The sequence below is a fragment of the Cajanus cajan genome, chromosome 1 (genome assembly GCF_000230855.2).
Source record: "Cajanus cajan strain Asha chromosome 1, NIPB_CcT2T_4, whole genome shotgun sequence".
Classification (NCBI taxonomy): domain Eukaryota; kingdom Viridiplantae; phylum Streptophyta; class Magnoliopsida; order Fabales; family Fabaceae; genus Cajanus; species Cajanus cajan.
The window spans coordinates 36,440,215-36,512,303 of NC_138517.1; the positions used below are offsets into that span (position 1 = coordinate 36,440,215).

Consider the following 72,089-nt stretch of genomic DNA (forward strand, 5'->3'; position numbering starts at 1 on the left):
AGATCTTTTTCCTCATGACTTTGATGCAGGTTCCTCTGATGAGCTTACAGGGGCTTCCGATCTTCCCATAATTCCGAATGACCTCACCCCTGCCGTTGATCCTGCAGTTCAAGATCCAGCTCTTCCACCTCCTCCTGGTCTTCCCCCTAGGGTAAGAAAACCCCCTTCTTATCTTCATGATTATCATTATTTTTCTACCATAATGTCTCACTATGAACCCCAGACATATCGAGAGGCTTCTGCAGATCCTAAGTGGCGAGAGTCCATGCAAGCTGAACTACAGGCTTTAGAAAATACCAACACATGGGATCTTGTCGATCATCCTCCTGACAAGAATCTCATGAGCTGCAAATGGGTTTTCAAGGTCAAGACTTATTCTGATGGTTCCATTGAGCGCTATAAGGCGCGTTTGGTTGCAAGGGGTTTTACTCAGGAATATGGCATTGATTATGAAGAGACTTTTGCTCCTGTTGCTCGTCTTACTTCTCTTCGTACTCTTCTTGCTATTGCTGCCTCAAAGAAATGGTTTATTGATCAAATGGATGTCAAGAATGCCTTTCTTAATGGTGATTTAGATGCAGAAGTCTACATGCAACCTCCACCAGGTTACTCTTGTCCTCCGCATAAGGTGTGTCGCCTTCGTAAGGCTCTCTATGGTCTTAAACAGGCTCCTCGTTCCTGGTTTGCTAAATTTCATGACACCATTGCTCAACTTGGGTTCACTTCTAGCACTTATGACAATGCACTTTTTATCCGTCGCAACGATCATGGTAATGTTATGCTTCTTTTGTATGTTGATGATATGATTATCACGGGTGATGACTCTAATGGTATCTCTGAGCTTAAGCAATTCTTGAATCTGCACTTTGAGATGAAGGATCTTGGTTCACTCAGCTACTTCTTGGGCATCCAGATTCTCTCTTGTGATGATGGTTTATTCCTCTCCCAGGCCAAATATGCTTCTGATCTTATCTCTCGAGCAGGACTCACAGATTGCAAAACTGAGTCTACTCCTCTCGAAACCCGTGCTCACTTCACTCCCCTTGATGGTACTCCTCTTGAAGACCCGACACTTTATCGACAGTTGGTTGGGAGCTTGATTTATCTCACAGTCACTCGACCAGATATCGCATATGCTGTTCATTTGGTTAGTCAGTTCATGTGTGCCCCTCGATCCACACACTTTGCTGCTGTTCTTCGTATCATCAGATATATCAAGGGCACTATCTTTCACGGTCTCCATTACTCAGTTGATTCCCCATTGATCCTTCGTGCTTACTCCGATGCTGATTGGGGTGGTGATCCCACTGACCGCCGTTCTGTTACTGGTTTTTGCATTTTTCTTGGTGACTCCCTTATTTCTTGGCGTAGCAAGAAACAACAACTTGTTGCACGTTCTAGCACTGAGGCCGAATATCGTGCTATGGCTGATACCACTTCTGAGATTGTCTGGATTCGTTGGCTTTTAGGTGATCTTGGGTTTCTCCAATCTTTTCCTACTGATCTGTTTTGCGACAATCGTAGTGCTATTTAGATTGCTCACAATGATGTTTTTCATGAGCGCACCAAGCACATTGAGATTGATTGTCATATTACTAGACAACAAGTTGTTCGTGGTACTCTTCATCTAGTTTCGATTAGCACTGTTGATCAACCAGCTGACTTGTTTACTAAAGCACATCATCCTGGTCGTTTTCGCACATTAGTTTCCAACCTCAAGTTGGTATCTTCCATACCTACTTGAGTTTGAGGGGGGATGTTACAATATGTAAATAGGGTTATTTTAGTCATTTTACTTAATGTGTATATACCCCTTCTTTGTAACACATTCATTCAATAATACACATACATTTTCATATCCTTTTCTCTCTTCTCTCTTCTTCACATATATATATATATATATATATATATAGATACTAAGTTATTAACCACCTATGAATTTAATTTATTATAGAAGTTAAAAAGTAGTGTCTAATTTGATAACTATCAATAAATTTATTTCTTAAAAAATAGTATATCATCGACTAATTTGGTTCCAAAAAGTATCAAATCAATCAATTTAAGATCTAAATTTGATAGTCAATACTCGGTTTAGTTCATAAAATTAGGAACTAAATTGATTGATATCAAAGATTAAATTACCTTTTATCAGAAAAAAATAGTTATTTAATGCTATAAATCAAATTAATCAATAGTGATAATTTAACAAATTAAATTAATGTTTAATTCTATAGAATGTATAGTCATTGATATCCGTTTGAAGAAAATAACATGACATGAAGAACATGCATATATATTTTTAAAGAAGCAAGACATGACGTGATTAAAATACATATATGTCAAAAAATATATATTCAAGAGTAAAGATTATTTTGTATCCATAAATTAAAACATAACCTAAGAAAACTTTAACATGATTATATAATCTTTAATACATTTTTTTATTTTAAGTGATACATGTTTTTCAAGCAATTAATTAAGCAGCTACGCATGCAAAAACTGATCTATATTGTTTATGTTGTTTTATATATGCGTAAATATGTTGATATATAACTACAATCATAGTTATAGATAGATCTAATATAATTGTTTCATAGGCTTTAAGTGTTAAGTATAACAAAATTCATTATTAAATGTACAATATTGTGTACTTCCTCTTTTCACTATAATAAGTAAAAAATAAATTAATTTTATACATATTAGTTAGATCGAGTCATTCTATATCTCGATATTTATTTAAAGATGTTTAAAAATTATTAGTATTTATTGAATCAATTAATATTATATTTAATCTTTGAATTTTAAGGTCTTAAATTTAATTAATTTTTAATATTATTTTTATTATTTAAAATCTAAGGATAAAATAGTTTAAAAATTATATACATAAAAATGAGATATCCCCTTTATAATAGACTAGCAGGAAAAAGGCACTTTATGCCTGTATTATATTAAAAGAAAAAAATAGTCATTTTTATAAACAAAGGATAAAATATAATTTCAGAATAAAATAGAAAAAAGGAAAAAATAAAAAAGAGAAACTACTCATAAGAAAAGGTAGTTTTAGAGAATTATGAAAAATAAATAAAAGATAAAATGGTCCATGTAAAAATGGAAACCAAAAGTAGTTATTGAAAGTGATAGTGCCTCTAATAATTAGACATAGCGCCACTAATTTATTTGTTTTTTTTTAAATTAATAACTTATTTAGTTTTATAATTTATTTATTTTATATTAGCAGTTAAATATTAATTTGTAATTATAAACTTATTTTTTCTCTAATTTCTTTTGTTTTCTATATAAATTTTTTTCCTTTAAATTATTTTATCACGAATTAAAAAATGTATTTAATTATTTATTTGAGTGGCGTTATGGCCTATAGCGACACTATGTCGCTATGGCCCATAGCGCCACTAATTTATTTGTTTTTTTTATTTAAATTATTAACTTATTTTGTTTTAAAATTTGTTTATTTGATATTAGCAGTTAAATATTAATTTGTAATTATAAAGTTATTTTTTCTCTAATTTCTTTTGTTTTCTATATAAATTTTTTTCCTTTAAATTATTTTATCACGAATTAAAAAATGTATTTAATTATTTAAAAGTGGCGCTATGACCTATAGCGACACTGTGTCGCTATGGCCCATAGCGCCACTAATTTATTTATTTATTTTTTTAAATTATTAACTTATTTTGTTTTAAAATTTGATTATTTTATATTAGCAGTTAAATAATAATGTGTAATTAAAAAGTTATTTTTTCTCTAATTTCTTTTGTTTTCTAGATATATTTTTGTCCTTTAAATTATTTTACCACGAATTAAAAAGTATTTAATTATTTAAAAGTGGCGCTATGGCCTATAGCGACACTGTGTCGCTATGGCCCATAGCGACAATATCAATATATATAGCCCCTCCTAGCTACGGTTTTTTCGCAGTTCAAATCATATATTTATCAGTTACGTTTTGGTCTGATTTAAAATTCTGAGCCAGTTACGTTTCTTTCTGATTCGGTGAGTATAATTTTGTTTTTGTTAAGATATAAATTGTAGCTATTTGCACTAATTAATTTTTTTTGTTGCAGATATTATGGATCAAATGATTGCTTATATTTACACTGGAAAGATGTATGAAGGTGCCGAAGGTGTAACATTTGATGGACCAAGAAAAGGAATGTATATTAAACGAGGTATCACTTTGGATATATTAAAGAGAAGGATTCACAACAAATTTAGTCTTAACTCAAATCAAGTGATATTATCTGTAAGTTACAGATTTTTAGTTTCACAAGGTGATAACAACATATATTCTTCATTGAAATTGAGTGACGATGATGATGTACAATGCATGATAGAAGCATTTCAGAGCCAGAATGTGATACCAATAATGAAATTATATGCTGAAATAGGTGCAAGAATCTTCTACTTTTTCATTAGAAAATTTGTCAATTGAACGATCACCTTTGGTCACAAGAGACGAAGATGAAGATGACGAAGAAGATGAAGACTATCATGTTTCATCATCATATGAAAGCATTGATGAATCCAATGAAGATGAAATTGATAATTGTGAACCATCTGATGATGAGGTGCAGCCGGATGTTCTTGTTAATAGTCCAATGGTTGAACCAATTTCAATGTATCCATCTACTGAAGGTAACATCTGAAAATTAAATTTGTCAATAATTTGTTATTTGTTTAAAATAAATTGTTGAAATTGATTTTATTGAAATTACTAAATTCATTATTATTAAAATAGGTGGAAGTCAATTTTGGGGTAATTTACCCCACTACACTAACATCAATTGGAATCATCCCGATGAAGAAGATATCTCAGGGATGGATGTCGGTAGTACTTGGTCAATTGGGCAAGATTTATATGTGGGGTTGGAGTTTGAGAATAAAGATCCAGTTAAAAATGCAATCAAACAAAATGCAATGAGAATGCATCAAAGTTTTTATGTGGTTGAGTCGAAAAAGACTAAGTGGGTTATTAGATGTCCAAATGCACATGTTGTGAAACATGTATGGATTGCAATGACAACAAATCATCCTCAACGGGTCCACAACTCACACGCATAGATGTAGAAGATGATGCCATCTATAACAAAATTTAACAACATATTATTTATATAAAAATAATTTTTAAATAAATTTACATTACACAGAATTAAATTAAAACAATTTATATTTTAAATATCATTATTTTAAAATAAAGATAAATTACACACAAATAATTTAATTCATTTTAATTTTTAAATATTTTTTTAAAATAAATTTAAATAACACGTTATTAAATTAAATGAATTTATAATTTAAATTAAATTCTTTTGTAAATAAATATAAATTAAATTGAATTACGCGGAAAAAAATACAAATATAACTAAATATATTACACAGATTTAAATTAAAAAAATTTAAATTTTAAATATAAATTTGTTTTAAAATTAATTATTTGAAATGGTATAAGCTATAGCGACTTCACAATGATTAAAGAAAAAAAATATACTTATAACTAAATAATTACAAAAATTAAATTATAAAATTAAAAATTCAAATAAAATCAGTTTTTACATAATTTATTTAAGATGATATAGTCCATAGCGACTTTATAATTAAAAAAAATATACTTATAACTAAAAAATTACAAAAATTAAATTATAAAATTATAAATATAAATAAAATCAGTTTTTACATAATTTATTTAAGATGATATAGTCCACAACGACTTTATAATAATTACAGAAAAAAAAATTATATCAATGTAACTAATTAAAAAATTACAGAAACTAAAAAAATAAATATAACAAATTAAATTACAGAAACCAAAAAAAAAAATTACCTCAACACGAATAACCTCTGCAGATATCCTAAATAAAACTGAAATAACCTGAAATAATAATTTAAATTAATAAACGTTACAAACAAATTAAAATAAATAAATAAATTAAATTTAGATTTAACCCAAAAAATAAAACTTACCTTCGGATGCCTTGTGGAGCCTTAACCACCGTGAGTGAGTGAATGAAAATGGGTGAAGGAGTGTGGGGACCAGAGGTTATATAGAGTAAAATTTGGGTCTTTTTACTGTTTAGGGCCACGTGTCAACCTACGATTGGCTGGATTTGCGGTAAACTGACACGTGGCTAGTGTTAATAAATTTTCTTAACCACCACCAGTGTCGCTATGGCCTATAGCGACACAATGTCGCTATAGGCCATAGCGCCACTTATTTTTTTGTTTTTTTTAATTATTAACTTAATTTGTTTTAAATTTTATTTATTTTTTATTAGCAAATAAATATTATTTTCTATTTATAAGCTTATTTTCTCTGTAATTTATTTTCTTTTCTTTATATATATTTAATTATTACGAATTAAATATCTATTTATTTATTTTTCACAGTGGCGTTATGGCCTATAGCGACAAAGTGTCGCTATAGGCCATAGCGCCACTTATTTTTTTGTTTTTTTTTTAAATTATTAACTTAATTTGTTTTAAATTTTATTTATTTTTTATTAGCAAATAAATATTATTTTCTATTTATAAGCTTATTTTTTTGTAATTTATTTTTTTTTCTTTATATATATTTAATTATTACGAATTAAATTTATTTATTTATTTTTCATAGTGGCGCTATGGCCTATAGCGACACAGTGTCGCTATAGGCCATAGTGCCACTTATTTAACGTTTCATTTTTTTAAATTATTAACTTTATTATTTTTTTAATTATTTTATTTTACATTATCATATACATTTTAATTACTATTTTATAAACTTATTTTTTCATTTATTTCTTTATTTAATATATTTTTTGCTTTTTTTTTAAAATTTAAAATATGGGGCGCTATGGGCTATAGCGTCTTCATTTAAGCTGTTAGTGTCGCTATGGGCTGCAACAATTTCGTTAATATGACTTTTATGGCTTTTCTGGAATCACAAAAATGCCATGTGTTACTGGTGTCGCTATGGCCCATAGCGACACCGTTATAAACTGCCCCAAAGGCGTAAATACTTTCAAAAGAACCCCATTTATATAAAAAAAACTTTCCAAACAACTCCACTTTGGTCAAAAAGCCACTAGTTGGGGGTTCCTTTTACTGCGCACGTGCAATTAATCTCTCTCAAAATTCTCAACTAACACTTTACATTGATCAAATCCTAAACTAGTCAAGAACACTATTTGCATACCAACATATATTATGTATCAACAACAAACGTCACTACTTTGACCATAATTAAAATAATTAAAAATACATTCCAAAATACGTTCCAATAATTAAAATAATAATTTAAATGATAAAATATTAAATTAAATAATTATTTTATAATAAATTTATTAAAAAATATTAATTTTTTAATATTCGAAGGATAATTTAGAGAAAGCGTTAGGAAGTTGTATCTTTACTCTTCTGATTAAGAAAATGATAGAATGTCGGAATGACATTCTGAAATATGTTTTGAATAATTAAAATAATAATTTAAATTATAAAATATTAAATTAAATAATTATTTTATAATAATTTATTAATATATATATATATATTTTATTTGGAGACTGTATTTTTACTCTTTCTGTATATTTTTTACTACACAATGAATTCGTTTATCAAATATCCTTGACTAAGTTTTCTGTTGGATAGGATAGAAATATCCTCCACCAACGGCAAATATGGTGAGTTTTACTTACAGGTTGGGCTTTTTTGTGGAGATGTTGAGTTCGGACTCTGAACTAGATTTTAAAAAAAATAACAAGACTGGTCTGGGGCTTAACTCTGTTCTTCCAGCCCAAATCTATATTTATTTATTTATTTAATCTCGACTGGATTTTGAACAAAAGAAAGTTTATTATTGATTAAAATCCTAATTTGGTTCCTTATAATATTTTTTTGTTTCAATTTAGTCCCACTTTAATTTTTTGTTTCAATTTGATCCCTAATAATTTAAATTAGTGCAATGTCGGACTTCCATCCAAATTATTTAAATAGAGTTAACTGTTGGTCACGTGGATGCCACGTAAATGCATAGGTGGATGCCAAATTTTTTTAATGCACCTGGAACCAGAAAGACCCGTTTTGAAATCAAAACGGCCCGTTCTGAAACCAGAACAACCTGTTATGGTTTCACATGTTGTGTTAATATTGTATCTGGAACGGGCCGTTCTAGATGCAAATAAACACACCACTAGTGCAGCAGAACGTCCCGTTCTGAAACTAGAATGAGCCGTTTTGGTTTTAGAACGGTCCGTTCTAGATTCAGAACGGGCCGTTCCAGAACGCCAACCACATACGTCCGTTCAACAAAATGTCGCAATGTGGTTCAAAAATTGAAAATAAAAATTCATAACATAACATAAATTCAAAGACATAAATATGGTTTAGAGACTGAAAACAAAAATTCATAATATAACATATACTAATAAAGTTCAAAGAAATTACTGTGAAGGGAAATCATCTAAATAACGCTAAAGGTGGCAATAATACATCTTATCCACCATATAACACTGAATGACTGACATGATATCAACATTATCTACCTGCACATGTGGTTGTGTGGTGAAATATTGATCCTGTGTGTCCTCTTCCTCTACTTCAGGTTGTACCTCCTCAATAACAGGTTGTTGTTGTTGGGATACATCGGTCAATGACTTCAAGGGAAAACACCATGTCGTTTCATCCTTGACTGTATAGTATTGATTTGGTAGTAAGTGGTTCACTCTAGTTTGACTAAAAATGAAATAAAACCTGTCACCATTGTCCTTAGTGATACATTGCATTGTCTTTAATGATACATTGTATAGCCCAAATGTTTAGCAATTGAAGTTATCAATCCCCATTGACAATATTACCAAATCCAGTGTTTGAAATGTTTTGTACCTTGGGTCTTTTTCCTTGCACGATTCACAACCGTGGTTTAGAATCACGGGCGTGAACTATAATCATCGATCGTTTGTGTTTGACATTCTGGAACCAGAACGACCCGTTCTTAAACCAGAACGACCCATTCTAGTTCCAGGTGCATTCAACAAATTTGGCATCCACCTATGCATCTACGTGGCATCCACGTGACCAACAATTAACTCTGTTTAAATAATTTGGATGAAATTTCGACATTGCAATAATTTAAATTATTAGGTATCAAATTGAAACCAAAAATTAAAGTGGGACTAAATTGAAACAAAAAAAATATTTTAAGGGACCAAATTAGGGTTTTAACCTTTATTATTTGATCAAAGTTAAAACTGTGTATTTTTGGACACTGTATGTTTTTTAAAAAAAACATTAAAGTATAAGAAATATGGAATGAAAAATATAATTCATAAGAGTATATTTGATAATAAAAATTAAGAAAAAAAGAAGAAGAAGAAGAAAGAGAGTACTTAGTATATAAGGGAGTTTAAAAAGTAAAAAAATCCTATTTTTATCTCTCAAATCCTTTATCTTTATGATTCATATGCATGTCCAAAATACACAATTTTTTTATTGTATCAATGTAATTTTCACAAATCGTCTATCTCGCAATAATAAGGTGTTCTCTATTAGCCCGTAAAAAAATGATTTGAGTTAGGTTGAACTCATTTTTAGAAATCTTAACTCAATTTATCTCGTAATAGGTTACATATATTAACTTGGGTTAACCCAAAAAAAAAATTAAAAAGAGGAAAAAGAAAAATTGTAAAAATGGATAAAAAAACTTAATTCATCAAATAAATAATTATTAATTTTAACATAATATTACAATTATAAGAATATCACGTCACCAAATTGTTTTAACACAAATTCCTTTAAGAAACTACCATTTTTAGTTAAATAAATGTAGAATAAAATAATAAATTAACATGAAAGTCATAATACTATATTAAACATTATGGTCAATAAAAGAGGAGTATTGAGTTATTCTCTATCATCCTTAATTTATTTTAATTTAATGGTCATGTCGAATAGAATCATTAGATTAAAAAAAAATAACAAACTTACTTATTTTTATAATTATTAGGAGAAAATAGACCCTTTGTGTCTCCATTATTTTAAAATATAAAAAATAAAAAGGGTAGTTAACTAAAAGATGTAGGTAGTTTGAAGTATTGCATTTAAAAATAAAAATAAAAACAAGTAGTTTACGAAACAGTTACAAGTCCTTAGTGCAAAATATTTTTTTCTTCATATACTTGCAATTCTTTTTACCTCAAAGATCGAAGAGTTTCAATACATTTTTCTATGTAAACTTATAAAAGATTTAAAAAAAAATAATTTAATTATAAAATGAATAATCTAAATTATACTTATAAAATAAAAAATAAGATAAAATTATAGAGATTAAAATTATAAAATTTTAATAATATTGTAAAATATTAAAAAAAAGAAAAAAATTAATAAATAGTAGAAATAAAAAATTATTAAAATTACAATATAGAAATTCAAAAATTTAAGACAAAAGGACAAAAAATATATTTAAAAAATTATTAAAATTAAAATATAGAAATTCAAAAATTTTAAGTGAAAAGATAAAAATATACTTAAAAAATTATTAAAATTAAATTATTTAAATATATAATAATATTATTACAAATAAATAAAAATATAAAATAAAAATAAAATGACTAAATAATTTAAAATTTGAAAGAATAAAATATCATAAATATTATTTAAATAAATTATTAAAAATATAAAATATAAAAACTGTACCGGTACCCTCTCAAATAAGATGGATACCATAAAATTTCTCTTCTTTTAATCCTTTTATTTCTTGTCCTGGATTTTTTTTACAAAATTATCTCTGTTTTTTTATGTAACAAAGTATTCATTCGATTTTATATATTTAATATCAAATTTATTTTACTGAAATTATTTTAAATTAAGCCTCTAAACATTATGTATTTCTTTTAAATGTTTATTTATGTCACTCATTGTTGAAATACATTTTTTATCCTCACAAAATTGAATACCTCCACTACATTAACATAAAAAAGATAATATTAAAAAATTAATATTATGGATTAAAAAGTTTTAAAAAATTTCAAGTATATAAACTAACATATTTATCTTAATTTATAGAGACTTAAAATGATTGAAAAAAAATAAATATAGAGACTAATTAAAAATATTTATTTAAACGATAAGGTGTAAAACATAAAATAAGTGAAACTATAAAGATTAAAAATATTTTAACATTTAATTATTTTTGTGAATTAATATAATTATGAATATTCTTACACTTTAAGTTAATTTTATTTATAAAATCCATTTATAAATAATAGCTTTTCACAAGTATTTTTTTAATCTTATATTCTTCAAGCTCTTATAATATTATATTTTTTATTAAACTTGAAAAATATGTAATTTAACATATTTTTGATTTTTAATTTAATGTGACCTGTTGCATGGGTAATAATTAATAAACTAGTTTTGTGATTATCCATATGGAGGCCACGTGTGGATTTGAAATACCATTGGCTCTCCTTTCATACTTTGGTTCCAAGCAGAACAGAACATCGCAGCTTATCCATCATCATCTGGATAAAGCGTCAGAAAACACACACACAAACGCCACTCTGAGGCATTTTTATACATTGTTCCACCTTAGACACTCTGCCACGCCTCTCTCTCATATCTGAATCTGATTCATGGCTTTAGCACTTTCCTCCACCTCATTGTCAACTCTTCCAAACAGGTCTTTAATCTTTATTATATTCCCTTCTGGCTCAACCACATGCACCATTTTATAAATTCTGTTGCTTCTTAAACTGCATGTACACTCTTTCCTTTTGGATGCAGAGAAATACGTCACAGGGTTTTCCCCGAAAGAACTCCCACATGCTTGAGTTTGACCAGAAGAACCCTTACAAATGCCACAAAAGGAGTGTCTTCTGTCTGTGAGCCACTTCCTCCGGATAGACCCTTGTGGTTCCCTGGTAGTTCACCTCCTGAGTGGCTTGATGGCAGGTTTCTTATGCAAATCATACTTTTAATCTGCATATCCAACCTTTTAATTTAATTAATTAACTGAGTGTAGAGGATTTTAACAATGATATCTAAATGTTATAGTGTAAGTATGAATTGTCATGTAATTGAAATTTATCCACTTTTGTCATACTTGTTTAAAACTTGTATCTAAAGACCAGACTCATTTCTAGTTTAGATGAGTATTCTTATCAGTGTCATTGAATTTTTTTTTTAATAATTAATTACGTGCTATGTGAAGTATTTACTAATTTAATTTATTGATGATTTTTCTCTGATAAAGAATCTAACTAAATATTTTAGTGAAACATCTTCTCTTAACTAGGTACTTTTTATTCATAAGACTGACATTTGAGATTTTAGTTAAAAAAATTAAGTCTGATTCTATTTGAACTAACGACATTCTAGTATTGTTTTCATTGTAAAAAAAAAAAGAAAAAAAGTGATTTCTAATTTAGATGATTATTTTTATTAGTGTCATTGTATTTTTTTTTTAATAATTATGTACTATGTGAAGTATTTAGTAATTTAGTTTATTGATTTTTTTTTTGCCAATTATGTATTTTTTATTCATAAAATTGAAATTTGAGACTTTACTTGAAAAAAGTAAGTCGACATTTTAGTATTGTTTTCATTGTATGAAGAAAATGGAAAGAAAAAAAAGTGTGATTTCATTGTAAATAATTTAGTGTAAGAGTATGTTTGAATTTACATCAATTTTGATTAGATGAAGTAATAATTCGTTGAAATTTCTGCCTATTGCAGTCTTCCCGGTGATTTCGGTTTTGACCCTCTTGGATTAGGTATACAAGTGTTGGTTTTACACTTTTACTATGTAGTTCAAAACGGTTGAGTGTATGTAGTTGTGTGTGGTTCACCAACAGCCTATGTGGTGTTTTGTTTTGATCAGGGTCTGATCCAGAGTTGCTAAAGTGGTTTGCTCAAGCAGAGCTAATGCATGCAAGATGGGCAATGCTTGCGGTGTTTGGGATTCTCGTTCCGGAATTGCTTGAAAAGATTGGTTATGTTGAGAATTTCAATTGGTACGATGCTGGTGCGCGAGAGTATTTCACAGACCCTACTACCCTGTTCGTTGTGCAGATGGGCCTCATGGGCTGGGTGGAGGGTCGGAGATGGGCCGATATGGTTAACCCAGGGAGTGTTGACATTCAGCCCAAACTGCCACACCTTACCAACCCAAAGCCCGATGTTGGCTACCCCGGTGGGCTTTGGTTTGACCCAATGATGTGGGGGCGTGGGTCGCCCGAGCCAGTGATGGTGTTGAGGACCAAGGAGATCAAGAATGGTCGACTTGCAATGCTGGCTTTTGTTGGCTTCTGGTTCCAAGCTATTTACACTGGGGAAGGACCCATTGAAAATTTGATGGCACACATTGCTGATCCTGGTCACTGCAACATTTTCTCGGTAATTTTTTTCTTGCTTCATTTGTTCTACTTAAATTTATATATTCTCTTTTATTTAATTTAATTTTTCACTTCGAGATAATCAGTATAATAAGTCTAAATTGAAGGTCATCATCCTAGGTTATCAAAATGAAATTTGCTTCCTTTGATTCTGCAGGCTTTTACGTCGCGGTAGAGCATAGCTATATATGGTTTGAAGAAAAGAAGATATATATGCATCCGCAATGAATATTATTGCATTATACTGCACCAGCAATGTCCATTATTTACATTAAATATGTACTTTATTTCCTAATCCGAGCTTTTCAATTGGCACGAGGTTTAATTTTGGTCCTTTTAAACAAAATGAAATTACTATTACTTAGGGAAAATTTTCGTGCATGGCATGGATCATTTTCTTTGGAACAGTGGAGCTCCAATGTAATGAAATTCTAGGTTGCATTAACTAGCCAAGCTCATGATAAGTTGAAATGTAAGAATTGACGATTACATTTATAACGATTAGAACTTGTCAAGTGATTAGTTTAAAGAAACACGTATTGCCCCCAATTAGTTATAAAAACAAAATAGTAATTTTATTTTGTTATTAAAAAGAAAGATTGATTTGTAAATTAATTGTTGGATAATAGAGATGTTTGGAGCATAGTAAGGAGTCCACGGTTGTTAATGAATGGGAAGCCGAAATGCATGCGACATGTGTTGCATGGGGTTGGCAAAAACAGTATCTATGAAGTCCAAAAGAATCGGAAGCAAGGAAAGGAGAAGGACGTGATCTATTCTTAGAATCCGACGGCATTTGTGGCAAATAACACCTTCATTCTGACGCACTAACAAAGTTTGCCTTTCCCCACAGAACAACCTTAACCTCCACGAGCGGCGGTCCATTATTCCTCCAAGCACCCAATGGCCGCTGTTCGCGTCCTCTTCTGCTTCCTCTTGTTGGTTTTGTTCTCCCTCTCTTCCGCCAGCGAAACCCAATCCCTCCTCCGCCTCAAGCAGTCCCTCACCAACGCCGACACCGCCCTCTCCTCCTGGATCCCCAACGTCTCCCCCTGCTCCGGCACATGGACCGGCGTCGTCTGCTTCAACAACGTCGTAACGGGTCTCCACCTCTCCCACCTGGGCCTCTCCGGCCCAATCGACGTCCAAGCCCTCTCCGAGATCCAGGGCCTCCGCACCCTCAGCTTCGTCAACAACTCCTTCACCGGCCCAATCCCCGAGTTCCACAAACTCGGCGCCATCAAGTCCCTCCTCCTAACCCAAAACCAATTCTCCGGCCCCATCCACTCCGACTACTTCAACTCATTAAACTCCCTCAAGAAAATATGGCTCTCCGCAAACAACTTCTCCGGCGAGATCCCCCATTCCCTAACCGAACTCGACCTCCTCAAAGAGCTCCACCTCGAAAACAACGCCTTCACGGGCCCAGTCCCCAACTTCCCGCAGGACCTCAAATCGTTGGACCTCTCCAATAACAACCTCCAAGGCCCAATCCCGGGGAGCCTCGCCAAATTCAACGCCGCCTCGTTCGTGGGAAACGCGGCCCTCTGCGGGAAGCCGTTAGACAAACCCTGCGACGCTTCCTCTTCCTATCCGCTCCCGGGGAGAGCGAACGCCGCCGAGGACGGCTACGGCTACGGCTCCGGCTGGGCGAAGAAGGTCATCATTGTGCTGCTGGTGGCGGTGGTCGCCGCGGTGCTGTTTCTTTTCACCACGTCGCGGCGGCGGAGGGAGGACGGGGATTTCCGCGCGGTGAGAAGGAGCAGCAGCGCGGAGGAGGTGGTGGAGGTGCAGGTGCCGAGCGTGAGAGGGGAGAGGAAGGGGGAGCCTCCGAAGAGGGCGGACATCGTGATGGTGAACGACGAGAGGGGCGTGTTCGGGTTACAGGATCTGATGAAGGCGGCGGCGGAGGTGCTCGGGAACGGTGGCCTGGGGTCGGCGTACAAGGCGGCGATGACGAGTGGGTTGTGCGTGGTGGTGAAGAGGATGAGGGAGATGAATAAGATCGGGAAGGACGTGTTTGACGCTGAGATGAGGCAGTTTGGGAGGATACGACACCGTAACGTGCTCACGCCTCTCGCTTACCATTACCGCAGGGAGGAGAAGCTCATCATCGCCGAGTACATGCCCAAAGGAAGCTTGTTCTACGTCCTGCATGGTACCTATCACACTTTCTTTCAACACATATACATTCTCTTATGATGACAATGACAAGGAACGTGTTATGCATGATTACGTTTTCTCAGGTGATAGAGGAACATCTCATTCCGAACTCAACTGGCCTACCCGTTTGAAGATAGTTAAGGGAATTGCAAGAGGCTTGGGCTTCCTCTACACTGAATTTTCCACCTACGACCTGCCTCATGGGAACCTCAAGTCTAGCAATGTTCTACTAAGCGAGGATTACGAGCCTCTCTTGAGTGACTACGCCTTTCAACCACTAATCAACCCTAGCGTTGCTGTGCAGACATTGTTTGCCTTCAAATCCCCGGATTATGTGCAAAACCAGAAGGTTTCACAGAAGACTGATGTCTATTGCCTTGGAATCATCATTCTCGAAATCGTCACGGGGAAGTTCCCTGCTCAATATCACAGCAACGGCAAGGGTGGCACCGATGTTGTGCAAATGGTCTCCACTGCAATTTCTGAGAATAGAGAAGCTGAGGTGATTGATCCCGAGTTGGAAAACAACACAAGTTCGCGCAAGAACATGCTGCAACTTCTCCATATTGGGGCTGATTGCACCCAAAGCGACCCCGGAGAAAGACTAAAAATGAAGGAAGCTATTACAAGGATAGAGGAGGTACGGGTTTAAAGATTAAGTCAATGAGCTAGCTTAGTTCAAGTTTCTTTCGCAGGCCTTGGAATGGACATATTCTTGATCCAACGCTTGGCCATTTTCATTGATGATCTTTTGAGAACAAAGTAGTGAGCACTAAGCAGTCATTTTGTGCGAGAAAACACAGCAGAGAAGAATGGAGGATATATAGAACGGTAGAAGGGGAGAAAGATTGGATAGCTTCATAAACCAGTTTGGTTTGTGAGAATGGTATTATGTTGTTTTTGGAACTTGATTGCTTGGAGCGTTTCTCATACTTTAATTTTGTCCTTTAGAAAGGGAAAAATGTCGAAAGTACAAGCTTTAGCCTCTTCATGCTGATAGCGGCCCTCGCAAGGATATGCAACTCATGAAAGAAAACCGTTGTAGGACAGCATCCCTTAAATTTGTGAAGAATTAAATTTTAGTGGTGAAAAGATAATACAAGGGCTTTTTTTTTCTTCTAGTTTTCGTCTTACTATGCCTATCATACACAGGAGATTGTTTCTATTTTCTAACTCACTCCATTCCCCGTTCAACATGTAAAACTATTATTGTATATATATTAGTCATCAATATCAGTCTTAAACAGGAGACTGCTTTATGAAATGCCCCATTTCCAAGTCTTTTATTATTATTATTATTATTATTATTATTATTATTATTATTATTGTTTTTGTTTTGGCTTCATTATATATTAATAGCGCAAGGAGGAGCATTGCAACTTTTCTTTGGAACAACAATAAAAAGAAGAGCATATACAAGAATGAGAAAACTGAACAAGATGGCTGAAGGGATCTTGCTAGGGGTGGGCAAAACGAACTGGGCAAAACGAACTGAACTGAACTGAACTTATAAAAACTATACTGAACTTAAAAGTAGTTCATATGAACTGAACTAAACTAAATATTAGTTCAGACAAACTGAACTGAACTATTCTTTTGTGTCATTGAACTGAACTATACTATAAAAACTTGAACTGAACTGCAATTTAAACTGCACTAAACTGTTATGATATTTTGAATTGAACAATTTTGACTCATTTATTTATCAAAATAAGACACATTTGTCAACTTTACTTTATTTTCCATTTTATTTAAATTTTTCAAAGGAAAAAAATATAAAATTAAGTCAAACAAACTCAGTGAATTTTAAGCCTAAAAATAAGTAGTTCAACATAGCTCAATTGATCCGTTAAGTTCAACAAAATTGATACAATTTTTTTTCAAATCACTTTTTTTCTAAAATTTTGGTTATTAAACTATCGAGTTAATCTATTAAGACATAACATGTTAAACACATTTTATTTTTATTTTTTTATAAAAATAGTTCAATTTTTATAATTCAGTTCAGTTTTTATAGTTCAGTACAGTTCAACTTTACAACAGTTCAGTTCAATTCAGTTTTTTTTTAAACAGTTCAGTTCAGTTTTTTTTACAAACAGTTCAGTTTTTTATAGTACAGTTCACCACCAGTTCAGTTCAGTTCAGTTTAGTTTTTTTTGCCCACCCCTAGATCTTGCCTCTCACGTGCCACAATTCTGTAGCATCAACTCACAGAAATTTAAACTAAAGGAAAAGAAAACTAACATAAATTTGAAAATAAATCATTTTTCACAAGGATATCGTAATAAACCTTTTTTTGGTATAATCATATTTCAGTTTAAGAACATCTCTTAACTCTAAAATATTTTTTTGTGTGACAAAATAAGACTATGACATAAAATATCTGTCACTAAAAGTATCATCAGAAAAATTGACTTTAATCACAAAGTGACTAGAACTTTTTTATTTACTTATTTTGCATTTAAATTAAATGAAAATAACTAAGCCAAAATTTTAATTGATATTGTCAAAAAAATTTCATCATTAAAATTTCCAAGTTTGCTTCTCAGACTTTAAAATATTCATTGCATAAATGTTGATAGTGAATAAGAAAATAGTTTTTTTTTTTCTCTTTTAAGATTGTTGGATATAAAAATACACATGTAAATGAAAATTCTATTTATCAATAAAGTCATTATCAACAATGGAATAAATACTTCAAATACAAAACGAGCAATCAATAACAAATAATTAAATACTAAGAGTAAATAAAAATTAGGAAAAATTGTTTGTATGTTGTGAAAGAACTAAGGAATATCGTTCCAAAAATACTTAATAGCCCTAAAATTAATTTTAGAGAGTGATAACTCTCACTGTTGTGGATATTATTTTTCCTCGTGCACAATACTCATAGAGAACCTCCTTATAGCTCACTAAAATCATGAAGAAACCGAATATGCATTGTACCACAACACTTGCGCTAACATGTAGCAACGGAAACACAATGTTAGGAAGCTACTATGAAATTAGGGTTCGAGCTACTAAGACATATAAAACTAAAAAAATAAAAGATTTCATTCATATCAAACTATTCAACTAATACATTTAAATAAATGATAGCTAGTTGGGTCAAAACATATACTAGGCCCTTTAGGGAAAATGGAAAATAACTAGTTTAAAATATTATAGAGATAAAAGAACCTCAACACATCAATATAAGTCTTTTAACCAATATAGGCTAGATTCCATGTGAGTGGATAATTAGTTCAGAGGGTCCCAAAGTAGCATTACTTGGAATAGGAAGGGGTAACATAGTATTGATAAAAGGCCCAATTGGGGGGCCCATTTAAGGGTTTATGGTTTAAGGTTTGGCATGGCAGGTTTAGGGGTGAGGGTGGGGTGAGGGGGTCACGTGGCATGGCAGGTGGGGAAATTGAATGTGAGGCAGTTGAGGGTCGTTGGATAAGATTTGAAGGCAAATCAGATGGTAGAGGAGTGTTTAAGGGGTTTGATGTGGGAATTGACATTTGGGTAATATGAGGGGGTTCAAAAGTAGAGGAGATAGAAAGGAGAACAAAGGGGGGCAATGCTGTAGAAACTAGAGGGTCACGATAGTATTGTCGTAGAGTGGGACCATGATAAGGGTTGAGAAGTGAAACATGTACCACAAAGTGGGTGTGCGAGTGTGGCGGAATCACAAGGTCATACGCTATTGCCCTTATATGACGACGAATAACAAAAGGCCCATAGTAGTGCTTTATGAGCTTAAGCAACAACTAACAAGCCATAGAAGACTAATAATGGTGTTGAAGACAAAGCCACACCCATTTGCCTGTTGAGAAGGTACAATTGCTTCAATGCTGGTTTGCCTGAGCTTGCATGCATTGTCAAGTGCGTTGGAGGTTCATTTTAAGTGTTTGTGAAACCTCGTGGCGTTCTTGTAAGGAGCCTTGGGCAATGGCTAGTTCTGTAGGTCCAAGAATAAAATTAGGGGTTGAAAGTGGGGTGAGACCATATAAGGCGTGGAAAGGAGTCATATCGGTCATCGTGTGAAAGTTGGTATTGTGCCAAAATCCAACAAGATGAAGATAGTAGTACTAGTGGTGGGGGTGGCCTGAAATGAAACAACGTAAGTATGGTTCCAAGGAATGATCTAACCTCTGTCTGACCATCTATTTTTGGATGATACACTATGTTGTACTAAGAGTGGTGCCCCCTAAAGACGAAACAAATCCTTCCAAAAGGTGTGGAGGAATAATGAATCTCGATTAGAGGTGATTCATTTGGGAATTCCATGAAGTCTACAAATTTCAATCGAGAAGTGCATAGCAAGATCCTTTGTAGTATAGTGGGTGGGGAGGGCAAGAAAATGCACAAATTTTGTAAGCCTATTGCAAATTACGTAGGTGATAGTGTGGTCCAAGGAGTTGGGCAAGTGGGTCATGAAATCCATGGTAAGTTATTTCCAAACATGCTTTAGAACTAGGAGGGGTTGTAGTAGCCTTTGTTCTTGTTTTTTTTTTTTTTTTTGATGAATTTATTTATTTTGATGACAACCTTGACAACCTCTAATAAAAGCTTTTGTTTCCTTGACAATAGAAGAAGGCAATCAAGCATACCAAGGTGGGCTTCAAACCAAAGTGGCTCTCCATAGTTGTTGAATGGTATTCTAATAACAAGGAGGGGCATAGATTCAGGATATCAAGGATGTATAACCTTTGATGAAAATACAGAAAGTCATTAGAGACATGGTAAACACCTTGCATGGTCAGGTCAGATTGGGCCCTTTGTAGAAAAGCAATCCCCTCTGGGTGGTCAACATAATATGTGTAGATATGATCAAGTAAGAGGGGAACTGGTGATGAAGTAATTGAATAAAATAGTAGATTGTTAGAGAATTGGTGCAACAAAGAGTCAACCACTATGTTCAACTTGCCCCAAATTTATAAAATATATCAAAGCTATACCCTTGGAGTTTACATGCCCATCTCTATTGTTTTGGTGTGTGCGTTGTTTGATTCATTAAACTATTTACTCTTTTGATTTGTATAAATGTGAAAATGGCTCCCAATGAGGTATTGACGCCATTCTTTTATGGCTTATGTAATAGCGTAAAGCTCCCGAGTTAAAACTGAAGAAGCTTGAAGGCGAGGGCACATTTTCTTACTAAAGAAGGAAAAAAGGTTCCCTTTTTGTGACAAAATAACTCTAATAGAAATAGCTAAAGAATCACTTTCAACCACGAAGGTTTCAACAAATTCTAGCAACAAAAGAATCGGGGCAACAAAAATTTTATGCTTTAAAGATGTAAAGGCTAACTCAGCCTCAATTGTCCACAAAAAGTTAGTGAATCTCAATAAATTGGTGAGGGGAGAGACGAGTGTGGCATATTGATGTATGAATTTGTGGTAAAAACCTGAGACCTAAATAACCACATAAAGTCGTGAGAGAATGTGGCGTAAACCAATCATCGATTTCCTTTAATTTCTTAGGGTCTGGGGTTATATGTTGAGTAGAAAAAACATGACCTAAATAGGTAATTGAGTGCACTGCAAACACACACTTGGAAAGCTTGGAAAAAAATTGATTAGAAACTAATAGGTCAGAAATGATTTACAAATGATGTACATGATCCACATATGAAAGGCTAAACACCAAGATATCGTCAAAGAAAACAAGAACAATCTTGCACAAATAGGGTCATAGCAAGTTATTCATAGCATACTAGAAGGTGGATGGAGGCATTTGTGAGGCCAAATGGCATCACCAATAATTCATAATGCCCATCACATGTACAAAATGTTGTCTTGTGAGTATCTTCTGCCACTACATAGATTTGGTGGTAACTCAAGCGAAGGTCTAATTTAGTAAAAATATCAGTAGAACCCAACTCATCTAGTAGTTCCTCAACAATAGGGATAAGGAAATGATCCTTTATCTTGATAGTGTTAATACCATCTTTCTTTTGGAGTAAGAGAATCGGTGGGGAGAAAGGACTATGACTAGGGGTGATAAGGCCTTGTTGAAGAAGATCTTGGATAATATGGCTCATGGCTTCCTTTTAAGAGTGGGGGTAACGTTAGGGTTTTACATTGATAGATGGGGTATTAGGGTAAGGAGTAATGTGATGGTTATAAGGTTGAGATGGGGGACGATCAGAAAGGGTTTGGAAGATGGAGGAATAATAGGAAATAAGTGTTTGGATTTCAGGATTAAGTGTTTGGATTAAGGAGGAAATTGGATTATTAGACTCAATGGGATGTAGGGATAGGAGGTGATAGGAAGCAATGGAATTATGAGTGACTAGGTGGCATATGTGGTAAAAGGTGAAGAGGAAAGTTGATGGGGTAGAGTCACCCTAAATGGTGATAAGTGTATTATCATGGTTAAAATAGATGCTAGGAGTAGTAAAGTCAATAGTTAAAGGCCTGAGAGTGTGAAACCACTCCATCCCTAAAACAATATCAACCCTTTCAATTGGCATTAAATAAAAGGGAATATAAAAAACATGGCTCTGCACTGAAATAGGAACTTGTTCACAAAGATAGCTGCATTCAAGGTGTTGACCGTTTCCAACCATAACAGAAAATTTAGGGGTATTTGTGATAGGTAATTGGAGGTAGGAAACTATGCGACGTTGGATTATGTTATTAGAGCTCCCTATCTCAATGAGGACACAAATAGTAGATTGTGTAAACGACCTTGGAATTAGAGGTTTTTTGGAGAAGGGTGACTCGTAATGGCTTGGAAGGATAGGTGAAAATGAATGGTTTCAAAAGAACTTTGGCCCAAAAGGGGATCAGTGTCCTCATCCACAAGTAACAACAAGAAATAACTTGTAAAGCATTTTTGAGCTGGAAAGAATTTTTCATCACAATTATAACAAAGATCTTAAGCCCTACGTTCTTACATTCAGGTAGTGGGGAGATGTTTAATGGGCAACTGATTAGGTTTTGTAAGTGTGGGGTTAGAAGGGTTAAGATGGGTAAGATTTGGGGTTGGGTTGTGAGGGTTTGTGGAATAATTGGTATGACTAGTTTTAGGTTAGGAATCTTTGAATTTACATTCAATCAGCTTGGTTAAACCAATGGCTTGTGAGACAAAATAGGGTAGAAAAATAACAATCTCATGACGAATCTTAAGCAAGAAACCATAAATAAAAATCAAACAAAGAGGTTTTCACTAGTTAAGTCGTAGGTGCGCTTGCAAATTTTTTTGAACCTAGCTCAGTACTCCACCACAAAACCATATTGTTTGAGTTTAAACAACTCCCCTTGATGATTCTCATACGAGGAGGGCCTAAAATAGAGTTCCAAGACACATGTAAAGGATTACCAATCTACCAGATATTGATTATGATACATCCATTTGTACTAGTTGAGTGCCTCACCTTTCATGTAAAATGCAACCAATTGGACTCGTTTCCAGAGGAATCTGGTATAGGAGAAAAATTGTTCGACCTAGAAGAGCCAATCTAGAGGTTCAGAATTGTCAAATAGGGAAAGTTATAGTTTTGGTGGTTGTATGGTTTTCATGGTTGGTTAATGATGGGATGGAAATGGGAATCCAAGAGGAGAAAAAAGAAGGTGGTTGAGAAAAGGGTAGGGTCATATTATGAGAGTTTGTGTTGGGTTACGAGGAGGGGAAAACATGTTGGGTTAGGTGGTGGTTTGGTGTGCAAGGGAAAAAGTTGTGCTAAGTTAGGAGGAGATAGCTTGTGGGAAAGGTAAGGTAAAATTAAGGTGTATAGTATTTGGTTGGGAAAAAGGTAAGGAAATGCCTAGGGGGAAGAGATGCATGGAGTGATGTAGAAAATAGGGTGTCCCGTGTGAAATGAAAAATATCAAAAGGGATGTTAGTCGAATGGAATTTGATAAAAAAGGGTGTGAATCCAAGGGGGTATGGTATAAGTGGAGTTATCGAAATAGTAGGGTTGAGATTGGAAGCAATTTGGGGCTTAATAATCATGGTTGTCAATTTCTCCATGACTACATTTAGGGATTGTTGCATGACTTTTTTTTGACAAGATGATAGCTAGTTGACCAGAACATATATTGGGCCCTTTAGAAAAAAAAAACTAATTTAAAATATTGAAGAGATAAAAGAATCTTAACACATCACATCAATAGAAACCTTTTAACCAATATAAGAAGTCTGTTAACTAATATAGGCTAGATGCCATGCGTGTGGGCCTAACACACAATGTGCACTTTGCACAAAAAATGCAACGTCCAACAACCAAAAGTATAACTTACAAAAAATAACATAAAACAATAACAAAAGATGGTTAAATAGATTTAAAAAAATAATTAAATAAAAACAAAGTCAAGACTTGGTCTATGATAATAGAAAGTAGACGGGTGCTTGTAACAAAAGTTAAATAAATAATAACTAAAATATGAATTAAACTTAAATTATAACATTCAACATTTAGAAAAAAAATCAAAATTTTATCTAATTTAAATTAAAAAATATCATTCTTCATTCATTTTATCCCTCACTCAAATCAATATTATGAAGCTGACTAGTCAACTGGATAATAGTGGTCACCTTAAAATATATTCTACTTCATCCCCCCAATTTTCCAACCCTCCAACAAACACTCCACACATACATGCATAGCTACTACTCCTTGCCTTGCTTCCTTATTAGCTAATGAAAAATCTAGGTAGTTGAAAAACCAAAATTTGTCCCTTTTGTAAGCAAAAGAGAATACATTACCAAAGTGCTTAAGATTGCACTTTCTAATGTAATTACTTTATGTGTTCTTTCTCATCACATAAAATCATCTATGTTTCTTATTTTTCTCTATGCCGAGGTTGACCTGACCACTAAAAATATCTATAGAATGGCGGTAGATGGTAATATTGTGCAGATAAACACAGATGAGAACACTTGTATTAGAATCATGATAGCTAATGAATATGATTTAAGAAGAGCAATAATTGAAATATGAAGATGCTAAAAGTATTTTGATTATGAGTTATCTCTCCAGGAAAGTGTTGTTGTTTTAAGAACTTAATAAGTCCATACAATAACTTCAATTACTAGAACTAATGCTAATAACTTGAGACTGTTATAAACAATTAAAGTTCTTATAACATGGAATAACACATATTCTTAGAAGCACTACCCAACTTTATTTGTTGAATATTGAAACAGTTATATTGCAAGGTGCTTATTAGGCTGACCTTAAATCATTTTTAACACTCATAGTAGTGTATGAGTTTCTACACTGTAGATTTGTTACCTTCACTATAACTTCAATTTTAAAATTTGTGACTTTTGGCTCTAGTTTTTGGAAAGTTATCTTTGGTTGTATATCACACACACTTGTGATTCAATTATGTAGCCCAATGATCTATGTACATTCTTACACTATCCGTTTTACCTTCACCCAAGTGATGTTTACTTCAAGTCTTCCAATCATTTCAATGTCTTGATACGTACCAAGGATGAAATATAAAATGAAGCCCAATAGAAGAAAAGGTGGAGCAGAAGATATCAATAATCATTTGTTGTCCGATTATCTAACCATTTTAGAAAATTGCTTTTTGAACACCACTTTACGTACCAAGGATGCAAGCACATTGTGATAATATGCATGTAACTATATAAAAACTAGGATATATTGAACTTTAATGGGAAAAAAAAGCTTCCAAAATTTCGATGACTCAATTTTTGGATAAACCATCAGGCAAAACATGTTTAGATTATCAACCTTGGTCTTAAATTTTCTTCCATGCTCGGAAAATTCATCTTTGTAATGCCAAACTAATGGTGTTGGATTGAAACAAGTGCCCACAGGATCTTTCTTTATTTCTACACCAGAACATGTATGAGCCATAAGGTAACTAGAAAGAAAAACAAAGTTAGAAATGAACTGGGAAAATAAGGTTTTATACAGCTGAAACTTGTATCCACAATAAGGAGAGGAGTAATGGGTACCTTTTTTTGTGCTCATAAGTACTCATACAATTGTGTTACTTTCTAGAAATTGGCTTTCGGGTTAAATTTCCAACTTTTCTAGAAATTAAATTTGAGAATATATTGAAAAAATTTAATTATTTTAGAATTCAATTTCCAATAAAAAGGATGTTTCAAAAAAAACATTATAAAGGAGAGTGTATTAGTAGTAAAAAAAAAGTCTAAATAATTATCTTTTGGTATTCATTAGTCCCTAGTGGCCCAAAATGAATTATTTTAATATAGCGATCCATGACACATTGCTTACATCCATGCAATCACATGGGAACTAAAGAGAGAAAATTCCATATAAATCCCAAAATCCTATATTTTGTTTGAAAATATATTTATTTGAATGCAAATCTATAAATTTTAAAAGGAGTGAAACAAGATTTAAATATTAAATTTTTTTTATTTGTTTAAGAAAAATAATATAAAAAAGTATAAACTTCACATGCAAAATTATTTCTCCTTAATAGGAACTAGGAGGAAAATGATGTAATATATATATATATATATATATGGTAATGATCGGTTTAGGTTAAGACAAGACATAACCTGTGTAAGGTTAGAACCAACCATCTACCTATAACTTCAAGCAAACATTAGGAAAGACTTTAATCAGCCACCATCTCGAAGATTTGTTTTCTGAGGATATTTTTATCAAAGACAAAATTTCAAAGAAAAAAATATCACACATAAATACAAAGTTTCAAACCACTAAGAAGCTTTTCTCTGTTAAATTTATTACACAACGTTACAACCTAGAACTGACATGAGAAACACTTAAACTAAGCAACTAAGGCACTTGATAACTAAATCAAACATACAATAACAGCTTAGACCGAATGGCTTGGTAACTTCTTGTTGCATAAACATAAACTAAAAACAATAATAGTATTCATTAGAAAGCATCGAAAATGATCATTGCCAATGAAATCCTCTTCCCCTATATTTGATTTTCTAAAACCAAAAAGGGCTCACTAACATGCCCTCAAATGCATTAGCACAAAATCCACATGCAAAAAAAGGGCATCATAATTGTTAGTTGCTCTCCAGAGAAGCCAAAAGGTGATTTTCTTTTTTTACCTTTGCTATTCCAACTTGAGCCACAACTACATTAAAATTTATGGATGGGACCAGCTTGGTTATTGAAATGGCAGGAGGTTCTAGTCAAAATCAAGGAACTCCATCCTTTTTCTCATGGTGCCCTTTAGATCAGTAGCATCCTTTTCCGCTTTTTGAGCCTAAACATTGAAACAAGTGAAATCAAATTAACTATATAGAACAATATGAACAAATCACCACCACATGATTTGAAAATAGAAGAGCACAAAGGAACTATTTTTTTTTTTTCTATTAGGGGGATATTTTGGTCACTAAACGGGTGAGGGAAGAATTAAAGGCAAAATCGATAAAAAAGACAACGATAGAAATTATAGTATAAAAAATTAAAATTTAAAAGTAATGCATTGAGGGCTACACCCTATCATTTCCCCCAATTTTTCAAACAAATGAACTAATAAAAAAATCAAAGGAAGAAATCGAACTCATGATTCTAGTATAAATAAATTGTAACTAGGAATTTTGAATCATGAATGGAAACTAATATTTCTATTGTATATATGATATTGTTAGCAAAACATCTAAGTGCTTCCACTTCCTTTTTTTCAGAACAAAAGGCTAATTCATTATGGACATAATATGAAATAGGCGGGGTAGACAATCCTCCCAACTCCCTTTGCATGTTAGACATAGAAATGACCTTAACACTTGCTTGTATAAAACCAAAAGTTAAGGTTCTGATTTGTTTTAGAAAATATTTCTTGTACTCAACAATTACAAAAATATATTATTTCCACTTTTTTCATTTTTTCAGATATTTGTTTAAGAAATTGTGAGAACCAAATGAGTTTCTTTTATCATTTCCGATACAATCTTTTTAGAATAGAAAACAATGTAAAAATATGATAACATTTATGTAATTATTTAGAGAAATGGAAAATGAGAACATGTTTTCTCAAACCAAACAAATCCCTCGAAAACACACTTGCCATATAAAAGTAACTTTAGACCCAAATGATGTTACTTTTTGAAAATATTTACCAAATAATTATTTTTGAACATTTTAACATTGCAGCATTTACCATGTTGGATTTATTTCTTGGTTTGACCACATGGAAATCACCAAATGGATTAGTGAGTTTTGAATGCAAAATGCCGGTATTACTAAGGACTTCCCACCATCCAAATTATCTTCACATACAATGTCTTACAAGGAAGATTTTTTTAATTCTTTTCTCTGCCATTCCTATTTTATTGTGAATGGAAAAATATCTTCAAATAATATAGCATAAAATAAGTTTGGCGCTTCCCACTAATGTTATCCTATTTATTAGTCTTGCAATATTTGGTTCCCGTTTCCTAGAACACAACACATACATAAAGAGAATGACCTTGGTTAACTTATTTGCATAAATCTAGTTTGTTAAGGACATGGACATCCACCAACTGAGCTTGAGCTTAGGTGGTATAGGCATAGTTACTAAGTAATGCAATACTCTATGGTATGTGGTATGGTGTACAGGCACACATTCCATTCAAATTATGTTCTCAAGACCTTTGCACAAGTACCACATAGAAATAGGGTTTTAGTTTTCAGGTTTGTTAAGCAAATCTAGTAACTATACATAGGGTCAGCGTGATGTTGGGGAAGGGAGGTTAGATTGTAGATCAGTACAATGTAAAGCGGCAATAAAAATCTTATTGACCTTCCTTTTTCTAATAATGGTAGGTTGGTCATTTTTTCTTGGTCGCTGGCTCCTTTGTTGTTAGTGTTCCTCGTTTACAAAGATAATGGTAATAATTCATCATTTGAAAATGCCTAAGTACAATATTACATATGGTTTTGGAGGATGTATACAGGGCCTATTCAGAATCATTAATGGTCCATCAATTAATGAGCCATCTTGATGATTTTGGAAAGGCACCAATGGAGAATGAAGATTGCATTTGGTTGGTCCACAACATGTATAAGTAGATTTTTTTTTTGTTATTTTACATTTCCCACCATGATGTGGATATGGTTAGCATCAAATATTTGTCTTAATGCCAAAGGTAGGTGGTGCTATTTAAAATTCTACCGAGATGAATAACTAACAAAGATTAACTAGATGATTGTAACAAACATTCAAGGATGGAGTTGATTCCTAGACATTTTGAATTCTTAGAAACTTCATTTTCTATTGAGAATCATGAGAAACCAAAGAACTTTAGTATGGAAAAAGAAAATCTATTGGTCTTAGCTAATCATGTTAATTGTTCTCCTTTGACTTATGAGGAACCTACAAAAGTGCAGCTGGTGAATTTGAAATATGTGGCAAGTGAAGTTGTACTTTACCAAAGATTAGGAGAAGAAAAAAAGGGGGCGGGGGGGTTGCAAAAATACTACCAACAACTTGAATATTGAAAAGCACCAGTCTAATTGGTATTTTAACACTGGAAAAGAGATGGAATCATAGTGACTAGTAGTTTTTAAAACAAACCAAAATCAAAGAAATTACATTATTTGGGTCACTTAGCCATGTCCTCACACTGTAGCCCAGCAAGGTAAAAGGTTTCTAACACATCATCTATAAGAGTTGTTTGTGTACATGAATTAATTGATCCATGTGTACTCAAAATCATCATGCTAAAATATGACTATTTGAGCGATAATTATCTGAATTTAATTATAATCTAGTTGATGAACTTACCTTTCTTATGTCAGCCTCTGACACAGAAGTCATATGATGTGGAAGCTCCTCCTTTCCCAAGTCCTATACCATCGATACAAGATTGAATAATTATTTAGACTCCTTTGGGATGTAATCAATTATGTCAAATGATATGAGATGATCAAGAACACATCATACCAGCTCTCCAATTAAGACAACATTTTCCCCACGAGTTACATATAAGCCTAAAGGGACATCACAATAAATATCACTAACAATTACTCTTTCACAAGCACCTTCAAGAACAACGTTAGCTGTATGTGGTCATTACATATCATTATTAGTTATTATTAGATGAAAATAACAATACTAAAAATAATGTTATCATTCGCATATGGAATCCGTGGTAGAAAACCAAAAAATCTATACAACATGGAAGATGGCATCATGGGCAACTAGTAGAAGCATGGTGGATGAATTAAAAATAATACATATATAATACAAAAAAATATGTTAAATGAACCAAATAATAAAAAGCTAATAACATATATAAAGATTAGAAAATTAGAAATATATTCTATGAAACAAAATTCATCATAGTCTAATAGCATAAGCATAAAATCTCACACCACTAACAAGAAAGATAAAAGCTCCACAACTAAAAAGTATAGAGAAAAAAAAGATTAAGAAAACAAAAGAAAAGGCAAAGAAAAGATGGTCACAAAAAATGAATAAAAAATATAGATGAAAAAACCAACATAAACAAAATAAAGGGAGGAAAAAAAGAAGGAGAAAAAATTGAACAATAAAGGGAAGAAAAATAGGGAAAAAAATGTAAAGATTGAAGAAAAAAGAGCAGATGAAGAAGAATAGAGAAATGTTTTAAAAACTCTATTTGAAACACTTCAAAAAATGATTGAAAAAAAGTTCCAGATCTGCAATGGTTGCTACGAACCAAAATGGCACCAGGAAATGGTGACACACAAAGCAATGATGGCCACAAAACGTGAATTGGTGAAAAGAACCACAAAGCAAGAATCAGGTGGTAGTGGGTTTCAAAATTGTCACAGTATTCCTTTATGGTGGTACCATAACTTCCATTTAACATCTATGATTAATGATAATAGTGACATCATCAAGTAGAATGCACGAAGGATTGATACTTACCAAATTGATCAAACGAGCGTAATAACCCCAAAAGTTTTCGACCATCTTGCAACATGACAACTACTTTTTCTGTGAAAAAAAAAAAATACTTTAGAAGAAAGTCTTAATTATGAGAAACCATATCCCATCATTCAGTTGAATTATTTGAATCCTCACATTAATTGAAACTAAGTATATAAGAAGTCATAATGTCACAACAAAAAATGCCAGATAAAAAGCATGAAAATATATAGGTGAGGAAAAAAAAGGGTGACCGACTTCCAATGTTTTTCTGTGACATGAGTAGGTTGAAATCCTATTAGTGAAATACTAGATGCGGTGAACTATAGAAAACTAATTAACTACTCATATAGTTTAGTACTTAAATGAATAAAACGCACTAAGATTGGTATGTATCATAGTATCCTCCCTGAACACACACCATCCACCCCCAAATATGAAAACACAAAATACTCGGCATCCAGTCCCTTTAGAATAATTGAAAAAAAAATTGTTGGGAGCTCTATAAATAGCTTCACTTCTGTCATTTTCTAAACCAATTATTGTTTACAGATCAAGGGGTTACAAAAGAATTTTCTACACAAGTGTTCAGATGCAGGAGAATTCACAAAATCAAGCATTGCTCATCCTTTCTACTTTTGGTACATCAAGGAACTCTTACCCCAATAATGCATATCCCCACCCACCCCAACTATCTGTGCAACCCCTATTCAACTTAGCTAATCATCCTTCCTTGATACATATGTCTACCACTAATTTTCATGCATAACAAAAAATTCCCCTCTTTGGTGAAAACAACCCTAATTGAACGCTTCTTACTAGCCAACAATTTATATTCATGTGGGAGCATTAGCACCACAAAAATCAAGAACCACTGCAATTCACTATTCATGCACAAATCCCACAATGAAACAAAACAATAGTCCATAGAATCCAGGAAAAGAAATAAAAGAAAAGATCAAGGGCAAGGGCAAGTTACTTCCATCAGAAAATACTTGCTCTGAACACCAAAAACATAAAAATTAAGGTATAGGGATAGAGAAAGAGAAAGATTTTACTTTCTAGGTATGTAGCCAACGAGGTAGAGAGCAAAAAATCATCAGGGGTAGCCCAAGACATTGAATTGTTTCTTGTGAGGCACCTGAAAAAGAAATCAACTTTGATGCAAAACCTCCTTCAAATTCAAAGGCACTAAAACCCCACAATCTCAAACACAAAATATTGCAAATTTTTGACCTCGACATACATTATCATTTCATTTTAGTTTCTCAAACCCCAAATTTAGACAAGTTAAAAAAATAAAGGCCCCTTTCTAATAAGAAAAAAGACAACCCCTTATTTTATTTTCAATTTTCTTGTAGTGGGAAAAAGGAAAAACAAAAAGAGAAAACACAATAATTAATTCCAAAGCATTTGACATTATAAAAAAGTTAGGTTAGACCTTTTCGATTGGTGACTTTGGTGAAAGAAAGGATGGTTCTTTGTTGTTCTCTTCTCTCTCTTTCTTCTTTGTATGGTATAGCGTAAGAGAGAGTTGAAAGTGACAGAAAAAACAAACGTGGAAAGAATTTGTCTTTATTGCTTCCTTTTTTTTTGCGGAAATTTATGTGAATCTAAATCAGCTAAAAATTTGATAAATATATAGCATAAAATAAGATTCTTTATAATGTCAAGTTTTTTTTTTTTTTTTTTTTTTAGGAAACATCGTGTATTTTTTGAGAAATAAAATTCAAAGTAACACAATAGTGTACTAATTCTGAAATTACCCATTAAATTATAACAATGCCATATTATTTATTCTTATCCATGCGTTCAACATTATGATATATCAATTTTAATATATATTAATTTTAATATTAACATTATATATAATTAGTGGGATCATGACACTTCTTGTCTCTATATATTTTTTAAAAATTAAAAATAAAATAAAAATTGAGATTAAATTATAAAAGTAGTTAAGGAATAAAAATACTAATGTGGATAGTTTATTAAAAGAGAATAGTGGTAACTAAAAATATTATTATTTTTATTTTTATTTTTTTAATAATAAAAAGATATAATGATTTACCAAATGTGGTTACTAAAAGAGATATATCATTTATATATTGGTATAAATTAATAATTAATTAAAATATTTACAAATTATTTATGCTATAAGTGTGATCTTGTCATCGAAGCACTCAAACGCTCTCTCTTTGAATGTTTCGCCCACAAATGTGATCTCCTCAACGGAGTATTCAAATGTTCTCTCTTTCTCCTAAGTTTCTTTCTTTCTTGAATGGAAAAATGTGTTTCCCCTATAGGTGTCCCTTTGTTTTTAACCTAGTCATCCATCTTCTCTCCTGATTTTTTGGCCTATCTCTTTATTGTGATTTAAGTGTCTTTTTGTTATGCTTGTCATCCTTGGGTTCCGCATATCCTAGACATTTTATCTTATCAAGTAGTGGGTATTTGATATCTTTTATCTTGTATTTTTAGTCGAGTCATCGTGATTGGTGAACTAGGTTGGTTAGTTTCCTTATCTTTTTACTTAACACAAAATCGTCTTTTGACTTAACAATTTCCTTTTTTTATAGTGACAAACATTCTTTTAAAAAACTGATTTTCTTTTATGTTTGAAAGATATTTTCTTTTGATAGGACAAAATGGGTTTTCATTTTTCGAAGAAAAGGTTTAGATTTATGAGATATACTTAATTAAAAGATTATCATATATTGATGTGAAATATATATCTAAGATTTTGAAGAGAAATCATATGAGCAAATTTGATTAAAATCTAATATTTTTCTTATGACATATGATTCATCATATTTTCTTAGTCTTATCAATCAAATGATATGGCATTTGACAAACCAAGATATCGTAACATTTATCCAAACTATATATCAGAGCATTTAAAGCATACAATTTGTGAACATATTAAGCATATATGTATATCATAGCATATCTGTTTATGTCCAAGCATTTTCTTAAGAAAAGTGAAAATGTTCAGATAAGAGCTTAAACAGATTTATTCGAACTTGTTTGATCTTTCAAAAAACTTGGTTTTATCTTGATTTTAATCAATATATTCAAATGATTAGAGCATTTATAAGATGTTTTAGACTAAATACAATACAAAGGGGACTCTCCTTGAAAACATGCATGATGAGAATGTTAGAGCATTCACAAAACAAGTATTAAAGCTTAAGAGATTTCATTATCAACCATTCTAAACATAATGTCAAAACTAAAAAATATGTCAACAATAGAATATTGAATCTAAAGAAATATATTTCATTTAAACAACATATCAAATAGAGTTAAGTAGAAGAAATAAATGGAGAAAATAAAACAATTTTTTTAAAAAAAAACATTTCTTCTTCTTCTTCTCCCCTTTTTGTCACTGGCAAAAGCTAGACTAGGCTAGTTACTCCCACTTTCGTGTTCGTCTTCCTCTTTTCACGACGTAAGAGGAGAAGGTGGAGTGGATGGTGTGGTTGATGAAAATGGGTCAGAGATGAATATTTACTCATGAAAATTGTGTTAGTATGAGTCCAAGTACTATAGTACACACCTTGCCCTGTCCTAAACTTGCTATATATTAATATAATTAAATAGATAATATATATATATATATATATATGAAAACTAATTATATTTTTACCTAAATAAACATATTTATGACTTAAGTTTGAACAAAGCAATGTTATATTTGTTCATTTTTAATATTATGTGTGTTTGCTTTTAAGATTATATCTGGATTATTTAAGAATGAATTTTTAATATAATTATAGCATTTATCTTAATTATTTTTTTTATTGGTATTCACCCACCATAAACTTTACTTCCTTTACAAATTGACATCCTAAACTTTAATTTTATCCTAATCAATCATTAAATTTATCCCATTTGTAAATAGATATTGTACCGTTAGGTCGGTAGATTCCCGAGCTAACCTCACATTCGGATAAAGCTCGGTCGGAATCTAACCTGGATCCGAGCTCAGGACAATTAAAGCCCTTACGCCTTATAGGCTTAGGGCTGGAAGGCAAGTGTACTGTCCTAGTCGGATTCTGACCGGGACCCTTATCATCCTACCAGCCGACTACCAACCTGGCTGATTCACTCTCTCAGACTTACTCGGTATATATCCGACTGGGTAGGCGACATCGGTCAGATGCCGACCTCACTCACCTAAAAGAGTTTACTCGGCCATTATCCGATTAAACACTCAATAGGAGGCTAGTCGGTCGATGGCTGATCCCACCTTCGCATGAAGAGGCTTTCCGACAGTAAGGACAAGGTCCCACTGTCTCTCACCAAATATTTTCCAGATTAGAACGGTTAAGGAAATCCCTATATTCTCGGGGCCCATGAGGCCCGTAAACAAGAAACTATAAAACTAAAAACCCTAGAGTTAAGAAGGCAGATTACACTTTTGAATGCTCTAACTTTGAGGCTTGACCTAGGCAGAAACCCTAGTCCACCCTTTGGCCGGAACATTTTGGCGCCCACCGTGGGGCTACGGTGAAACTTCTCCTGCGCCCCAAGTAATATAGAAGAACCTGTACTTTACTATGGCGAGAGGCGGCAACCCAAACCACGACCCACAACACCCTACCATGGAGGAGATGATGGCCATGATCAATGGTCTGAGGGAGGAGAATGCATGATCCAAAGAAAGGGAAGAGGCCATCCAGCGAGAAAATGAGGAGATCAGGAGGCGAGCGGACGAGATGCAGGCCAGAATAGCGGCCAGCACCAGGACGGTGGAGGAAGACATCATGATGGAAGTCCCTAGGGATTTTTGACCTTTCTCGGAAGCCATAGAGGCTGAGATCATCCCCAGGGATCATCGGATACCCCAAGTCGTGCCTTTTGATGGAACGTAGGATCCTAGTCAGCATTTGACGGATTTCCGAGCTCAAATGTTGATTTGCGGAGGGAGCATGGAAGTCCGCTGCAAACTGTTCATGGGCATACTCAAAAAGGCAGCACTCGATTGGTTTAGTGGTCTCCCTGACCGATCAATCACCGACTTCGATGTCTTTAGTCGGCTCTTCATGGCACAATTCGCCGCTAACAAGAAGAAACCACCAATCACGTCGGACTTGTTCGACCTCAAGCAGCAGCGCGAGGAGTCTCTGAAGGACTTCCTACAAAGGTTCAACGAGGTCGCCTTGAGGATAGCGTCGTTGGATGAAAGGATGGCTGTCATTGCATTCCAGAAGGGCCTGAGGTCTAGAGCTTTCGACATCGCGCTGGAGAGAGCGAATTGCCAGACGATGTCAGAGGTGAGAGCCTTTGCACTGAGTCACATTAAGACGGAGGAAGGGCAGATTAGCAAAAGAGCAGCGGAAAGCCGAGAAGTAGGGGCAACAATAAGGAGGGAAATAAGCATCTCCGACCGCGATCGGATTGGAGTAAACGACGCGACCGTTACAACATGAAGGAGGGCAATTATCGACAGGCTGATCATGGTGGTCGGGCAAGGGGCGAGTGGACACGCAACAATGACGAAGAGAAGTTTACTCCACTCAATGTTCCCAGGAGACAGATACTTCATGATGTCAACAGCGCGTCGTTGTTCGAATTTCTAGCAGCGATGGAACGTCAATTGGGACCCTTTAAGACTGATTGGTGCGAGTTCCATAGAGCTCATGGACACTCCACTGAAAATTGCTTCGTCCTAGGGAGGCAGATTGAGCGTTTGATCAAAGAGGGGCAACTAAAAAAGTTCGTGGCAAGAAAGCAGGAAGAAGGTTCATCGGAGAGGCGACGTAAACACATAGAAAGTGGCTCAAGGAGAGAACGATACAGAGAAAGGTCTCCCCCCAGGGACCCGCCATCAAAGGTGTCAGAGGCCCACCAGCAACCCATCCACGGGGATTTCAATACCGTCGCAGGGGGTTTCGCCGGCGGGGGAGTTACCTCAACTGCCTGAAAGAGGTACACTTATTCGGTGCTGACATTATCGAAATTCTGGCGACCATCTCAGCCTGAGATTTCGTTCTCGGAGTCAGACTATGAAGGAGAATGTGTATAGATTTCACTGATTTAAATAAAGCGTGCCCAAAAGATTCGTACCATTTGCCGAATATAGATTGCCTGGTTGATGGCGCGTCGGGGTATGAACTGTTAAGTTTCATGGATGCGTACTCGTGTTACAATCAGATCCGAATGCACCCGGCAGACGAGGACAAAACTGCATTCATCACCGATCAAGCCAATTACTGCTACAAGGTCATGCCCTTTGGCTTGAAGAACGCAGGCGCAACGTATCAGCGTTTGATGGACAAAGTATTGGTGAACCAGCTGGGTAGGAACGTGGAAGCTTATGTGAATGACATGGTGGTGAAATCAATGAGTCTGAATCGGCATTTGGATGATCTGCAGGAATTATTTGAGACCATAGGCAAGTATTAGCTCAAGTTGAACCCCGAAAAATGTTCTTTTGGGGTCCAAGCGGGAAAGTTCCTTGGTTTCCTGCTAACTCATCGTGGCATTGAAGCAAACTCCGATAAGTGCTCGACGATCATCAATATGAGGAGTCCAGCAACGGTGAAGGAGGTGTAACAACTTGCAGGACGAATGGCATCTTTGTCGCGTTTCCTTTCAAAGGCAGCTGACAAGGCCCTCCCGCTTTTTCAATGCTTAAGGAAGAATGATCGTTTTACCTGGACGACCGAGTGTGAGGAGGCTTTCATGGAGCTAAAGAAGTCGCTTGCATCGCCACCAATCTTGACGAAACCATGGTCGAATATCCCTTTATTGGTTTACATATCGGCGTCTGACCGAGCTGTCAGTGCAATTTTAGTCCAAGAGCAAGAAGGCTCTCAAGTTCTTGTGTATTTCGTGAGTCGGGTGCTACAGGGAGCGGAAGTGAGGTATCAGAAGATTGAGAAATTGGCTCTTGCGATACTGGTTACTGCGCGGAAGTTGAGGCACTATTTCCAGAGCTATGAGGTAGTAGTTTGAACTGATCATCCAATTAGGCAAGTATTACAGAAGCCCTACCTGGCAGGAAGAATGATGAAGTGGTATGTAGAGCTATCAGAGTACGCCATCAAGTATGAGCCCAGAGGAGCAATCAAAGCTCAAGCGCTAGCTGATTTTGTGATGGAGATGACCTCACCTGTTGATGAGGGAAATCCCGGAGAGACACAGTGGATCCAATCAGTGGACGGAGTCTCAAATCTTGGAGGAAGTGGAGCGGGGATCGTCTTGGAAGGTCCGGGAGGAATTTTGTTGGAACAATCATTATGCTTTGAATTCCGAGCAAGCAACAACCAGGCCGAATACGAAGCGTTGTTAGCCGGCATGGCATTGGCGAAGGAGATGGGGGCGACGAGTTTATCAGCTCGAAGTGACTCTCAGCTGATCACAGGGCAGGTAGCTGGAACTTTCCAAGCAAAGGACCCTCAACTGGCTAAGTACTTAGAAAAGGTTAAGCTCTTATCGGAAAATTTCCGAGAGTTTACACTTAACCATGTACTGCGAGAGCAGAATTCGAGAGCAGATCTCCTCTCTAAGTTAGCAAGCACAAAGAAGCCAGGAGCCACTCGGTCGATCATCCAAGAAACCTTAGCTCAGTCGAGTATTAATGAGCCACAAGAGAGTGTTCTTTTCATCCAAGAAGAGCTCGATTCGTGGATGGGACCCTATATTGCATACCTGACTCGGGGGGAGTTGCCAAAGGACAAAAAGGAGGCATCACTGATACAGAGAGAGGCACCCAGGTTTGTAGTCATCAACGAAAGGTTGTATCGAAGGGGTTTCAGCTCTCCCCTTTTGAGATGTTTGACCACGTCACAAACGCAGAGAGTGATGGAAGAAGTGCACGGCAGCATGTGTGGAAGTCATATAGGAGGGCGAGCTCTAGTATACAAAGTTGCGAGGGCAGGGTACTTTTGGCCGACTTTGAGAAACGACTGCGTCAATTGGGTTCAAAAATGTGATGGATGTCAAAGACACGCAACGTTGCACCACTCTCCAGCCGAACGACTCCATTCAATCTTGTCTCCTTGGCCATTCAACAAGTGGGGTATTGATATTCTCGGCCCATTCCCGATCGCGGTGAGACAGTTGAAGTTCTTGATAGTGGCCGTAGACTACTTCAGCAAGTGGATTGAGGCGGAGCCCGTAGCAACCATTTCGGTAGAGAAGGTAAGGACATTTTTATGGAAGAATGTGGTATGCAGATATGGTGTTCCCCAAGTACTCGTATCAGATAACGGGACGCAATTCGCGAGTGGGAGAGTTCGTGATTTCTGTAGGGAGATCGGCATCCGAATGACATTCACTTCCGTTGAACACCCCCAATCTAATGGCCAAGCAGAGTCGGCCAACAATGTTATACTCTCCGAATTGAAGAAGCGCGTCCAAAACTCAGGCACTTCGTGGGTGGAGGAGCTTCCCCGAGTGCTATGGTCATACCACACAACCGTTCATTTGCCGACCCAAGACACCCCTTTCAACCTAGTGTACGGAATGGATGCGATGATCCCGATCGAGATCGCAGAACCCTCAGTGCGTATTACAGGCTTCTCCGAGGAGGAATTCGAACAGGGAAGACGAGTTGATTTGGACTTGATCGCAGAAACAAGAGAGAGAGCAAGGATAAATCAAGTAGCAACGCAGCGAAGGGCAACTTTCAAGTATAACACAAAAGTCATCCCAAGAGACTTCGTGGTAGGAGACCTCGTCTTGAAGCGTGCTCAGCTAACTCAAATGAGGAACAAATTATCACCTAAATGGGTCGGCCCTTATAAAGTTGATGATGTGGTCGGCAAAGAAGCTTACCGATTGAAGACCCTGGACGGAGGGAACATACCGAGAACTTGGAACGCTGCAAACTTGCATTTCTATTATAGCTAGTCTTTTCTATTTGAATTAGGTGCACTCTTTTCCTAACTCAGTATTTTTTCCCCGTAAAAATGAGAGGGGTTTTTGCTGAGAAGGTTTTTAACGAGGCACCACAAACTAATAATTCCTCAATTTTAATAAATATCATCCCCTATTGTTTCTTCTATGATTTCTAACATGTCTTATATTAAAGGCACCAAAACTCGTGATTGATCGGCAAAAGTCCGACTGGGCGAGTATAAATAACTTGAAGACAAACTCGTGATTGATCGGTAAAATTCCGACTGGGCGAGTATAAATAACTCAGACAAAATCGTGATTGATCGGTAAAAATTCGACTAGGCGAGTATAAATAACTCGAAGACAAACTCATGATTGATCGACAAAAATCCGACTGGGCGAGTATAAATAACTCGAAGACGAACTCGTGATTGATCGGCAAAAGTCCGACTGGGTGAGTATAAATAACTCGAAGACAAACTCGTGATTGATCGGTAAAAATCTGACTGGGCGAGTATAAATAACTCGAAGACAAACTCGTGATTGATCGGCAAAAGTCCGACTGGGCGAGTATAAATAACTCGAAGACAAACTCGTGATTGATCGGTAAAAATCCAACTGGGCGAGTATAAATAACTCGAAGAAAAACTCGTGATTGATCGGCAAAATTCTGACTGGGCGAGTATAAATAACTCGAAGACGAACTCGTGATTGATCGGCAAAAGTCCGACTGGGCGAGTATAAATAACTCGAAGACAAACTCATGATTGATCGGTAAAAATATGACTGGGCGAGTATAAATAACTCGAAGACAAACTCGTGATTGATCGACAAAAGTCCGACTGGGCGAGTATAAATAACTCGAAGACAAACTCATGATTGATCGGTAAAAATCCGACTGGGCGAGTATAAATAACTCGAAGACAAACTCGTGATTGATCGGCAAAATTCCAACTGGGCGAGTATAAATAACTCGAAGATGAACTCGTGATTGATCGGCAAAAGTCCGACTGGGCGAGTGTAAATAACTCGAAGACAAAAACTCCCAGACTCAATCGGAAGTGGGACGACACCTAACTCTTCATTAACTGTTAAACACGAATTTCTTCACTCCAATCGGATTAATCGGTAAATAGCCAACCTCTATTTCGGTTATTGATTCTATCAAGCACTACGTTTACATCTTCAAAGCAAAGTTCCAACGGTCATAGTTCAATTTCCTCACTGTCTGCAGTCAGAATTTGGGAGACTTGCTCGGTCCAAATTTAATTTTAAGTTAGAAAATTTTCCACTCTATGTGAGTCGGAATAGGGCCGACTGGCTATTTAAAATTTATTTTTAAATTTGAAAAATTTTCCACTCATTGATGTGAGTCGGAATCTGGCCGACTGGCTATTTGGAATTTCATTTTATGTTATAAAAAAAATTCTATTCATGATACAAGTCGGAATTGGACCGATTTAGCTTCATAAAATTTCATTTTTGACAGAAAATTTAATCGGGATTGGGACGATTGACTCTCTAATTTTCAATTTTAAGTTTGAAAATTTTTCCACTCATTATTGAAGTCGGAATTCAGGCGACTCGGTTATGGTGAATTGCAAGTCGGGATTTCGGACCCAAGGCGACTACTCTGTATCCCCAAACTACCAGTTTAAAAATCCAAGTTTTTAGAACTACTTTCTCAACTATGAGATCGGAATTTTGACGATTGCTTTGGGTTTTAAAACCTAAAGGTCTAACATACTTTTTGATGTGGATTATATATGGTCGACATTTGGATGACTGCAAGGTCTTCAGAAACTTCACAAGTTTTTTACTTAGAATATTTTTCCATAGTAGGGATCGGAAGTTGACCGACCACTTTCGGTTTAACAACATCTTTTCAAAATTATATTTTGCCTCTTTGGATAGGGCAATCGGAATTTGGCCGACCACTTTCGGCTTAACAATACCAACTTTTTAACTTAGATTATATTTTGTCTCTTTGGGTAGGCAATCGGAATTTGACCGATTACTTTCAGTTTAAGAACATCTTTTTAAAAGATATTTTGCCTCTTTGGATAGGGCAATCGGAATTTGGCCGACCACTTTCGGTTTAACGATACCATCTTTTTAACTTAGATTATATTTTTCCCCTTTGGATAGGCAATCGGAATTTGACCGATATTTTTCGGTTTAACAACCTTTTCTTTTTAACAGATTATATTTTGCCTCTTTGGATAGGGCAATCAGAATTTGGCCGACCACTTTCGGTTTAACAATACCAACTTTTTAACTTAGATTATATTTTGTCTCTTTGATGGAACAATCAGAAATTGACCGATCACTTTCGGTTTGAAAACACCATCTTTTTTAACTTAGATCTTCTTTTTTAACATCTTCTTTAAAATTTCACTAAGGTTTTAAAACCATTTTTAAACAGGATTATTTTCTTATAGTTTAAATCGGCATTTTGGCGATTTCTCGTCATTTTAAAACCTCTTAAAGTTATTTTCAATTATTAAGATCGGCGTCTCGACGACTTAAACTTGTTTCAAGACTCAAACTTCTAAGACTTAGAATTACTTTCTCATTACTAAACTCGGTGTTGTGGCGGCTTATCACTAAGCTTTAAACGTTGATTTTATATGTTAACATAATAATGGGTGCATTCGACATTCAAATGACGAAGTTAGGTGGAAGGCGATTTCCTAAATCTAATTACGCACAATATCAAGCAAAAAGAACGTACTTCATAAGTGTTTCAAAAACAAGTGAATAAAAATTTGTAAAGGCAACACAGCAGAAATAAAAAGCATAATGGCGGGCACAAGTTTTCGGGGTCAAGCTCAATCGTCCTCCGGGGGATCCACGAGTTACCCATCCATAAATTCTTTAAAGTAGCCGAGTCCCCCGAGGTCGATATCAGCGTGAAGAAACTTCACTTGACTTGTGGCAGCGTCGAAACCTTGTACAAACTTTTTCAACGAGTCCATTTTGGCAGCTTGAAGGTCAACCTGCAACTTTTCAACCTCCAACTTCACTAAGGCTAATTCATTCTCAAAGACTTGGGCCGCATCGGCGCTCTTGTCTCGGGCAAGTCGGATCTCCCCAAGCTCCTTCTCGAAAGCCTCCTTCTCGGAAGCCCAAGCCTTCCTCTCCTCCTTGAAGGTACGGCGACCTTCAAGCAGTTTGTCACGTTCAGTAGACACCCATTTCAAGTCGGCCTTGCTTTTGTTAAGTCTCTCCTTAAGAGAAGAAATTTTCTTTCCTTGTACTTTGGTCTCCCTCACTAACCCACGAACCTTATCCTCGTTGATCAAAGCAAGGGCAGAAAGGCGATTGGTCAAGGACTCAACTCCCTTAGCAATGGAAAAGGCACTCATCCTTTCCAAATCTTCCTTGTCGCCGACAAGCAAATCGGTCTCGCGGAGGTGGGCGGAGTGATTGAATTTTTCATCCCAAAAAGATAGAGCCTTACCGTGATCGGTGCCACGATCCACCGGGTCCCAATTCTCCCCAAGGCACATGCTTAAGGTCCTTTCAGCAGATTGTACTTCCGTGTCGCCTTTATCGCCCTCGACAGCTACAACCGTCTCTAAGTTCACCACCGAAATATGCTTCTCGGTCTCCCAGCGATGTTTGTGGGACGTCTCGGCCACATTATTGACCAGAGGGGTCGGCCTGCCAGTCTCACCGATTCTCAGTAGCTGACTCCTCCACCCCGGCGACTTGGGAAGCCTTCTGCTGCTTCCATAGCTTGGCCAATTCCCGATTGCTCATGCTTTCCATTTTATCTGCGAAACAATCTAACAAACATCATGTTGCAACAAAACATATAAATCATAAGGAAATGGAATAACGTAAGGGGTGATCGACGAGGGACCGATTACCTATATATATTTTCAATTCATTGGGCCTATTTTCTAAATATAGGAGTTTGGCAGTGTTGAAAACTGTTTTCAATTCCTCAAGTTTCCTAACATCATCTTGATCTCTCTCAGGAACCTTCTCGGGATTTAGTCCACCAAAGGGATTTGTTCTCTCGTTCCAGTACAATGGATACCCTCTTAGTAAGTCCTCGTTGCCAGGCGTACAATGAACTCGGAAATATGATTTTTTGAAGTCCTTGTAGGATGACTGGAAAAGAGTCAAAATTCCCCGATCTGATACCCCATGGACAGACACCCAACTACTACGCTTATTGGTGCGGCTTTCAAAAAAATAAAAAAAATTTTCTACAGTCGAGATTATGCCGAGTCCCATACATATAATTTCAAAACCTCGTACAAACGCCCAACTGTTGGGATGCAGTTGAGTGGGTGCCACATTTAGTGCATTCAACACCCCCTTTTGGCACTCGGTAAGTGGCCACCTGACCCTGAGTTTAGAAATAAGGGTCGCATAGCAAAAGGTGAAATTCTCAGCAGAGTCTCCCCCAATACACACAGGCTCCCTATCTACGCACAACTCACAAACAAGCATGTTATCACCCCCACTACACACCACATGCTCCCTACAAAAACTATCCATCTCAGCCCAAGAATTCATTAAAGATGCACAACGAAGCACATCATCCCTAACCCACTTATATGCCTCCCCATAACTTACGACCGCCATGGTATAAACAAATTCAAACTTAAAGGGCAACTAAAGGTTCTCTGTGAACAAAAAAGGCCAAATAGGTTAGATAGGCGTACCTAAAGACACACAATAACCCTTTCTCACTCAACAAAAGCCACCGGAACGCTGAAGGCCGCCGTGGACCACCGGAGTATATCAATGGGCAAAGGCACACCGTTGAGAGAAAACGCCGAAGGAAGGAGGGGGAAAACAAAACCCTTTTGACCCCAAATAGGCCTATATTTATAGGCCGCGAGTGGCGTATGTGATAAGCCACATCAAAACGCAGCGTCTCGAGGGAAACGCATCATTAAAGCTGAGGCTTTTGAGTGGAACGATGCAGCTTCTAACCACGGGGGGGGGGCATTCACCTACTCAACCCAAACGTTTCAGCCACGTGGCATGGCAATCATTCAATTCTCTGCAAAAAATGGCTGTGAATTAAATGCATGTCTCCTGTGTTTCCACACAAGGGGTCGCGACGTACGGTATACCCGAATAGGGGAAACGTGAGGTCGTACTAACATGGCTGTTCGCGGATTACCTAAAGCCCACACTTGTTATCTCCGAAGGAGAACCACTCGGTCATCATAAATCTCGGTCGGAATCCGACCTGGATTCGAGCTCAGGACAATTAAAGCCCTTACGCCTTACAGGCTTAGGGCTGGAAGGCAAGTGTACCGTTAGGTCGGTAGATTATATTTGGATTATTTAAGAATGAATTTTTAATATAATTATAGCATTTATCTTAATTATTTTTTTTATTGGTATTCACCTACCATAAACTTTACTTCCTTTACAAATTGACATCCTAAACTTTAATTTTATCCTAATCAATCATTAAATTTATCCCATTTGTAAATAGATACTGTACCGTGAGGTCGGTAGATTCCCGAGCTAACCTCACATTCGGATAAAGCTCGGTCGGAATCTGACCTGGATCCGAGCTCAGGACAATTAAAGCCCTTACGCCTTACAGGCTTAGGTCTAGAAGGCAAGTGTACCGTCCCAGTCGGATTCTGACCGGGACCCTTCTCATCCTACCAGCCGACTACCAGCCTGGCTGATTCACTCTCTCAGACTTACTCGGTATATATCCGACTGGGTAGGCGGCATCGGTCAGATGCCGACCTCGCTCACCTAAAAGAGTTTACTCGGCCATTATCCGATTAAACACTCAATAGGAGGCTAGTCGGTCGATGGCTGATCCCACCTTCGCATGAAGAGGCTTTCCGACAGTAAGGACAAGGTCCCACTGTCTCTCACCAAATATTTTCCAGATTAGAACGGTTAAGGAAATCCCTATATTCTCGGGGCCCATGAGGCCCGTAAACAAGAAACTATAAAACTAAAAATCCTAGAGTTAAGAAGGCAGATTACACTTTTGAATGCTCTGACTTGAGGCTTGACCTAGGCAGAAACCCTAGTCCACCCTTTGGCCGGAACAGATACCATAAACTTTAATTTCGCTCCAATTAATCAATATACTTTACTTTTTCTTGCAAATAAACACCATCAACTTTACTTTCATTATAATTGACATTTAAATTTTATCTTTTATATAAACAAATTTTTATCATCAATTTATAGATAAACTATTTATCTTAAATATCAATAATTCATTTTGTTACAATTATTTTTGAAATATAATAAAAATATGAGTTTACAAAGAAAGAAAAAGAAGAAAATAATAATAATAAATTAAAAAATTCTATATTTGATTTTTTTAATTCTAAATTTTATGATGTTTTAATATATAGAAAAATGATATATGAAAATAAAACTAATATATGTAAAAAAAAACCTAATAAATAAGTGTGATTTAAAATAAATAAATATTTCTTTTTTTTTTCTTAGTAATTTAATTCTAATATAATATAAGAGATTATTTATAAAATAAATAAATTTTGAGAATTAATTAAGATAAAATTAAAATCAAGGTATTATTTTGAAGAAAAAAAATAGTAAAATTTAAGGATCAATTATAACAAAAATTAATGTTTATGGTGCCTATTTCTCTATGAGGATAATGTTTAAGGATAAATTGGGATAAAATTAAGGATAAAACATCATTCGGATCCTTAAAAGTTATATTGTTGGAACTTTGGTTCTTGAAAGTATAAAAAATTAAAAATAAAGTTCTAGAATATTTAAAACATTACTCACTTTAGCATGTGGCTAAAATGGTAATATCAACGTATGTTCAAGAACTAAAATGACGATAAATAGTTATTTTCTGGAACTTAAATGAAATAACTAAAACTTTTAAGGATTTATTTAGACTTTTCTTAGTTTTAGGGGCTAAAATGTCAGCAACATACACTTTTAGGGACCTAAATGGTGTTTTATCCTAAATTTAGAGTTTGTAGTGTTTATTTGTATGGGAGGTAAAATTTAAGGGATCTAAATGTTTTCTCCATATTATTATCAACCTCACATGTGGGTTGTAGGTGCGCGTATGAGTATTAAGACACCTAGAGAGTATGGGAATGAGGATCAAAATTTTACTTGCACAGGTGTGGGGTCAGTGTAGACACCCAATTTCGTCCCGGGGTATACAAACAAGATAGGACATCAGAGGGTCCAAAAGCCCAAATCAACTATTTTTAGTCGACCGAAACGGTCTGTTCCAAATTTAGAACGGGCCATTCCCAAGTCCGGAATGGGCCGTTCTTGAATTGGAACGAGTCGTTCCGAGACTCCTAAGAAGGCATAAAATTGTAGGTTGGAACGGGCCGTTCCAGACCAAAACGGGCCGTTCCAAACCAATCAAAGGGGCTAAAATTTATACCCCGGAACGGGCTATTCTGAAATCAGAACGGGCCGTTCTGGTTTTCGGAACGGGCCGTTCTAGGGTACAAATATAATGCATAACGTTCGGATCCGGAACGGGCCGTTTCGAATCCAGAACTGGCCGTTCCGGCCCATGTCTGATGCCTATAAATAGAAATCTCGGCCACAGTTCTAGGGGACTCCAAAATTTCGTCTAGACTCCTTAGAGCTCGAAATTTCTCTCTTTTTCTCTCTCCCTCTCTCTTTTGTATTTCTTGAGTTTTGTGAGGCTCATTGTAGTGTGAAAGGTTGCCACAAAGCACCTAAATCTCTATATTTGAAGATTAATAGAGCTCGTTCAAGAGGTATTTTCAGTTAATTTTCTTCTCTCTCTTTTATCCCTTATCTTTGATAAATATTGTTCATAATAAAATCAATCATGTAGACATTTTAGGGTTAATTGTATAATTTAAATTTCAGGCATGTAAATAGTTATTAATAAAAAGGAGATTTAATATTTTTATTATTATCGTTTATAATGCTAACTTCATCATAGGGTACCAATTAAGGGCGCTGTAGGGGTGCTTAATACCTTCCTTACACGTAACCGACCCCCGAACCCAATTCTGGTTATCAAGGTCATTATTGGATCTTTAAAAACCTTTTCTTTTTCCAATGTTTTGAGTAAAATATTGGTGGCGACTCCATGAACCTATTTTTAAAACCATTAATTAAGGATTAGTCTGGTGTCCAGGCATTCCTTAATTGATGAGATCTTTAAAAGGATGTCTAAATCATAGGTCGCGAGATCGGAAATTTTTGGGTTGCGACAGTCAGGGCTAGATATTATTTTTAAACATAGTATGGGGACAAGTACTATAGGACCCTACCATTGCCAACCTTAAATTTAGATGATTCTTTGTCAATTACATTGAGTGTATGAGCTGTGAGTGTGTGTGCTTGTGTTGACGAGTTAAATTGCTATTAATTGAGGTTATATTGTTCCATTTATATTCTTAATATCACTGTTATGTGTAGTGCACTTATGATATGTTTGATGTGTGTGGCTACCTAACTATATCTCACATAGCCAAAGTGAGATATTTCTCACTTCCATTTGTTGTTATTGTGTTTATGTGTAATTTGTAGGTGAAGATCACCACAATGGTGATGTTAGTGACAAGGCATGAGCCTTGTAATATGTTGTGGGTTAATGTTTGATAGGATGTGATATTGGATTTCTTAGATTAAGATCTTATATTTCTTAAAGTTGCTTGTTATGTTTATGGATTATGTTAATTGTGTTAGAGTTGTAATAATTTATTATTAACCATGAAGTTATTTGTTAAATTTCACATCTCTTTCGTTTAACTATTTGTTTTCAAGTTTAAACAGATATGACTTCTATATTTAGAGGTGTTTTACGAATGACTTTTCTCTTATATTGAAGTTTTCTTTAGTTCAATCAGAGTTTTATTATTAATTATTTATGAGTATTGATGTACAAGGTAAAGGGTGTCATAATGATGATAATGACAAACAATAGTGGTGGCATTGTCGTCACGGTCAACACCACTATCACCCCTACTGTTGCTACCATTGTTACCGTTATCGTTACTATCTCCACCATTGTTGTGGCGGTGACAACAACAATAGTGATAGTGGATGTTAGTGACAATGATAATCGTGAAGGTGATAGTAGTAATGATTTTATGGGTTTGTGTCTGTAACTAAGTTTTAATATGAAACATTTTTATTTTTATTTTATCTATAATCTAAAGACTATTATTTAGCCTTTTCATTTATTGTAATATTATATATTCTCATTGGATATGCTCATAAGGGTGACAACAAGGCGGAATAGGAAGTAGCCCTCTATCATTCAATTTTTTTTGTGTGAGTACCCATTTTGTGGATATTTCTTTTTGGTGTGAGTATCCATTTTGTGGATATATACACACACACGCACACGCACACGACACACACACACGCACACGCACACGCACACGCACACGCATACGCACACGCACGCACACGCACATGCGCACACGCACACCTTAAACCTCAGAGGCAATCAAAGGTTCGGGAAGGGTTTGGATTGACATCGTTGAGGTCCCAAGCTTTGAGATGAAGGATTGTATCAAGTCAATGTCAAAGAAGTTGAGAAAGTAGATGAAGGAAGTCATGAGGGAGAAAATAGAAACGATCTTAAAGATCGTGACGAGTGGAAGACTCTAGATCTTATCGTGTCAGTAGTGGAGGAAGGCTAAATTACAAAAAATACTTTCCAATAATTTCAAACAATTTAAATAAAAAGTTAAAAATATTTACTTCTCCACCAATGACCATGTTAAATTTGTGCACCGTAGCAATCGTTTGCTAATTTAATACATTTAAATTATTGAATTTGTAATAATAGATCAGATTGTGATACTGACACGTGTATATTTAAGTCAACATATATATTAAACATGTGTCACAATTTGATTTGTTTTTATAAATTTAACAATTTAAATGTATTAAATTACTGTAAGTTTCATATCTTAAAGTTAAAAAAAATGTGAATCCACAATGATATGCTACAAGCGACATTTTCAATAACTCATAAACACTAACATCATCGTCTGTAATCTATAATTATATAAAGAAAATATTTTATTTTCACTTTATTTATATATATATATATATATATATATCAATATTCTTTTCAAAATGTGTATCTACTGATTTTATAATTTTAACTATTCATCGATATTAATTTCTTATTTATTTTATTTTTGGTTTTGTTTTAACATGCTATTCAATAATAAAATTCTTTCAAAACTCGTGTTCAGAGCGTGATGTTTTCATTTTATCCAAAGTTCAATACATGAATATACGGAAGGACAACTCTATAAGCTACACCTACTTCGTTGTAAGAAAAATAAAATTAAAAAAAAAAAAAACTACTCCTAGTTTATTGTTTACCTTGTTCAAGATATATTATTAAAATAATGTTATACGTTTAAATTATTAGTTAAAAGAAAAATAAAAGTTTTATAAAATTATATTAACGATGATTTCTTCTTATAAATTTTAATTCAATCTCATCATATTATCTTTTTAGCCTATATTATTGCAAGATTAATTAATAAAATCTTTAAAAATATATTCAAAATGCAAAAGACGCGAACACTTTAGACAATAAGAAATAAATCCTCTTTTCATTATAATATATATTGTCTTTTTTTTAATCATGTTTATATATTTTATATTTTGGTTTAATTATGTAAATTTAAAATGTTATATTTTCTTCTGTCAATTTTTTTTTTTTTTTTTTTTTTGCATTTCTGAGATAATGGACATATGATCCCAATCATGTAATAATTTCCTGTCAACGAGGCTTTAACACAAAAAAAAAAAAAAAAAAAAAAGCGTAAACCTTCGAAGCTTGAAAAGAAAAGAAGAAAGTTTGTTATATTGTTGAATTAATCACACTTTTATTACAATATAGAAGTTAAGATCTCCCGTAAGAAACTGGATTATGTTCTCTCACATTCATGGGCTACAATGTTTTAAAATATAAACTTTTTTTCCGATTCTTCTTCCAGTTTGTCACCTTTTCCTTGGCGTGATTCATAAAAATAGTAGGTACACACTTCATCTCCTTTTTATGCTACTAGCTTCATGTGCAGAGTTGAGCATATACAGCCAGAGTAATACAGGAGAAGCCAATCATATCTCAAGAACGATATCTGTTAACAAAAAACATGGATATATATTGTCAAAATAACTGAAATTCATTTTGTTCCAACGCATCATCTCACTCTATAAGGAATAACTTAATAACTCAGACAAGATTACATGAATTTAAGCACCAAGTCAAGCTAGTGTATGTGATTAATACACCATAAAGGATAAATAAGAATACGTTAGATACAAATTTAAAAGAGTTTCGGAGAATTTCTTAATAGACTTTTATTTTTTTTTAAGAAACTTTCAAAAACACTTTTAAATTTGTATTTAAATATGCTCTAAATTAGTCAACTTACATTCAGAATCAGTCTTGACCCATTTACTTCCATTTTCTGCAGCTGTATCAAGTTCCTCTTCATCTCCATCCTCCTCCTCCTCGTCATCATCAAACCGAGGAATTGAGGTGGTTTCAAGGTACTTCTTTATAAAGGGTGTTGTTGAATATGAACCTTGAGGATATATCTTTTTCTGAAGTATGGCCCTCAAAATCTGTGATCACGTAGAAGGTAATAAAAGTAAGGCAAGTAATTGAAAAGAATTGAAGGAGTAATCAAGTTAATTTGCTTGTTTCTCATCTACCTTCTCAATTCTGGACTCAGTGGAAAGTGGATCTTTGAACAAAGGGGTAGGTTGAAATCCACTTTTGCAAGCTAGCATCTTCTTGAGAAGAAAAGAAAGTGATTTCTTGCTAACACCTCTCTTATTGTTATGATCCAAGTAACAATCTTCCCCCCTGCTATATATTAGACTATTGCTTGGGTAGAAACTACCACGGTTGACATTGGAGCCATCACAAGGAGACTCATTTTCTTTACCTTCAGGGTTCAAACGTTCCTTGATGAGATCATTGGTCTGTTCTTCTTGTTCACCTGCCAAATTTGGCCCCTTGAAAAATATGCTGAACTCATTCTGAAGATTTCCAACATCTTCAAGCGTGACCTCTTGCTTGCAATCCTGAAAGGAAGATGAATCCTCTGCAGTGTTGTTGTTACTCCTTCCACCCGAATCTTCTTTCAAGTTGTTACCCCCAAATGTTCCAATTGCAAGGAGTGCTTGAGGCCAGTCACTGAACTCTTGTTTGCTAGGTTCCTGCCTCATGTAATCTGATGCAAGAAAAATCAATCATCAAACTCACTTTGCTCCAATATAAAATAGCAAACATGGACAAACATTTGAAGCTAGTTGGTTTATAATTATATGAACTGAATTATGTTTCATCTAACTGTTTTTCTTTTTTCTTGTACCCTTATTTTTATTGAAGGGTATAATAATTGCAGGCTATATAACCACTCACTCTACCTAATTAAGATCAAGTGGCATGTTTCTTTTCCTGTAGAAATGAGCAAGGTTAGCCATCACACAGTAGACACCACCAAACCTTAATTCTGTGAATAATGTTTTGTTGTTCTTAGTCGTGAGCATTATTGTGTTCTTATTAACTCTGTACATAATAGTGTTTTATCATTATGTACATCTAGAAACAAAACTCATAGCTAGCCAACGTCATAATCAGACTTGAGTATACAAAGCCATGTAAAAACTGTGGCAAATATGATGCTCTAATTGAAGAACGATGAAAACAAAGAGAAAAAAAATGCTTACGGCTGGTTGAAATCGAGCTAGTTTGTTTCCTTTTTCCATTGGTTCCATTGATCCTGTTTTGCATCCATTCAAAAATCTGCCAAGGGAGAGATAAATAACCTTGCTTAAACATGCATGCTAATTGGAAATGAATAATAATGTTAAAACACAAGAGAAAGCAAGTTTTTTCTTACCTTCATTTTGGTGAATCAGGTTTGGAGATCCTCCAAGAAAAAATTATAGAAAGTTTGCAAGATTGCAGAGCCAAGAATATAGTGTGCGCGGATCCCACAATTAAGCCAAGTCCAGCAAGTGCTGAGCTGCGAAAAGCTTTAAAGTTTAAATAGAGTTGCTAATTAGTGGTTCAAGTTCCCAAACAGTGACTTTAGCAACATCTTGATTTCTCTACGTTGTCTTTTTATCATCCCTCTTCCCAACCATAATTTTTTATTTCTTGTCTCCTTTGTTACTTGATTTTTTATGGAGGAAAAGATAAACAAGTGTTGCCATATTAAAACCATTAGTGAAATCCATTCACTAATGAAGGAAGGATCTAATAAAACCTTCAAGAGTATTGGGACATTATGTAGTATCCAAATATTTCCCAGCCAATTGTCATGCAAGTTCATTGGTGGTTTTCTACCATCACTCTCTCTTCCTTTTTCTACCAGCCAAATATTGGGACTTTGCCCTATGCCACGTCGTTTATAATATGTCAAAAACTTATAGGAGTATATATAAAAAATTAATCACTTATACACTGTCAATGTAAAGTTTTTTTACACTTGCAATTAATCATATTTTTTAAAGTTACTTATTTTATTATTATTTTATTAAATAAGCAACTGACATGTCACTATTAAAAAATATGACTGGTTGTCAATGTACAAAAACTTTACATTAACAATATATAGATGATTAACTCATATATAAAATAAACCTAATTGTTTTAGGATTTTATGGTTTCGTCGCCTGCTTTAAGTTTTCAAAAAAAAATTTAAACTGAGATCAGTTTTAATTTTTTTGTGGTTTTAATTTTTAGTATCAAATTTTAAACACTAAATTTAAAAATTACTCTAATACCAAATATAATATAGATATTGATCTATAAATGTGAACAACCTATTCAACATATTCATGAGAAACATATATAGATCAACAAAGTGGAAGCAAATTGCATCGAGAATACTGAATACATATCTATCCTCATAGTAATTAATTGTTTTAGCTTTTCTAAACCATTCTCGTTCAAAACTTGATACTGATTTTTTTTAAGAGATAAGTAAGCTTAGTGATGCAAAATAGAAATAGAGGACAATAAGTTCGATTAATGCCTTGCCCATCACAACGCTCAACAAGTGTGAGTAGGGTGTGGGAGTGAGAGATTTTTGCACGTAAACACGGTTTAATGTTGTTAAGATTATGGGTGAATATAAGCCGAAAATTGTTGTGTTTTGTGGGTATTTCAAAAGGTTTGAAGTCCCATATCGGTAGTTTCACTGGTTTGACCGTAATAGTAGTATATAAAGTTACTTAATAACCTTATAGATGATTTTTCTAGATAAACAAAAGTATATACAATTAAAAGTAAAAATGGAGTGTTTGATATGTTTTTGATATATAAAGTTAAGATTGAAAATCAACTAAACATGAAAATTAAAAGGGTTAGATCCGATAGGGGTAGTGAGTACACTTTGTTCAATGAATTTTGCAAGAAAGAAGGAATTATACTTGAAGTAACCCTACCTTATTTACTTGAGTCCAATCAAGTAGTTCACAGAATAAATAGAATCTTTAAAAAATGATGAATGTCATGTTAGTGAGTTCCTCAATTTCTAACAACCTTAAGGTAGAAGTCACATTTAATTTACTACATGTTTCTTACAAAAATGGATTCCTCATATTGTTGAAAGGTTATCAACCCAACCTAAATTATTTGAGAGTGTGGGAATGTCTAGCCAATATGATGTTAATTGATCTTAGGAAAAGGAAATAGGCTCTGAGACCTCTAATTGCATGCTTATTGGTTATGCAGAATATAATGTTGTCTATAGGTTTCTAGATTTGAAAAGTAATGTGTTTGATATCGATATAATTGTAGAGACTAAGAATGTTGAATTCTTTGAGGATGTATTCCCTTTAAAATCTATACAGACTATAGAAATTAATAGGGAGAGTGTAAGGATGTTTCCTGAATAACCCTTAGAAAGCTCTTGAGAGACTTTGTCTAATTAAGGACCTAAGGAGAAGTAAAAGATAAATAAAAAGCCATATTTTAGATATGACTTTTATACCTACCTTGTTAAGAATGACCCTGAGTTTTTAGAAGACATTAGTTCTCCAAATGCACCTTGTTGGGAACAAGCAATTAAGATAAAAATTGATTCCATTAAGAAAAATGTAAGTGGATCTTTAAGAAGAAGTATAACCCATATGGATCAATTGATAAGTATAAGTTTAAATTAGTAGCTATATGGGTTTACTCAAAAATAGAATGTGGACTACTTTAACACTTTTTTCTTTATGACTAGTATTTCCTCTATTCGAGTATTGATAATTTTAGTATTTATACATAAGTTAGCGATTCACCAAATGGATGTAAAGAATGTCTTTTTTGAATGGTGACCTAGAGGAATATATCTATAAGACTTGACTTGCGAGATGTGTTGTGCTTGGTCAAAACAGCAAAAAGTATGCAAGCTCTTAAAATCTCAATATAGTATGAGAAATTTAAAATAAACACCAAAATAATGGCATGAGAAATTTAACCATGTTTTGCTTGATGATTGTTTTTCATACAAGAAAGATAGTATTACACTATCTCAAACACATTATGTTGAGAAATTTCTTAAGAATTTTCATTATTATGACCTTAATCGCATGGGTATCCCTTATGATGCTAACTCTTAGTTGAAGAAAAATAGAAGAGACCTTATTAATCAAATTTAGTGTACCCAAGTCATAAGGAACTTATTACATGTAATGAATTTTTCAAGACTAGACATAGCTTATATAGTAGGCAAATTGAATAGATATACTTAAAGTCCTAATCAAGGCCATTGGATGCTCTTACTATAATGCAAAACCTTAAGTTATTAACTCCTAACAACTAGATGAAATATATTCACATGATCATATCCCAAAGTCTCGAATTATCATAAATAAAACACATATAATCTTCGCCTAATTGATAAAAGGATCTCCCGATCAATTAGGCAATATCTCATGACTAACTGATTAGATATATCTCTTTATTTAAATAACTAATTTCAGGTTTAATGATAAGATTTAAGCACTATGTGGCACCAAGTATTAAGCTAATTCTAACTTATATTCTACCTTTAAAACTGTCCTCTAAATTGAGCATTAGAGTCTTCTTGCAAGTGCTCCACACCACCGATGTTGGAATGAGAAGGACCCTAATCCCTCTCACCAGAGCACTCGCTAAAAAAGATGAAGAACCTGATTACAATTAATTTATAAATTAAAGACTAGATTGAAAATTTTAAAAAACTTCAAGATCAAATATGTATTAAACCTACTATTAATTATGGTACGCTCATCTCCACTTGTGAAGGAAATTAAAACTTATGGTGCGGTGTATACCTAATTGCTAATTATATATATATAAACATGAGTTGAAAGCTAAGGAGAAAGCCGAAAGAAGATGGGGTTGAATGTCAAAATTTTATTTCACAATGGACTGAATTACACGTCCACACTTCATTTGTCTGCGCTCCCACGTTATTTGTTTATACTATACATTTAACGATGCTTAACTTACGTGATTTAACTTATGGATGTTGGCCAAAAGAAAGAGTTACATTGGTAAATAGAAGGATGTAAACTTGTCATGAATTAAAAGCAAACTATGCAAAACGATGCACTGCATGCAGCGTGCCATCAACGTGAACATTGGGGTTGTGCCTTTGCCACCAATTAATAATACAGTGTATATATATATACTTCTGCTTTGCATATCTTTGACTTAAAGAAGTATTAAAGAAAAGGCAAAATATGCTTTTGTGAAAAATTAAACTTATGCATATTCACAAATTAATGTGTCACAGCTTGACATACAAAATTAAGTGAATGGAAATTTGGAAGCAGAAAGATTTGAGGCCAAAGTTCTCGTTGGCTGTCCCTTACTAACCGAACCACTATAAGTGCTGTATCTCATTCCCATCACCATATCTCCACCATGCATTTCATTGGCCAATTTCTCCCAGACACTACCAAATTCCAGACTCTCATCGTTTTATATCATTTATTATTATTTTACATTAATAGGTTACAGGTACAGCATGCATGTGTCCGATATCTACATAAATTTTATTCTTTCAAATACTTTATATAGTTGCTATGAAGAATTCGATACAAACTCTCACTTTGAAAATGATTAATTATCCACTTTTAAATTTATTTATCTTCTCTTGAATGGTATATATTTGATTAATTATTGGACATTTCCAGCAACTTTACTAGAATTTCTCTTATTACATGCGATTTTTTCTACGAATTTTTGTTCTTATAAATTTTTCTGCGAAATTTTATTTCTAGGTAATACCTTCGTGGATAATATATTTTTGTGAATTTTCAAATTGACAAAAGATTTTCCTGCGAAAAACATTTGTAGGAAAGTTTTTCTGTGAAAAGAATTCACAGGAAAATTTCCTGTGAAATTTTTTGCAAGAAAAAAATCAAATAAATTATTATTCAAAGGTAATTTTTGTACAATTTCTATTGATAATTCTTCAACTTTCAAATGCTTACAATGAATTCATCTGAAACATGTAAATTATACGTCTAACACTCAACCATAGAAAATCAACTTGTAAGGTGAGTGTTGTCCTAACTTATATACTCTTTAATTTCTTTATTTCTAATCGATGTACGACTTGAGAAAAATCTTTTAATTCTTAAACTTAAATATATATATATATATATATATATATATATATATATATATATATATATATATATATTATTTTTCCTGCGGATTAAAATTGACAGGAAAATCTGCAAAAAGTTACCTGTGAAATTTTTCTACCATTTTAGTAAACATTATTTGCAAATTTATTTTTACAAGAAAATCCACAAGAAACAAGATAAAATTCGTACAACATTTTTTTTGCAAATTTTTAACATGGAATTTTTTTTATGATCATTAAAATTGTGGCAGAATTTGCAAAAATAATTTGTCGATTATTTTTCATGAAAAAATTTGTAAGAAATTTCTGTAAATTATTTTTCGCAAATAAATTTGCAAATTTTTTTTTGTAAAATTATTATTGCAAAAAAATTCACAAAAAGATCTGCAAATATTTTTTTTAGAAAAATTTGTAAGAAAATGACATTTTTCTAATAATATTTTATACAAAACTTTAATATATACCAAACAACAATATCGCAAACACACATTTGTAGTTTTATAATCTCATTTGCGCATCTATCTATATATATATATATATATAATTTAATCATTCATAATAAATTATAACATAAATGAAATTTAATTAATAAAAACTAAAAGTATAAACATTTTGTTCAACATCAGCCTAAGATACTAGGACGGATGTACTAAGATAGATTCTGGAATTTGAGATGATCTTATATAGGTAAGTTAATCACTAATAGGATATTTGTTAGGATTCCGACACTCAAGTTATGAAGATAAAATATGTAACGTTAAAGAGGATTCTGTACCCTAGACTTGTTACACTTACTTATAGTCTCTTCTTAAGACAGAGTAATGTCTTGTGTATGATGGCAAAGAGAGACATCTTTGAGCTGAATCCCTTGATTCGAGATGTACGTTATTAATAAATGAGCTGAATCCCTTAATTTGTGATGTACGTTATTAATAATTGCATCCGTTATTATGTGTTTTGCATTTATAGAAGTCTTCCTTAGGGATGAGAATGTATCAGGTCACACAAAACTTTGAATATGTAAATTAAATCTATTCTACAAAATTAAAGCATAAACTTGACTTATTATCTATTATAAAAAATTTTTATAGACTCGACTTGATCTTTTTAAAGTTTGACCTAATCTATTAGTCTATTTAAAAGTCTATTTATATTAATAATGTTAATTAGACCAATAAATTTAATTTTTAAAATATAATTTACTTAATATTATTAAAATTTAAATTTTAAAAGAAATATAGGAGAAAAAGTTAATCATTTTCTATTGAAGGGATAATTCATGCGTAGTCATGGATGTTAATGTGAACTCATGTACAGATCGTAAACTTATAAACCTATAATTAAAAAAAATGTATAAAAAAATATTTTAAATATTGATAATTTAGTTTTGCTTTATAAATTTATTTGTTTATTTATATTTTTAATAATATATGTATATAAGTTTTTTATTATATTATATAAATAAATTTATTTTTAAAATATAGTTTACTCAATATTAATAAAATTTAAATTTTAGAGAAAAAATGAATCATTTTCTGTTCGAGAGACAAATCATATTTTGCCATATATGTTAATATACACTCATACATATGTTGTAAGTTTATAAACCTATAATGAGAAAAAAAGACAATTATATAAAGAAAAATATTTTAAATATTGATAATTTTTTTTATAAATTTATTTGTTTATTTATATTTTTAATAATATATGTATATTAATCTTTATTATATTATACAAATAAATAAACTGGCCTATTAGGCTTAATAAGTTTTTTTATAAGACTAAGTCTAGCTCTTTTATACAAATAAACTTTTTTAAAAGTTTAAATTTGACATTTTTATTAAACAAGTCAAACCAAATCAAACTTTAAAAAAGTGAGACCACAGTCCCCTGTTTAAGGCTTGACTTATTCTCATCCCTAGTCTTGATGCATAAGAGAAAGGAATTCAAGTTATGAGAGATATTGGGTTATAATTAAATAATTGAGTATTTTTCTTTACATGTGGGAGGTATTAAGAGAAAAATTCAATATCAAGAAAATTTATAATATACTTGTATAGGGGTATAATGGTAATTTGATCCTTTTCTCTTGAACTTCTAGTCTTCATTCCATGAGTCAACTTAACAGTTCTTGTTGTATAATCTTTAGTCTTACTTATTTGAGAAGGTTTGAAATTTTCATCCAAACTTATCCAAGAAGGAAAAAAAGTATACTGTAAGAATCATTTCGATGCTCAAGTAAGTGCTTAGTCTCGATCAAAATGATGTAATGAATGTTGCAACAAATATGATTTAAAATTGTCTTTTCATATAAAAATGTCATCATTTATACTAACCTTTATGGAATTTGGGTCTTGATATAGTTGGGCCAATTGTCATCTGATTACTTTTAGGGAGCATTTGCTATGTGAAATTTTTTACTTTCATGTGAATCTTAAATTGAGAATCCCATGTTTGATAGCTATTTTAAAAAAAAGATTTATAAGAATATAATTTCTCGAAAATCATTTTTATCCCATGTTCCCACAAAATAATCCTAGCGAGGATAAAAACACTACAAAAAAAATTGGATTTAGCGACCACCAAAATCGGTCGCTAAATTGCTAAAATCGGTCGCTATTTGCCTTAGCGACCGAATTAGCGATCGAATTTAAGTAGTCGCAAAAACCCTAGTCGCAAAACTATATAGCGACCAAAAAAATTTTGGTCGCTATTTAGCGATCGAAAATTTTGGTTTAGCGACCGAAAATTTTGGTCGCAAGATGGTTGTAATGATTTTGGTCGCTGATGTGTATGGGGGCCAAATTAGTGACCGAATAAATCGGTCTCTAAATCGGTCGCTAAAGATTTATTTTTTATTTTATTAAATTTTATAGACGTTGCAAATTCAGTCGCTACGAAATACTCATATTTGATCTCTCAAGGATTCTATTTCACAATACTTCACTTTTTAGCATGTTTTGTCCTTAATTACACAATTTTTGGGAAACTTCCGAGAAGGTCACCCATCCCTATATTACTCCAAGTCAAGCACGCTTAATTGTGGAGTTCTTATGAGATAAGCTACAGAAAGGCATATGCATATTGTCAGTATAGGTAGTACAAATTAATTCATTTAAGTCATCCTCAAATATACAATCTCATACTTATACTATCTTTGGATCTCTCTCATTTCGGTGTATCCGAACCGTTATAAAAATATAATAATATATTTAATAATTATTTTACCAATAATAATAATTATATTATATTTAATTAATCTTTATTTATATATACTTACTTTTATAATTAACAATCTACTTATTTCTATTTAAAATTAATATTATGATACAATTTAAATTATCTATTATAAATTTAAAATTTTAAATAATAATTTTTATATTTTAAAATGAGAAGGGTTATAATAACACTGGTATAACTTTTACTAAGTATTACATTGTTCAATAACTTTATATTAAATGTGAATTTTATAAATCCAACCGTTAAATTGAAAGTTCATATCACTTTATATGTTTATATCAAGTTTTGTTAAAATTGAACAACAACTTGAAGGTAATCAAAGTGTCCATATTTTAATATATTTTGAAATATATATGTTACGTCAATTTTATTTTACAAGAATGAAGTATCAAATCATCTTGAATTCATATAAAATTTTGTATATATGATCTAAGAGTAAAAAAATTTCAATCTAACGGTTGAATTTATAAAATTCACATTTAATATAAAGTTATTGAGCGATGTAATACTTAGTAAAAGTTACACCTGTGTTATTATAACACTTCTCTTTTAAAATATTATTTTAAATAAATTATTAATTAACTTAATATATTTATTCATCTTAAATCTAAGATATAAAATTAAAAAAATGTATTTATCCTTGTTTTATTTTCTAATTATCAACCATTAATAAAATACTAATTTAAAATCTTATCATGTTGTATCATAATATTTTCATATCAAGTTTAAAACCAGATATTAGTTATAAAATATGTTAATTTGTGTTGGAATCTTATTTCAACATGAAACTTTAAAATAAATGTGCGAATAAAAAAAACTTCGTTAAAACAGTCACATATTCTATTTGATAGAGAAAAAAGCAAGGAAACGCATTGTGATGTATTAAAAACTGATCAAAAAGAACCAGTGGGTGGTTTGCCCAATTAGTTAAGGGGGGAAGACTTAAGATTTTCTCCATGTAAGTATGTGTGTGGATTCGAGCTCTACTGTCAGCAATTTTAGCCTTTTTAAACAAAGCAGGTGTAATTATAATAAAAAGGAGGTGTTTATATCATAAGTTAAATACTATGAACATCTATGAGTAAATTAAAATCAAAGGATAATAATTTTTTTAAATTACTAAAAAATATTTCATTTTATAATTGTTTCACAAATTCTTACTAATTTTTGTATAAGTCAATTGCTTTTAAACAATGAAATTAACACGATTATATCAATTGAATTGAATGATTAAGCCTAACTTTTAAATTAACAATTGAAATAAAATAAGATTCATGAAAATAATTTCAAAATATATTAGGTAAATAATTTTTATATATAATAAAATTAAAGACAAGGATTAAAATAATCAGTGGAGTTAATGTAATATTCATTTATAAATATTTAAATAAATTATAAGTAGCAAGGTATTATTTAATTGATGTTTAAAATAAAATATTTTATAATATCTAAATGAATTAATTTTTAAGATAAACTATTATATACATATTTAATTAATATAATTTTAAAATATATATGTATAATTAGATATATTTTAAACAAATATTTTTATATTAAAAATTAATTTATCATTAAAAAAAATAAAAATATTTCAAAATATGGTTGTTGTTGAATCAGTTTCCCATGGTAGGATCGTATTTATATATAATAATAGAATCATGTCTCCTCAAAGAAGCGATATCTACTCCAAAGTAGTACGAGCATAATCGAAGATAGATGGTATAACGTATTTTAAGTAATTTATCTCATGTGTTATTGGTGTATATATTTATATATATATATATATATAATTTATTTTATAATTTTTATTTATTAAACTAATGGAACATTAATTATATTTTATCAATTTTAGATTTGTTTGATAAATTTTTATTAATCCTTATATAAGCCAATTATTTTTAATTTAATGGAACTAACATGTTTATATCAATTGAACTAGATGTTTTAGTCAATTTTGAAAATAATAATGAAAATAAAATAAGATTTATGAAAAGAAGTTTATTTATCTTAACAAAATTGGAAAGCACAATAAATTATGTATTTTCATATTATCTAATAATGTAATAAAATATTAAGTATGGTAAAAGAGAAATAAATTTCTCAAGAGAAAAATAAATAAATTTTCTAGATAAATTATTATTTAAATTATTCTATTTTTTTAAAAAAGATTCAATAAAAAGATTATTATTTAATTTTCATTTATAGCATTATGTTTCTCATTTTTTATACATCATGATATATTAATGTACTGACCGCATTTCGCACCCGGGCTCTCAGCCCGGGTTGACATTATAAGGGTCATCCCGGACACGCGTTGAACAACGTCAGCCCAGAATCCGGACAGATCACGCCCGAGCCCGGAGATCTCGTCCCAGGCCAAAATCGTTCTCCAATTATACCATATTATGTCACAACGTGATCATATCATATTATATGATATCGTATCATATCATATCTTATCTCAGGCCCAAGACAACCCTAACTCACACAAAGGTATGTGCATTATATATATACGAGACTCACACTCATACAAACCCTAACTTTAGCATCGGAGTCTCTTTTGCAGGTACCTCCCCCATCTCGGAGCACTAATACACCCAGTGAAGGAGGCTCACCAATCTTACCCGGCGGATCAGCTCTACAGCAGATTTCTGGTAAGAACATTTGGCGCCCACCGTGGGGCCGATCAGACCAAGCTCTCATCGGCCACCTGCATGGTTTCTACCAGAAGCCATATTAGACGAGCAACAGATAACACAAGCAACTCAACTACCATGGACAGCGATACCGCGACCCTGAGGCGTTTGGTCGAACAAGTCGAGCAGATGCGGCGACAGCACGACGCCGACCTCCAGAATATGCGTGCCAGCATGAGAATGACCTCGCGGCGATGCGCACCGCTAACGAAGCAGACCTAGCGGCGCTACGCGCTGAGAACGAGCGCATCCGCGCCCAGCTCCCTCGGCATCGCTCCGGTCAGCCACCGCACGACAGCGGTGATCATGAGGAGGAGGCGCATTCAGCCCCCCATTCCCAAGCAACCACCAGGGCACCACATTCACAGCCCGCCACGCACCGGTCTCATGCATCAACACACAGATCAGGGCAGGGCACCAGCAAGGCCCCCACTCACGTCTCCGAGGGCCAAGAGCCTTTCCGCCATCATCCCTTTGTGAACGACATCATGGAGACTTCGTTACCCCGCGGGTGGAAGCCCCTCCACCTCGACCGCTACGACGGCACTACGGACCCCGATGAGCACGTCGACGCGTACACGACTCATGTAAACCTTTACACTAACAGTGACGCTATACTGTGCAGGGTCTTCCCGACCTCGCTTAAAGGACCCGCGCTCCATTGGTACACCCAACTGCCGACAGGGTCCATTGACAGTTTCGTCACCTTGGTGCGGCGATTCACGGCACAGTACGCCACCAGCCGACCTCACCACACAACCTCGGCCGCCTTGGCCAACCTCAGACAGAATGACGACGAGCCCCTACGGGCCTTCATGGAGCGCTTCTCTAACATATCAGTCCGGATCCGAAATCTAAACCCGGAAGTCGCCCTACACGCCATGCTCATGGCACTGAAACCCGGATCGTTCGTCGACAGCCTATGTCGCGAAACCCCTCGCGATATGGACGAACTGCGCGCCCGCGCCGCTGGCTACATTCAAATGGAGGAGCACGCGGCCTTCCGCGACCAGGTTCGCGGTAAGGGCCCCGCAAAACCAGAACAGGGCCACAAAGACAAGGTTAAAGTCAACAACGACAGCCAATTCAAGAAGACAACCAGGACAAACAGAGCTGGGAGGTACGACTTCTACACCCCTCTAAACGCCCCAAGAGTCCACATTTTGGAGGAAGCCAGTAACAGCAATCTGCTAGTCCTCCCACCACCCGGCCACACACCAAACAGTGCCAACAAGTCCAAACACTGTCGGTATCACAGAAACTATGGCCATACCACAGACGAGTGTCGCACACTCCAGGACCGCATCGAGGAACTCATCCAGGCAGGACACCTCGGCCACTACATTCAGCGACAGCCAGGCTCCCGAGGTGGCTCCGGAGGCCGGGGACGCGGGAGAGGCCGCGGATCAGGAGCTCGGGGGAACCTACCCACAAGACCTCAGCAAAATGCCAATGGCGCAGTACATGCTGAAATAAGCCAGGAGACCGAACCAGCCCCCTGCGGGGAATAATCAACACAATTGCAGGCGGCTTCGCCGGAGGAGGTGCCAACAGCTCAGCCTGAAAAAGACACCTCCACAGTATCAACTGCGCCCTTTCCACTGCCTCGATCCCCTACAAAAGCTCACCACCAATCTCTTTCTCCGACGAGGACTACGCAGGGATCAGCCCCAATCAGGATGACCCCATGGTCATCGGGGTAGAAATCGCAAACTGGGAAGTCCAAAAGACACTCATCGATCAGGGGAGCTCGGCAGACGTCCTGTATTGGCCAACTTTCCTCAAGCTCGACGTCCCTCACTCTCTCATCCGGCCGCTCACAGAGCCCTTAGTTGGCTTCGCCGATGAACGGGTCCACACCCGCGGATACGTGGACCTGCTCACAACCTTTGGCACACCCCCGGATGCCAGAAGAATCATGGTCCGATACCTCCTCGTGGAGGCCAACACCTCCTATAACATCATAATAGGGAGGCCGACTTTAAATCATCTCGGCGCGGTGGTGTCCACCCCGCACCTCACCATGAAGTTCCCAGGAAAGGACGGAAAAATTATCTCCGTCAGAGCAAACTAGAAGACAGCTCGGCAATGCTACGCCGAAAGCCTCAGGATCTCCGCGTCCGGCAAGGAGGGCAAGAAGAGTCCCCCCACTACATGCCCCTAAACTCTAATTTCACATTTGTAAAAGCGAAACCGCACACTCTTTTCCCGCCTCCGTCCTAAACGGAGAGGGTTTTTAACGAGGTACGGCAGGATTATCTAATAATATTCTCTTTTTCGCTCACTCATTACATTTCCTTAAATATTACCGCATCAATTACTGTAAACACGAAAATAGAACCCCCGTAATCCAATCGCGCGTGTAAAACCCGAGGTCGAGCACGAACCCTGGTATCCTTGATAAAGGTCGAGTTCGAACCTTAAAAATGCAAACCCGAGGTCGAGCACGAACCCCGACATCCTTGATAAAGGTCGAGTTCGAACCTTAAAAATGCAAACCCGAGGTCGAGCACGAACCCTGGCATCCTTGATGAAGGTCGAGTTCGAACCTTAAAAATGCAAACCCGAGGTCGAGCACGAACCCCGGTATTCTTGATAAAAGGTCGAGTTCGAACCTTAAAAATGCAAAGCCGAGGTCGAGCACGAACCCCAGTATCCTTGATAAAGGTCGAGTTCGAACCTTAAAAATGCAAACCCGAGGTCGAGCACGAACCCCGGTATCCTTGATAAAAGGTCGAGTTCGAACCTTAAAAATGCAAACCCGAGGTCGAGCACGAACCCCGGTATCCTCGATAAAGGTCGAGTTCGAACCTTAAAAATGCAAACCCGAGGTCGAGCACGAACCCTAGTATCCTTGATAAAAGGTCGAGTTCGAACCTTAAAAATGCAAACCCGAGGTCGAGCACGAACCCCGGTATCCTCGATAAAGGTCGAGTTCGAACCTTAAAAAGGAAAACCCGAGGTCGAGCACGAACCCCAGCACTCTCGTTAAAGGCCGAACACGCACCTTAACCCATTCATTCGCAAAAATCTGAGGTTCAATACGAACCTTAATCAAACGTCAAATCCGAGGTCGAGTACGAACCCCGACGCTTTCTTCAAAGGTCGAGTCCGAACCTTAATGGAACCCGCTCACAATAAGTGCAAACCTCGACGCTCTTGTCAAAAGTCAAGGTCGAACCCTAGTAACTCATTCGGAGGTCGAGTCCCGACCATATACCCGAAATCGAGTTCGATCTATGACAAAACATGCATGACCCAAAACTTAAGGGCGGACATGGACCACTTATCCAACCTACTACACTCCGGCTTGAGGTCGGCGCAATACCTCGACGCTAATAAATCAAGGTCATCAAGCCTCTACAGAGACACTCACCCAAACAGAAGTTCGAAGTCACGCCCGAACCTCGTTTAGCATACAAGGTCGAGTATGAGCCTCGATGCTCCCCCTTAAAGGTCGAGTCCGAACCTAGCCAAGTCGCCTAATTCAAAATCCGAGGTCGAATACGAATCTCAACACACACACGAATTCTCCCTTAAAGGTCGATACCAAACCACTAACCTGAGGACAACTTTGAACCCTGGCAAAGCACACCCCACTCTCGATACCAGGGTCGAATTCGAACCCCGACACGACCAACTTAGGATTGAATTCTGACCTTGACTCCAGCCTACGGTCATTTATAAACTCTCACAACAATTATAAAGTCACAATTTGAGATCGAATACGAATCTTAACACATTCATCTACGGCCGAGTCCGAACTTCCACAAAAAACCCTACTGAGCAAGCAACTAAGGCCGACCTCGAATCTCGACGTCACTAGCGCAATATAAGTGGTATCACCCGATACAAAAGCCAAACATGCGCTTCAAACAGCGCGAACAACCAAAATTAAACCCAAAACGAACAAAATAGAGCAACATGCATACATGTATACAAGCAAATTTCACAAGATTCAGTACATCAATTCACGCCAAAGGGAAAGGAAACCAAAATTACAAAGAAAACCTAAGCAGAGGCATTTTCACTGGAACTGTCGTTAACATCGTCCTCCGAAACAATCCTCCCACGACGGACCACCTTCTCCACATGCATCGAGGAGAAGTCGAACCCGGGAGCAAGAAGTCGTGCCTGACGGGCAGCCTTCTGAAAGCCCCTCTTATGCTCTGCCACGACAGAGCGCTCCATCTCGACGAGGCGTCCTTCCAAGGCCGCTTTCCCCGCTGCCAGCTCCACGAGCTCTACTCTCAGCGCAGCAATCTCATCCTCTCGACCACCCAGAATGGCCTCACTGCGGAGACGCTCCTCACCCGCCGCTGCCAACTCCCCCTTTAGAGAGGCCACAACATCCTCTAAGACCCGCACCTGGTCACGGGAGGACGTCACCTCGTCCTCCAAAGAACGAGCCCGCGCCCGAGAAAAAGCGGCGAGCCCCTGCAGCTCCCCCACTCGAGAAGCATAAGCCTCATTGGACCGCAATGCAATCTCAAGAGATTTCTGCACCCGCGCAAGGTCGCTACGCGCGGTCTGGAGCTCAGCCTCCCGCCGCTTCGCCTCATCAAGAGCCGCGGTGAGAGCCTTGTTATCCTCCCTCAGGATCTTGTTCGCCTCCTTCCATGGCTGAAGCCGGCCCTTCACCTTAGCCAGCTCCTACTCTTGCTTGGCCAGCTCCTGCTCCCGCTTAGCCAGCTCCTGCTGCTGCTTGGCCAAGTCTTCTCGCTGCTGGCCCCACTTGGGTTTCCAGTGACTCATTATGCCTATCACCCTCTGCAACATGACCTGGGCAGCATCAAAACTGTCCTCGGGACTGACCCTGTCAATCAATCCCTGGTCATCGGAGCTCAACGAACCCTGAGGAAAGAACCTCTCCGCGGTCACCCCCGCGCTCCATAATGAATCCATACCGGTGGACGCGCTCACGTGATCCAGCCGCACCGTATCTATCCCCTTCCCAAAGCGATGGGACAGATATTGGGTCCGGGAAGGCCCCTGCGATGAGCCCGCCTGCAAACACCAATCCTGCATCACAAATAGATAAGGAGACATGCGAGAAAGCCACAAAAACAAAAACAAAACAAAAAACTAGACTCACCCCAGCAGCCTGGGCGGCCAGCCCGGAAGCCTGCACCTCAGGATCAGCGGCATTTCCCGCCTGCACCTCAGGCTCAGCGGCTTTCCCCGCCTGCAGCTCAGGCCCAGAGGCATTTCCTTCCTACAAAAAATCACCCAGATCAAACAGCCAGGTAACATAGCAAAAAGCCAGAGTGAAAAGTCCAAAAAGACAATACTTACCACCTTGGCAACTCGGACGGTCTTCTCAGAAACGCAGACCTCCACCTCAGCAACGCCAACGCCGCCCTGCAAAGGGATCCATAACGCCTCAAGAAACAAAGACGGGGAATTAACACGGAAAACGCGTGCATATGATAAGCTACTCACCTCGGCGTCCGGTGTAGTAAGCCCGACACCCTGCACCACCTCCGCCGCAGCCACTGGCGAGGCCTCCTTGGCCGGAGGGCTGTCGGTGAGATCCACAACATCCACAACCCGGGAGGTCGCCTCCTCGACATCGTGAAAAGCGGAGGTCCCCCCGACCTCCTCCTTCCCCCTCTTCCTCTTCCGGTGGGTCTTTAGGGAGACAGCATCCTCCTCTGGAGGCTCGGGAACCTCGAGCTCGGAAACATTGTAACGGTGTTTAAGCTGACGCCACAAGTTTCTGCCCATAATGCCTGCAGAAAATAAACAGAAACACATCAATAACCGGCAACTACACAAGTCCTAAAAACCTACCAGAGCACATAATACTCACTCTCTAGGCCCCTCTCCCTGAAAGGCGAATTTGCAAGCGACAAGACGAGCTTGCAATCCAACGGACGAGGGAGCGCGGCAAGATTCTTGATGGCGGCCGTCTCCGCGGCCGTCACCTTCAGATCCCCCAAACCGTGAAACCGGGACGGCTTGGGACACCAATAGAGTGGAAACCTCAGAAAACCGCCGAAGTAGAACACCTCGTCTTCCAAAGGGTCAACACCCACAAGGGCGACCCGGAAAAACTCCTGCTTGAAGTTTTTGTACGATTGGGAGTAGGGAGTAAACAAGCCCCCATCCCTACTCCCGCTCAGGGACAAAATGCCATAAGGCGGAACGCCCATCTTCAACTGATAAAAATGAAGAAAGACGCGAAGAGACACCTCTATACCTAGAACTGTACACAGGACCTGAAAAGCCCTCAAAAAACCCCAACTATTGGGATGTAACTAGCAAGGAGCCGCGTTGATGAAATTCAAAAAATTGCACTCAAACTGGGTAAAAGGAAGACAGACACCCAAATCCCTAAAAAAGCATTGATATACATAGAAATGAGGGGGATCAGTAGACCTCCCCATATACACGCCCTCATCGGCCTGACAGGGCTCAAGCCGAATCATGTGGGAAATGGAGGAATCGCAAACCCTATGCGCTCTCCGAAACGCATTCACTTCGAGGAAAGAGCGAAAAATGCTCTGAGCCTCGGCCACCTCGCGTTTGACCCAGTCGTAACCAGGAAAGCCCGGCTCTGGGCCCCTAGGTGGCGGCGAATCTTTCTTCTCAACAGTGACCCTTCCGGCGGCCACCACCTTGCCACGCGCCTTGCCCCTGGCAGACGCAGAGGATCCGGTACCACTTCCACCGGCCATGAAAAAAGAGAAGAAGCAAATAAAAAGGAAGTACCTGGTACTCCTCCTCAGAAAACAACCCTACCAAAGAAGGGACTACCGGAAACGATGACGGCGACGGAAGCGCAAAAGACAAAGGAGGTAAAGGGAACCAAGAAAAGCTCTCGTACTCGAGAAGTCAGAAGAAAGACAGGAAAGAGGCGCGAGAAGAGAGAAAGGCTAAAACTCTCCCCGAAATTCAAAACCGACGCGACACGTGTCAGTTGAAAGGCACACCCGACGACACACTTATTACCAAACCATCATTAAAAAACCATCACTGCCCCCAATACGTCAATCAAACGTCTCCATAGCATGAACAGTCGCGACACGTGGCGAGCCTCCAGCTAGCGTACGCGCAAAGCCACCTCTCCTCTCACGAGCCCGACCTTAACTCCTCGGCCTACGGCCTTCAGAGCTCGGGGGGCTAGTGTACTGACCGCATTTCGCACCCGGGCTCTCAGCCCGGGTTGACATTATAAGGGTCATCCCGGACACGCGTTGAACAACGTCAGCCCGGAATCCGGACAGATCACGCCCGAGCCCGGAGATCTCGTCCCAGGCCAAAACCGTTCTCCAATTATACCATATTATGTCACAACGTGATCATATCATATTATATGATATCGTATCATATCATATCTTATCTCAAGCCCAAGACAACCCTAACTCACACAAAGGTATGTGCATTATATATATACGAGACTCACACTCATACAAACCCCAACTTTAGCATCGGAGTCTCTTTTGCAGGTACCTCCCCCATCTCGGAGCACTAATACACCCAGCGAAGGAGGCTCACCAATCTTACCCGGCGGATCAGCTCTACAGCAGATTTCCGGTAAGAACAATTAATTATCTATTTTAAATTATATAATTTGTATTATTTTAAAAAAAATTAATTTTATTAGGAGGCTATTGATTTTTATTTCTTATCATTAATATTTTTATCATTATAAAAATAATATTATATATTTTTATATTTGCTTTCATTTTAAAGAAATATATTTCTAAATTTTTTAAAAAATTTACATTTAGCAACCGATTTTAATTTGGTCGCTAAAATTATTATAAATAATAATATTTTTTATTTTTTTAGGGACCGATTTTAATTTGGTCGCTAAAATTATTATAAATAATAATACTTTTATTTTTTTAGCAACCAATTTTAATTTGATCGCTAAAATTATTATAAATAATAATATTTATTTTATTTTTTTAGCGAGCAATTTTAATTTGGTCGCTAAAATTATTATAAATAATAATATTTTATTTTTTAGCGAGCGATTTTAATTTGGTCGCTAAATTATTATAAATAATAATTTTTTTTATTTTTTTAGCGACCGATTTTAATTTGGTCACTAAAATTATTATAAATAATAATTTTTTTTAGCGACCGATTTTAATTTGGTCGCTAAAATTATTATAAATAATAATATTTTTATTTTTTAGCGACCGAAACCCGTTCCTTCGCTATTTTAATCAACAATTATTATTTTAGGGACCGATTATTTGCCACTAAAAAATTCGGTCGTTAACTAAAATTTGCAACCAAATCATATTCGGTCGCTAATTATGTCGCTATTAGCGACGAAAAAAAATCGGTCGCTAATTTCAGTGGCTAAATTGATTTTTTTTGTAGAGAAATCTAACTTTCTCGAATTAGCGAACAAATTTTATGTATATAAAAAGATCACATTATCTCTTTTAAAAAAAACATAAAATATCTCTTTCTTTCTTTCTCTTTTTCCTTCTATTTCTCTTTCTCACTCTCACTCCCCTTCTCTTTTCCTATCTCCCTCTCCCTCTCTATGTTTGTCTCTCTCTCTCTCCCCTTCTTTCTATTTCTCTTTCTCCCTCTTTTTCTTGCTCCCTATCTCTCTCACTCTCACTCCCCCTCTCTTCCTCTTTCTCTTTCTCTGTCCCCCCCTCCTCTCTCTATCTCCATTCCATATCTATATTTCTCTTTCTCTCTCTTTTTCTTTTATCTTATGATTTCTCGACCTTGTTAATTTTAATAATATTATTAAAATCTATTTTATTTTTATATATCAATGGTATTTATTAACACTATTTTTATTTTTTTATTTAAATGAAATGAAATAATATATTTTTATTCTTCTTAATTATAATGTAGTATTATTTTATCTTTATTTTTGTTGAATTCTATATTTAAATAATTTTAACCAAGTTTTCAACTTTTTAAAATATTTTAATGTCATATTTATAATAAAATTCGAATAAATAAATATATAATAAATTTATTTTAATAAGGGATATTTTTGTAAAAAATATTTATATACCTAAAGATATACTATTATAACTATACATGAAAATCATTAATTTTTGGAAATCTTATATGAATATTTCCATAAATTTTTATGAGTAACAAAAACATATTTTAGTTATTCACAACAATATTATAATTTTTAGGATTAGTAACTCCCAAGAATCATTATTCTTTGGTATAAAAAAAACTTCTCTCCTACTAAATATAGCCTAAATGAACAAACTTACCTCATCTTTGCGATATCTACTTAGATGGTATTTAACAAGTATATGAGAAGTCTTCGATTACCCCTCAACTTAATCTTACCGGTATATATAG

The 72,089-nt window shown here is 35.3% G+C and overlaps 5 protein-coding genes across 8 annotated transcripts; 3 read left to right on the forward strand and 2 right to left on the reverse strand.

The window, feature by feature from the left end:
• The first annotated feature begins 11,470 nt into the window (after positions 1-11,470).
• LHCA6 (PSI type II chlorophyll a/b-binding protein (Lhca2*1)) lies at positions 11,471-13,707 on the forward strand. Its single transcript, XM_020372096.3, has 5 exons — positions 11,471-11,668; positions 11,773-11,940; positions 12,724-12,761; positions 12,869-13,383; positions 13,540-13,707. Exons 1-5 carry the CDS (start codon positions 11,622-11,624, stop codon positions 13,555-13,557), a joined length of 786 nt encoding a protein of 261 aa, XP_020227685.1. The 5' UTR covers positions 11,471-11,621; the 3' UTR covers positions 13,558-13,707.
• A 266-nt stretch (positions 13,708-13,973) lies between these two features.
• On the forward strand, positions 13,974-16,809 carry LOC109808916 (pollen receptor-like kinase 3). Its single transcript, XM_020372101.3, has 2 exons — positions 13,974-15,540; positions 15,629-16,809. The coding sequence occupies exons 1-2, from the start codon at positions 14,286-14,288 to the stop codon at positions 16,195-16,197; spliced, it is 1,824 nt and encodes a 607-aa protein (XP_020227690.1). The 5' UTR covers positions 13,974-14,285; the 3' UTR covers positions 16,198-16,809.
• A 9,356-nt stretch (positions 16,810-26,165) lies between these two features.
• Positions 26,166-31,969, reverse strand: LOC109809122 (sm-like protein LSM1B). Of its 4 annotated transcripts, none has more exons than XM_020372353.3 (6): positions 31,815-31,969; positions 31,432-31,514; positions 30,374-30,442; positions 29,405-29,520; positions 29,246-29,308; positions 26,166-26,737 (listed from the first exon to the last, which is right to left on the reverse strand). In XM_020372353.3, exons 2-6 carry the CDS (start codon positions 31,490-31,492, stop codon positions 26,660-26,662), a joined length of 387 nt encoding a protein of 128 aa, XP_020227942.1. In that variant the 5' UTR covers positions 31,493-31,514; positions 31,815-31,969; the 3' UTR covers positions 26,166-26,659. The 4 variants fall into 4 exon arrangements, with proteins under 4 accessions (XP_020227942.1, XP_082916119.1, XP_020227941.1 ...); XM_083059993.1 differs by lacking the exon at positions 31,815-31,969 and adding an exon at positions 31,620-31,791 and having other exon boundaries at positions 29,405-29,502; XM_020372352.3 differs by lacking the exon at positions 31,815-31,969 and adding an exon at positions 31,620-31,790.
• Positions 31,970-35,307: 3,338 nt separating this feature from the next.
• LOC109807075 (uncharacterized) lies at positions 35,308-35,808 on the forward strand. The gene has a single exon (XM_020369603.2). It carries the CDS (start codon positions 35,308-35,310, stop codon positions 35,806-35,808), a length of 501 nt encoding a protein of 166 aa, XP_020225192.2.
• A 14,222-nt stretch (positions 35,809-50,030) lies between these two features.
• LOC114916569 (protein NEGATIVE GRAVITROPIC RESPONSE OF ROOTS) lies at positions 50,031-52,659 on the reverse strand. The gene is made up of 5 exons (XM_029273698.2): positions 52,111-52,659; positions 51,938-52,013; positions 50,915-51,438; positions 50,632-50,824; positions 50,031-50,334 (listed from the first exon to the last, which is right to left on the reverse strand). The coding sequence occupies exons 1-5, from the start codon at positions 52,114-52,116 to the stop codon at positions 50,315-50,317; spliced, it is 819 nt and encodes a 272-aa protein (XP_029129531.1). The 5' UTR covers positions 52,117-52,659; the 3' UTR covers positions 50,031-50,314.
• Between the last annotated feature and the right edge of the window lie 19,430 nt (positions 52,660-72,089).

Excerpts from the sequence above, each read along its gene's own strand:
- LHCA6 (XM_020372096.3), top strand. The coding sequence starts at position 11,622 with ATGGCTTTAGCACTTTCCTCCACCTCATTGTCAACTCTTCCAAACAG. Across the intron at positions 11,941-12,723 it reads CCTGAGTGGCTTGATGGCAG|TCTTCCCGGTGATTTCGGTT; the intron begins GTTTCTTATGCA and ends TGCCTATTGCAG. Across the intron at positions 12,762-12,868 it reads TTTTGACCCTCTTGGATTAG|GGTCTGATCCAGAGTTGCTA; the intron begins GTATACAAGTGT and ends TGTTTTGATCAG.
- LOC109808916 (XM_020372101.3), top strand. The coding sequence starts at position 14,286 with ATGGCCGCTGTTCGCGTCCTCTTCTGCTTCCTCTTGTTGGTTTTGTTC. Across the intron at positions 15,541-15,628 it reads CTTGTTCTACGTCCTGCATG|GTGATAGAGGAACATCTCAT; the intron begins GTACCTATCACA and ends ACGTTTTCTCAG.
- LOC109809122 (XM_020372352.3), bottom strand. Across the intron at positions 30,443-31,431 it reads GTTGGCTACATACCTAGAAA|AAAAAGTAGTTGTCATGTTG; the intron begins GTAAAATCTTTC and ends TTTTTTTCACAG. Across the intron at positions 26,738-29,245 it reads CAGAGGCTGACATAAGAAAG|GCTCAAAAAGCGGAAAAGGA; the intron begins GTAAGTTCATCA and ends TTCAATGTTTAG.
- LOC109807075 (XM_020369603.2), top strand. The coding sequence starts at position 35,308 with ATGGAAGTCCGCTGCAAACTGTTCATGGGCATACTCAAAAAGGCAGCA.
- LOC114916569 (XM_029273698.2), bottom strand. Across the intron at positions 51,439-51,937 it reads TAGCTCGATTTCAACCAGCC|ATTACATGAGGCAGGAACCT; the intron begins GTAAGCATTTTT and ends TTCTTGCATCAG. Across the intron at positions 50,335-50,631 it reads GGTCAAGACTGATTCTGAAT|ATATCGTTCTTGAGATATGA; the intron begins GTAAGTTGACTA and ends TTTTGTTAACAG.